This window comes from Sander lucioperca, chromosome 11 (genome assembly GCF_008315115.2).
Source record: "Sander lucioperca isolate FBNREF2018 chromosome 11, SLUC_FBN_1.2, whole genome shotgun sequence".
In the NCBI taxonomy this organism is placed as follows: Eukaryota; Metazoa; Chordata; class Actinopteri; order Perciformes; family Percidae; genus Sander; species Sander lucioperca.
Window position 1 is genome coordinate 17,594,929 of NC_050183.1, and position 65,172 is coordinate 17,660,100.

Sequence of the window (65,172 nt, forward strand, 5' to 3'; positions counted from 1 at the left end):
TATAGAAAATGCAGAAATAGCAAACACTCCACCATCAGCTTCGACACATTCCAGCGCACTGCTGCCATAACATATGAGCTGTCTCCCATGTCTACACTACAAACTGATTCGATGCAGGTTTGGAGTATGTTGACACTGTAAGTTACAACATTAGGTACTTAAGAAACTCTACTTGATGATTGTGCTGTAGATGGACACCATTGTAATATAATGCCATGCAAACATGAAGGAGTTACTCACTGCTGCAAATGTCTTTAAATGAACTGAAGATGGTAGTGAGACAGCCCAAGGAGAACAAAACAACTCCTTTGTCCCTAATCACATTTTGCATTGTTTCCAGCTCACTGTAAAACCTTTCACTGTACCTTTACAGTAATGTACTGGCAACAGCTTCGCCAGTAAACTACTGTTTATTTACAGTATGCACACTGTTTTTAAATTTTAAGGTATTTTACTGTAAATAGACAGTTTCTTACGGTATATTTTGAATTTACAGTAATATTCTGGCTGCAGTGTACTTCCCGCCTTATCCTTTATTTTCCCAAGATGCATTGGTATTAACAGTAAATACCGGTTACACTTTACTTGAAGGTATCTACATAAGAGTGACATGACACTGTCATGAACACATGACACTGTCATGACACATGAACCCTAACCCTAACTTGTCATGACAAAAACCGAATGACACTCAATGACAGAAGCGTTATGTCATAAACGTTTATGACTTGTTTATAATGTTTATGGCACGCTCATGACAGTGTCATGTCACTCTTATGTAGATACCTTTAAGTAAAGTGTTACCTAAATACCTGTAACATTCGCAGATAGTGCTGTAATAGTATAATTTTCTCCCAGAATACATTGACACTTACAGTATGATCCTGTATAACATTAAAACAGTAAGATACTGTGAGATTTTAGCTGTACATTTACATCAAAGGTTTAGAGTGTCAAAAGAGTAAAGTATAGAGCATAGAGTACATGATGCCTGAGGACAGTAGAGGTTGGTGGTGAGACAGGTCCAAGAGGATGTCAAGAAACAAGAAAGTATTACATCTTTGGAAAAATATTTTGCTTTTTAGTTTAATTGGCAGTGACATTCCACTTTCACAGTTTGAATGACGGTTTGATTGGAGGGTTTTTGTATTAGTACGAAACAAGTGCAGTGCCTGTTTAAAACGTGCCTGTTCAGAACGGGCCGATTGCTTGGCCTCTCGAGAACCGCTCATTCCAAACAACTTCACACTCGACCCTGCGCTGCCTTGGGTCCTGAGCAAAACAGCTGCCATGACATAGTTGCGTGCCGGCGCATTGCTAAGAGTATACCGCGTCATTTGCTAACAGCATTTTGCAAACATTTGAACACGTATTGCAACATGTCCTGTTACTGCAAAGCAGAAATGTCAATCCTTTTTTTTTTTTTTGTAAACTGCAAAAAAAATGAATGCCATGACACATATAGTATATTAATTAGTATGACACTGGGACAAAGAGGGTGTTATTCAAGGGTACTTTTATGTGCTGGACTGTAAACTCTCACTGCTGGATGTTGAGCAAAAGTGGGTCCACCGATAAAATTCCAACACTTTCCCACAAATACCTCCTTGAATGCATTGGCAGTCACAGACTAGAGCTCTCTGTGTCTTTCCACAGAGGGATGACTTCAGTAAACCTTAGTGGAAAACACCTTTTGTGGTGGTTACTTACGATCCCATCTGCTGTAAACCTCCCCCAAATCCTCTCCCTCTCTCCCTGTTCTTTCTCTCTCTCTCTCTCTTTGTCTGATGTGATTGGTCAGTTTTATGTCAGTGTGCACTATGTGGAGGTATAAAACCACTGCTGGGGGTGGAGACACGCGTATCCTGCCGTCTATCACTGAAAGCTCTGCACCCAATCACACTGTTGCCTCCCTGGCGGTGCTGTTATCATTTACAACAACATCTCTGACTTTGGATCCGTGACATTCCACCATGTGTAAAGGACTTGCAACTCTTCCTGCGACATGCTTGAAAAGGTAAGACCAATTTAGTTTTAGGTGGAAAGAAGTGTTTATTATATTCCTGCTAAAATAAAATAAAATGTAGCTTTTTTTTAATATCTGAAACTGTGTAGATGCTGACTTTTAGGAGCTTTATCGTTTTGAAGTTTTGAAGTGAAACACTTATTTGAAACCAGTAAATGCTGTAAAAACAACAGTTCAATGTAGAAGAAGAGGAACCAGTTGCTTACCACTTGTTTATGTGACGCAGAACGTCACACAAGCAGGTCTTTGTGCAGATGTTATTAATGAAAACATAAGTGACATCTTCTGAAATGCATTTCACTTGCTGTCTCTCCACAGTGCCAAAGTCATCAAGCATAAAATAAGCTTCTTACTCCAGAAGCCTGAACCCCAAGCAGCTGATCAGAAGCAAACAAACGAGGAGAGTGCTGCTGCTGAGAGGTCTGAGTAACTTATCTTTTAGTTCAATTTATGGATGTTTTAAAGTGTGTGTATTTGTATTCTTCAGATGTCACATCAAGCTGCTCCTCCAGGGGCTCAAAGAGAGATTTTAACCACAGTCACAAGGATTGAATGATTAAAGCAGCAAATCCTCCATTCATGTATATTGAAAGAAGTATTCTACATGTTCCAGGAATCCACGCATTGCATTACCACCTGGAAGCACTGCACAGGGAAAAATTATGAAAGTGATTGTGTTTGCAACCACTAGGAGGATACATTCCAGCCATGCCAGTTATTAAAATGATCAAAAGTGCTTTATGATGAATGTGTTTCATTCATTCAATAGTTATCTCTAAATCACTGTGGGAGGGGACTTTAAGATTTTGAATTTGAGGAGCAATTATCAACGACTTAACTGCTTTTCTTTTCACCTTGTTTGGCAAATTAATAAATATATGAATGGGTTTTTACTTGGAGGTTTGGACACATAACTTTATCACTAATCACTAACTAAATGGCTTTACAAAAAAAAAAAAATAACTTGCAACAGGGCTTAGACTTTAACCCTGGTGACTTGGGGCTTTAATCTTAAGACACTTCACAGTGCCAGTGTTCAAGCTGTAGACCTTCAATATTGATTTGTTGTTTTTGTGTAAGGGTTGTTTGGAGAGAGACGGAGGGGTGAGGAGAAAAGAGATGAATGGGTTGTTGTCGAAAGAGAGCTTGGAATGACGCACTGAGTTAAAAAGGGAAATGCATAATTTCCTGCTTGATTTTGGAATTTCTCGGTTCAGTGGCACTTGCTTGGTTTTGTTTTGAACCCCGCCTTTTCTCCTTTCATGTGTGTAATTGTATTGCAGCAAGGTGCCATGGAGACAATTTACAAAGCCTTCACCATTTATATACCTTTGACATGTTTACTTTTCTGTTGCATTTTGAAATTAAACTACATTTGCTTAAGAATACGTAATGTCTTTTTTTTCGGGCTCATTCTACCCTCAGCCTGTTCTTTATGAGCATGACATTAACCGCTGTTAATCTTTCCTTTTCAGTAACACGTAACCCATTTAGAGACGCTGATAGATAATCAATATTGAGTTTAATTGTTCAGCAGCAGATAGTAACTTGCCTTCCATTCACAACACAAATACATGCTGTACAGACTCTGTGACATGCATTTTGCAAGTGATGTATATGAATATAGATAACTCATTCCTAATCGGGTTTAGCTGTTAATAATTTACACTATTGTTTGAGGGGGTGAAATCTTTAAGAGGGTATTATTGTGTGCTGTGTAAATGTCAGACGACGCATGCCGGTGTGATTGGATTTGCTCCCGTTATTGATCAGTTAATTGGTGCAGTGGTAATGGAATTGGATGAGGAAAAGGAAAACCTCCCTACAAAGCCGTCTTAGTGCAAAGTATTACTGATGCAGTTTATTTTGTGTTTGGGTGGAGTGACAGGAAGCCAGCATGGTGGTAGGGAGGAAGTAAATCTACAACAATAACCTTTGTAACCCTATTTATATAAACAGTATACAGAAAATGCTTTCTTAGAACATTCCCTATGGGAACACATGGTGCTTGTGATAAAAAAATATGAAGTCCTGATTGAAACCAGATCAGACACATCTTGAACACAAATGTACCTGTAAAGTGTAATTACTGTATAGTTTCCAATTGAAATAGTTGCATGCATATCACAGCTTTTCTATAAAACTCCCCCACTCAGAAGGTCCGTGCAACCTTTATTAAAATCCTCTCTTATCTGTGTTTTAGCATACCTACTGCGTCTGAGGTGAAGAAATGGGAGGAGTCTTTCAGCCACTTGATGAACAGTCAAAGTGAGTATTACATTATTGTTTTCACACCTTTTCAACCTGTATACTGAAACAATCACTACTGAGGTTGTGTTCAAATCCAAAGAGTCTGATACTAATATTACTGACAGCTAATACTGTAGCTGTCGGGCGGATGCTTGACTCATTAGCTTTCCAGCAGAATCTCTCTCAGGGTTGCCTAAAAAAAAAAAAAAAAAATCTAAACATGATAATTCTCCTGTGACATGATTGTGCTATAATCATGGGAATTTAATCAGACAAGGCCCTGACCTTCACATTCCTCGCCAATGGTTGCCAGTATGGTTTTGGCAATCTCAAAAGCGATGCTAAATCTCTTTGTATGGCCCAAAATATGAAGGAAATTCACTGTAGTAAAGAAGATGTGTTTATATATATATACTGAGTTATTACATTTATTTATAAATAATAATACATCTTTGCAGCAATAATTGCATGCTGTCTATTTAGGTACACAATACAAGTGCTTTTCAACCATAAAACCAGTTAATGGAAAAGCACAGTAGGCTACACAGATTTAAGCCTTAGAAGTCATATGGTGTGTATATATATATATTTGGCTGCCTTTAGTCTTTACACACACACACACACACACACACGCACACACACACACACACACGCACACACACACACACACACACACACACACACACACACACACACACACACACACACACACACACACACACACAGTGTGTTTCACTATCTTTGTGGGGACCCGTCATTGACATAATGCATTCCCTAGCCCCTTACCCTAACCTTAACCATCACAACTAAATGCCTAACCTTTATCCTTACCCTCACCCTAACCATAACCTAATTCTAACCCTAATCCTAAAACCAAGTCTTAACCCTCAAACAGCCCTTTGAAGTTGAGGGGTCCAGCATTTTGGCCCCACAAAGCTGTCCGGACCCCACAAGTATACTGTATTCCCGGTTTTTGGACCCCACGAATATAGTTAAACAAGAACACACACACACACACACACACACACACACACACACACACACACACACACACACACACACACACTCTCAGACACATTCTCATGCTCTGGATTTCTGCTACGTGTCTCAAGGCACTACTCAATGGCCCCTCAGGGCGTGCTGACCAACGCAGAGTGTATATGTGTCTGTGTGTGTGTGTGTGTGTGTGTGTGTGTGTGCATAAGCCCTCTGAGAATTACACTGTGTGTGTACATGGACACAAAAGGGGAGCAATGGCCTTTCGGAGAACCAGCTGAGTTCTGACTTGCTCTGTTCCATGATCTCATCCACTGACCTCCAACAACGTCACGTCCTCCTTCTGCTGTCCCGGCGTTGTCTGTCAGCTCTCATTGGAGCCTCAAGGGGCCTCCTCTGTCTGATCTGTCCACTTAGCCATGTAGGATGTTTGAAGCAGTAGTGCTGCAGAAGTTAAACAATACGACTTCTTCTGTACAGAGGCTTGAATCTGTTTGTATTCTACTGTGCTTTTCCATTAACTGGTTTGATGGTTGAAAAGCACTAGTCTTGTGTATCTGTAATAGACAGTGTGCAATTATTGCTGCAAGGATTTATTTATATATTTTCTTGGTAAAATGTAATAACTCAGTATAATTACGGTGCTTTCATGCTTCCTGGCTTTGCTCGCTGAGCGCTTATTTTCTATTAGGATGATAAGCAACATCGAAGTGACATTTTCTTATTGCTCACTCCTAAAAATGTTCTATTGCCAAAAAGAGTTAGCTCCATTAGGAAAGGGAAGAAAAGCTACCTCCCTATTGGTTTTGTGCTGTAAAGCAATCAAAAGGATGTCCTGCAAAAGCTGGTCCAAGAACAAACGGCCTAAAATGCAGCCTAATGAACCTTTTTCTCTATGTTGTCTTGCTTGCTTGTATTCACAGATATTAAAAAAATATCTCTTTTTCTGTCTGTGTTAGAGGGTCGTACGGTCTTCGGCAACTTCCTGAGGTCAGAGTTCAGTGAGGAGAACATGGACTTCTGGGTCGCCTGCGAAGACTACAAGAGGTGTTCACCTTCTGAGCTGGCGACCAGAGCCAAGCAGCTCTACCAGCAACATGTTGAGGCAGATGCTCCTAATGAGGTAAGGACTTTTATCTGAAACATGGTAACAATGATACAAAATGTCAATCAGTGAGCCTGGTCACCAATGTATGAGGAACATATAGCCATAAAAGTGTAACAGTAATCGTATTGAGCCAGAAAGGATTCTAGATAGAAAGAAAGAAAATGTGAAAAAAAACTGAAAGAAAATTAAGAAAACGTTGATATATACACTTTGAAGGCATTACTCTAAATCATATTAATGCAACTGCATAATCTCCTTTAATGAAATGAATACTTGAAGCCAATTGTGCCTGCAAAGTTATGAATATGCTCACTCACGACACTGCTATGCTAATAACCACTCAGGCAATTGGTATGGATGAATTAGATTTGGCACACTCAGTTCAGTCTTTTGGGTTTACTCTTAATAAAAATAAAAATAAACAGATTTAAAAAGGTATTTAGTTCCAATTGTTCACCCATGCTTGTCCTTTGCCATATAACAATGACTTTTCATATTTTTTTCTTATTTGTTTACTTTTATTATCTTTTCTATCAAGACTGTATTACTTTTAAAAATTTGATGTTTTCTGTGGCTAATTCCTCGAGCTCCAAAAATGTAGTTTTTTTTTTAGATCTTGGAGGAGCAATAAAAGTTAATATTCTGCTTTCCGGAGTAACAACCCCGTCTTTTTTTCATATATGTCAAATTACAAGTACCTGCTCTTAAAATGCAAATAGATTATGATCCGTCTCTTTCCTCTCATTCACTGAAGGTAAACATAGACGCAGCGACCAGAGAAGAAACGAGACAGAATGTGGAGAAGGCCTGCCTGTCTTCTTTCAACAAGGCTCAGCAGATGATCTACAACTTGATGGAGAGAGACTCCTACAGGCGCTTCATCAACTCCCAACTGATCCAGGATCTGGGTCAGACGCAGACCACCGCTGCTCAGGAGAAGAAGAACAAGAACAACTGGGACTGTGCTAAGAACAGGCAGGTGTTAACTGGTGGCGCCTAAACAGCAAGCACACATGAAGAAGGTGCCAAAGACCCCAAAAAAACGAATGCGGAGGTAAACACTGGTAGATATAGGTTTGTTTTTGTGTTTATAGAATAGAAAAACCAGTGTGATCTAAAGGTTAATGTGACTTTTTTTTTAAACTTGCTGTTAATTCCTGGACATCTTTTGGTGATCAGTTTGAATGTCCACTTGTGCCTGATTTGAATATTTTGTCATTTTTCATGTATTTTTCCAAATCACAAAGCTTGATAGTGACTGATTCAATATTTTACATTTTCAACGAACAATATATATACTAACGAGAATGTTTAAATGTTTGCTGCCGGTTTCACTGCAAAATACAACCTGCTCTTCAAGTCATGGCTAGGTTTTTATTGATAGTAACAACAGAAAATAATCGAAAGCTACCTCCATTCAACAGACACACCTTCAAACAACCCTACTGCCAGTGGAGCTAGCGGTCACTGGAACAGTGCGATTCATTTCATTTGAGTAGTAGTCTCGCTTTGCCAGACCAACACGCTGCGGCGAGGAGGAGGGTCTGGTTAGTCCACATAGCATTCCGGGATGGGAGAAAAAAACGTGCTCTGGTTTATTGGCATTTTTTTTAAACCAATCACAATCGTCACAGGTGGCGCTAAGCTCCGCACGGAGCCGCTGTAAAATAGATGTGCGAGAGAAAACTTAGATTGGACAGATAGTCTAGCTAGCTGCATAGATCTGAGGAGCAGTTAACCATAGTCCTCATAAATCCACCGGAGTTTAAAATTACAACACAAAGAAAGCGGAAGGTAACTTCCTGCGACACTGGCGCAATCCCGGAAGTGGAACATCAAGGATATAGACTATTTGAGTAGTAACAATGTAATCTCTTTATGTTTAAAGTAATATATCCAGTAAGAATATTGCAAACAAGAGTAATTGATGAGAACATGGGGGCGTGTGCGATCACGGAAGGCGTATCATGTGAATGCCCCGACGGTGTTGTTGTCATTACTAAGAATTCCTCATGGGGGAGACAAACTACGCACTGTAGCTTTAAGGTCATCATATTGACTTACAACACAATGCAATGTTACCCATTAGCTTTACATTTGCTACAAGTTCTTCTTAATTTCCCACTTATTACTTCACATCACATGTTTATACAACACCAGATGGATATTCAAGTGTATCTTCTTATCACCTTAAGTAAGTATGTCATGATCTAAAACCTGCTGTATGTCTCAAAGCGCAACCATAGTAACAACTGACTGTGCAGTACAGAATGTTGGCTTTGTCTACTTCTAGTGGGAATTTTAAGCACGCTTTTATATCTGTATTCTTCTGTGGCATGTCTCAATTGATTTGTAAGTATGTATTTTTCTGCTGCAAGTCAACTGTTTTGTTCAAATGTGTATTACTGTAATTTTTGTGCAGGGTACTTAATGGAGTGTTAACTTTAATTGAATACTGTATATTTTGGTGGCCTTGCGTACTAAGATGTTTTATCGAAATGTATACAGTAATGTAATGATGTGGAAACTACATACTGTATGTAGATATTTATTAAATGATGTCACCCTATTTATATCATTTCTGTGACTGTTTATATAAAATGATATGTTGGATAAACAGAACTTTGTGTTTGGAAAGTCTTGTTTTTAGTTTGATTCAAGTTTCAAGTCCTTTAATGTCATGTGCAGACAAGCAGCCATTGGCAAAGAAAATCTAGTCCCTCTAACAATGCTCATCAAATATGTAACAAAGAAAATCATGCAAGAAAAACATAACAAAATGAGAATCTAAGACATAAAATAATGCAGAAGTTAAATATATAACATATATACAATATAAAATAATATCAAATGTGTACAAATGTGTGAATGATTGTAAATGAATGAACTGAACAGGAATGTAGTAATACATATGTGCAATGAGAAGTAATACATAAAAACATATATATTTATATATAAGGGGATCGGTGATATAACCCAAACCACAAACTTTTTTTTCTAATCTTAACTAGTTATTTTGGTGCCTATAAACTTAACTGTATATGTATATCATAAGATATCATACAGATTGTTGGGCGTAGGTTTTCGTACAATACCGTACGAACCCTTTCATGAGAATGCTTTGACCTTTTTGAGCCATGTCCCCAGCATGGCTAGTATGTGTTCTTCATTAGCTGATTGCGATTACGGGCGCTTTCACACCTATAGTTCAGTGGACTCGGTGCGATTTGGGGGTGAAGTTGCAACATTGTTGCATTTTTCATTTGGTTCGATTCGCTTTCACGCTGCCCTTTGTTAAGCGCACCAAACACTGTAAACACACGATCAAAGTGGTTGCTTGTTTATTGGACAGAATGTCCGAAACTCGTCGACACTTGTCTTATTTTTTTCCAACAGCTTATGTATCTGAAAGTTATCATCCCTTAAATCGTATATACGTGTAAATTGTGTGTAATATTGAAATTGCAAACTAGTAAATGCACCGTTTTTGGTCCACTTCCTGTTGTTGGGTCGGATCGCGTCCTCACCTAAAGTGGACCGAACTCTAGTTCACTTGCAAGTGAACAGAGACCCCTGTTTTCAAGCAGACCAGCATTTGTTTGTTTGATCCGCACCACATTTCGGATGAGCTTTCACACCAGCCCCAAACGAACCGGACTATCTGACCAAACGCTCCAGGGTTCGTTTTAAACGGACCAAACAAGGTAGGTGTGAAAGTTACCTCAATTAAATAAATCCATCAGCAGGTTCGTACAAATCATCAGGGAAAGTCATTGTTCACTGTGAGGTGTTTGAAGTGAACTAGCAATTTATGTTGACCAAAAGTAATTTCAGGCTTAGATAGACAAAAGGTAGACATTTTATGTGACTTCTGATTGTTCTGATTAGTGAGCTGGAGGACTCTTGAACAGATAAGAAGTCTTCATTCGCCAAAAATAAATCCTTAACTTCAAGCTTTACTTCTCGTGATTACAAGATGAGTTTGTTTTCTTTCAGAGATGAGTAGCAAAATCTTTTTCATGATCTTGACGTGACTGTCCCTTCATAATCACACAGTAATCATCTATAATCAGCAGACATGAGGCGGCCTCTGCAATCTCCGGCAGTGATGCAGTGTGCAATTTCTGCAGATTGTAAATGATTACCGCAGTCAGAGTTACTAATAAATAAACACCAGAAGACATTTGGGCACAAGCGAGAAAGCTTTTCATATCAAGACACAATTCAAATCCATAACTTTCTACGGTACCTATATTTTTTTTGTTAGCGGGATAGTTCAATTCAATTCAATTTTATTTATAGTATCAAATCATAACAAGAGTTATCTCGAGACACTTTACAGATAGAGTAGGTCTAGACCACACTCTATAATTTATAAAGCCCCAACAATTCTAGTAATTCCCCCAAGAGCAAGCATTTAGTGTGACAGTGGCGAGGGAAAACTCCCTTTTAGGAAGAAACCTCGGCCAGACCCAGGCTCTTGGTAGGCGGTGTCTGACGGTGCTGGTTGGGGATGTGCTGAACAGTGGAAATAATAGTTACAATGAAGATAATGGAACAGTGACTAAGAAATAGTAGTCGTAGTAGTTCATGTCATAGCAGGGCACTGCAGGGCGTTACAGTATGTAGCGTGGCACAGCAGGGCATGGCTGGATGTAGCAGGTTCAGCAGGACGCAACAGGGCACCGTGGAGCGTAGCAGGGTGTAGTGAAGCAGCCACAACCACGATCTTGGTGCCATCCTAATCCAACGAAATATGCTGGGAAAAAGAAACATAAGGACTCCGGGGAGTAAACTCCCCAGAGCTAGGTTAGTAACAAGCATTTCTGGATCTCCTCACTCCCTAACTATACGCTTTATCAAAGAGGAGTGTTTTCAGTTTATTCTTAAATGTGGTGACAGTGTCTGCCCCCCAAACCCAGTTGGGAGCTGGTGTAATGGCAAATTTACATTTAAGCATGATTCTTTATATTTTTGTGTTATTTTCTTCTCTATTAGCTTTCTCTCACAATGCTGAAAGGGAGTTTATCTCATTCCCACATGTAGAATCTGATTTTAACTAAGTGAGAATCACAAAGTCTGGAACATAATGTGAGCACTGTTTGTCTGAACAGATAGGGGATACAAGGTCACCCTAAAACTATCTCTTCTGATACATTTAGTTCTCCCATGCCAGTTGAGATGCAACTGGGGGGGGGGTGAAAGTCGTACAGGGGGAAGGAGGCAAAATGGCTCCAAGATGTCTCTTGTGTTTTTTCTTGATTGTCTTCTTGTGTATCAGATTCTCTGTGAGAAATGTAGAGTCATAATAAGCCAAGTGCGTGTGTGCTGTCACTCTGAAGATGTATTTAAGCTCAGTGTTTCTGTTCACTCATTTGAAGAGCTTTTCCACACCTGTGCTGTGTGCCTTCTGTGAAATGTGTTCCTCCTATATTTGCAAATATACTTAATAAAATACAAAAAACCTAACTTGGTTTAGTCTTCGACTGTCCTTATTTTGTTTCACCTTCTATTTTTAAAACATCTACACCTGCTGCATCGAAAAACTTCCACCACACTGGTTCCACAGGAGAAGAGCCTGGTAGCTGAAGGCTCTGGCTCCCATCCTACTTTTAGAGACTCTGGGAACCACAAGTAGCACTGAATTTTGCGAGCGTAGTGCTCAGTTCCAGTGATGGAATGTAACTAAGTACATTTACTCATGTTTTGTATGTAAAGCTTTAGTGCGTAACTTTTTTATATTAATAAACGTCTGTTACATTCAAGCCATTGCCAAATGAGTTGCTACAAAGCTAATCAAGACTATTAACTCCATGCAACTCTCTCTGTATTTCTCAGTATGGCTATGTTCAGAAGATTGTGTCGTCCAGTGACTTTCCCATGCAGAAACTCGAGTGAAGATAATTACCTCTTCTGAAGAGTCCATCATGTTTTTTTAATCCTTTGTGTCCTCTTTGGCTACTAGCAACTGCGTGGAGGAGGGGTGGGCGCGAAGGCTTGTATCACGTGAACGCGCCGACAGTTTTGTTGTCATTACTTAGAATTCCTCAAGGGGGAGACAGAAACTACGCACTATATTTTAAAGTTAGTATAAATTTGAGGTATTTGTACTTTACTTTTCTTTTCATGTCACTTTCTACTTCTACTCGACTACATTTCAGAGAGAAATATTGTACTTTTTACTCCGCTACATTAATCTGACAGTTACTTTACAAATTAAGATTTTTTCACACAAAACACATGTAGTTTATAAAATATGATGTTTTATTATAAATTAAACAACCCAACAATATACAGGCCTACATACGGCTGAAATGATTAGCCGATTAAACATTAAGTTGATTGACAGAACTGTTTTGACAGTTTCCAATTTTTATGTTTGTATGTTTCTGCATTGAGTGCTTTTACTTTTAAAACCTTAAGTACATTTTCTTGATGATACTTTTATATAGTTACCTAAGTAACATTTTCAATGCAGGACTTTTACTTGTATCAGAGTTTTTTACAGTGTGATATTAGTACTTCTACTTAGGTAAAGGATCTGAATAATTCTTCCAGCACTGGTTAGTTCCCACTCAGAGTGGTTTGCAGTGTTTTGAGAATCTTTTCACAAATCAGTGAAGCTGAAAGGCAAGATATGAATCTAGTCTAGATGTGTTAAAATCCTGGGAATTCAATGTTTTTAACGTTGAGTGCACAATATTTATAACCATAGACGTAATTTACTGGGGGGATAATCAAAACTGGCCGCGGACCCCCCCAATGTTGAACCCAAAGTTACACCCTTGCTTACAACAGATAAATAAACCTTAGTATTAAACTTTCCTAAGGTATTTAAAAAAATAAACAACTACTGTTTACTTTCAGGACTTAACCTCCAATCTCATTTAAAGCCTTATTGAATTTTTTTGTATCAATATTTATTATGATTTGTCCTCATAGTTTGGGGCTCCTGTGTGTCTAAGACTGGTTCACTCCGAGTGTGTATTTGTTTCGATTTACCTCCACTGTTTACTGCAACTGTATTCACACTCACAGCCTAACTCAATGCCTATTTAAGGGCAACACATTTGGGACCATGACGCACTATACAGTAAATAACATTGCTTACATCTAATCTTCTGCAAATCTAACTTTAAGAGACAGGGAGGGGGCAAACATGCGTAAATATTTACCATTGATTAATCCCATCTGCCTGCTTTGCTGCTTAGTAAAAGGCACAAAAATAGAATTAAAAAAATGACTGGATGCTTATTTGGTGGCGAAGTTTGTAAAAGTGCTTGGGTTAATAATTCACCAACTCTCTTATACCGGCACTTCAAGTGGATTAGTACACCAGGAGTTTTTCCATGCAGGCCTGAAAATGGCTTAGTTTGAAAACATCCTGAGTTTATTGATAAATTTATCCCTTGTGAAGAAAATTGCAGTGACAGTATTTGACATTTTTAGCAAAACTCTGATGAAGAGTCACACACACATAAAAAAGGCATGAATACAGTAAATACATGCTCATGTCTTCACAGGCACACATTCTCATTTCTGTCTGGAATACGGCTGTATATCAGCCTCAGTGTGCTTGGATTCTGTAGCTAAAACACAGGAGTATATAAGAAAGTGATGAATCCACTGGGGCCGGGGGTGGTTGTGTGAATTCTTATCTGTCATCTAAAATAGGAGTAGTAAGGAGGACGGTGTGAGGGAGCCAGCAGCTAGAATTTGTACAAAAACATTCACACTTTGGACTGAAGCTACTAATGGAGCAACCTTTAAGCCCAATATTCACTCCCTTTTAGCTATGTTTTGCTCTCCCAGCAACATAATAGGGGAAATATCTGTCTCTTTAATAGCAAAATAAAATGCTCTGCTTTCTTCAACTAGTTTCTAACTTTGCCAGCTGTAGGCCAGGTAGCATACGGTTGGTTTTTTTCTGAAAACAACAGCCTGCTGGTTGATAAGATGACTGAACTGTGATTGAACCAAAACAGCAACGATGCAATCTGTAAAACCAAAACAAAGAGCTTAAAGATACTAAAATGAGGGGAACGCCAGAGTTGGGTGATCATCCGTGTGGTCACGAATGACTCCACTCACATTACGTGTAGTCATTTGATCAATTGTTGACATAAAAAAATATATTAGTGCAGTAGGTAAGACTTATAAAACTAACCTTCTGTCATATTTGCTGAAACTGACCCTATGTTCCAGTAGAACTATATGAAGCAGGTAATTTAAAAATAAATCCAGCTCCTCTGGCACCACCTACAGCCAAATAGTGTGATTTGCAAAAATCCACCGTTCCCTGTTCAGATGCACCAATAACAGCCAGGGGGGGGGGGGGGGTCTAACCAGTCCTTCAAGAAAAAGGAGTTTTTTTGTGATTGTTGCGGGCAAAAATCCTTGATTATGCGGCACGTTTTCTTAAAAAATGCGATGGAATATGCGGCAAATTTATGCAATTTTATGCGATGAAATTGCGGGAACTTGCAAAAACTGCGGTTTCATCATAGCTTCATCGCGGGGTTTGCAGCTTTTCGATGATGTTCACGTCGCGTAATTACGTCACTTCATAACGTTCCCATGGCAACAGGGGAAAATGGCTGCTCTTGTGTGAAGTAAACGCAACATTTTTCAACTTTCTGCTAAGATATATGTGACTTTTTTGCAATGAAAATGCGGGGATTATGAAATCATGCAAGCCCAGCATACTTTGCGCAAAAGTCGACAACTTATGTGGCGAAAGTGCAGCGTATTTGAAAAAAATGCGGCCCCCACATAAATATGTGGACTTTGGCTGATTATGCATTGAATTATGCGATCGCATAATCGCGTTTTTCTGGAGGGACTGTCTAACTGCATGTCAATCACTGCTCATGCACACGCATTTATTCTCCCTTGTGTGGGGAGGGGCTTAGGAGACCGTGTGGGCTTTAGCGGAAAGGGGGGAGGGACTGAGAAGTTGTTGATATTCAACTTTTTTGTCCTGGATCTTCACAATCATATCTACAGCACCTTTAATGTGAAGAAAAAGATGATCTTCATAAACAACAAACCAAGGTATAGCCTGCATGTTGATTAGATCCAGGACATGAAAACGAGTTCACTGTTGAAATCAGATGCTCCGTGCACCCAACCAGGTTGAAACATGTTACAGTACTTCCTTTTTTTGAACTGAATGTATAATGCCATCATATATCTGGAGACGACCAACACATTCTCACTCCCAGCATGTCAAAAAGCAATGCTTGGTCAGGTGCCTTTGGCGTTGGTTACTGGTGCTAATTATCTCCTTTAGTGTCTAACCCTATGGTGTCATATTAAGACGTGCTTGGTCAAGACTTTTGGCATCACTTTTTGAAGCTCTGGGTCGGGACGTACGTTTAACTTGACATGTGGCACAAGAACAGGAGAGTTAGAAAAGATTGTAGGTGGGGTTACAAAATGTAAGTTGAAGTGACAAGAACAGGACATGAATCCTGGTCTCCTGGGTGAAAGTCCTGTGTTATTTGACCCATCCACCATCCAACCAACCTCTTTATGCTGATTTTCGATCTTTCATACTACTTGCTACCGTTGTCGCTCTTAATACTACGTCATCTTACAGTGCCGCCGTTGAGCTGCTGCTATGCCCGGCGTGTCCCATACAGACGCTAAAGGGCAATTTTTACGTCAGTGTCCGACGCTGAGAGCCACCGGCCAAGCGTCAGTATTTTACCAGTTGGGAGTGAGAACGGGTTGAGAGGACATGTCATTGTTGGGAAGAGGTTGTTTGTTCGGGTATGTAAACATAAGGTGTTTTCCATTTAAGTATTTTGAACAAAAGACTGTTAGGGCCCTTTCCTGGTGAGGACAGACTTGCACTATAAGGACACACTAATGTAACTTTCAACAGATTCTCACTCCCATCTCGTAAAATACGGACGCTTGGTCAGGTGCCTTTGTCGTTGTTATTAACGCTAAAAGTCTCCTCTAGCGTCATATAACATGCTTTATCTAAACACGCTCGGTCAGGAACTGGCGTCCCTTTTGACGCAGTTATGTTAAGGAAAAGGTTGTGGGTGGGCTTATGTTTCTGTGACACGGAAGAACGGGACGGTTGGGTTTAGGAAAGGAAGAACGGACGGTTGAGTTTAGGAAAAGAAGAACGGACGGTTGAGTTTAGGAAAAGAAGAACGGGACGGTTGGGTTCAGGAAAAGAAAAAAAGCAAACGGTTGGGTTTAGTAAACGTGACGCGGGACACAAACCCCGGTCTCCTGGGTGAAAGTCCTGTGTTATTTGACCCATCCACCACCCTAACCAACCTCCCTGCACGGAATTTCGGCCTTTCATACTACTCGCTACCGTAGTCGCTCTTAGAGTTACGTCATCTTCAAACCCTGTGTAGATTCTGCTAAACATGCTGAAGGGCGCTTTTTTCGTCACTTCAGATGCTGACAACCACTGTCTAAACGTCCGTATTTTACAAGTTCGGAGTGGGGACGGGTTGTAACTTTGTATGGAATTTGCACCTCTAAAGTGGAACCATAGCTGATGCATAGCTCTAAATTTGAGTTACTAAAGAATGTTGCAGTCAGTGCAGCAATGGACAACTTTTCAGAGGAAAGTTGTAAATCTCAGTGACACAACAGAGAATGTTTAAATGTTCTTTCTGTATAACTGCCCTCCTTTTCTTGAGTTAAATAACTTCTGTGCGAAGTGAAGCTTGTCTGCTTCTCATGCATTCAGACAGCACGCACAATTTGCAGCCTGTCATTTCCCTGTGCATAAACAGAATGATTATCAAACCTATTGTTTCTGCCAGCAGAAACAATAGGCTTCACTGTTATTGACAACATAACTTGTACATCATATACTTTGACTACAACTTTATATTGAGAGACTAGGCCCCATGCTCATAATTCTTTTTTCCCCAACAGCTTTTATTGCAGATATAAAAAGGGGCTTTTCAACACAACATGTCAGCCCACAAAGGCCCATTCCATCTGTGTCTGAATTAAACATCGTCAACGTCAAACAAATGCACACTGACAAACATTATGTGTGAACTTTTTGGTTGAAGTTTAAATTAATCTAAATGAGCAAGGGACGTACAGTTGAATCTGTATTTAATTAAGCCAAAGTTGAAAGAAAAACATTGTCTCAAATCTAAATTTGACTTAAAAAGGGACAGATGTTAGGACACATACAGTATATGGAAGCTATGACTTCATACGTGTCACCAAACTACTTTACAGACGGTTTGCAGTTGGTGTTAAAATCAGACCTTCAAGATTAGAGTTTGTGAAAGAGGAAGTCGTCAAAAACACAGGAAATACATCCCTGTAAGGAAGTAATTATATAGTTTAAAGGACAAATCCGGCGCAAATTGAACCTAAGGGTTAATAACACATGTGTACGGAGTTGAAGATAGTTTAGAAAGACGGTACCGTTCAGATATGCAGGCGGGCGTCATCTTGGGAAAACAGTCATGACCAGTCAAACGACGAACGCTGTGCTTGAGCTATGTTACTGGTTACTGGTTGCACAGCGTTCGTCGTTCGAGTGGTCATGACTGTTTTCCCAAGATGGCGCCCGCCTGTATACGTGAACGGTACTGTCTTTCTAAACTATCTTTTTGATAAACTGTCTGTACACTTCTTCTCAATGCTTCGGTTTACATGTAGGGACCCTCATTATGCTACAGTGGAAGTGTGATGCTATTTTGAGCCTTGTTAGTGGTATAGAAATATTGATTTCTTTTTACTTTTGCGTGCCCCAATGACTAGCATTATAAGCTAATTAGCGGTTTGTGCTAAAACTGGTCACATTTAATTAGCATGAAAACATATCCCAGAGAACGGTCGACTCGGTACACGTTATTAACCCCTAGGTTCATTTTGCGCCGGATTTCTCCTTTAAAGTGCCCATATTATGAAAAAATCACTTTTTCTGGGATTTGGGGTGTTATGTTGTGGCTCTGGTGCTTCCACACACATACAAACTTTGAAAAAAATCCATCCATGCTGTTTAGAGTGAGATACAGTTTCTGAATGTGTCCTGCCTTCAGTCTCTGGGTGAGCTGTTCAAAATCGGCACGGCTTGTGACGTCACAAGCCGAAACGAGCAGGCTAACCGCAACCATTAGCTCATAGCGTTAGCATGCTAACGCATGCTAACGCTATGGCTAACGCTAGCATGCTACCTCGTTCTCAATAGCAAAGCACTGCTACAACACACACAAGTTCACCATAATCTACAAAAGAACTACTTACATGTGCGCCCTCATTTAGAAGTCTCCCAGCTAATCCTGCCTTGTAACTGACCGAAGTTGTAGAAACAGCCTTTCTTTTACTGTCTATGGAGCTAGCTAGCTGACATGATCTACATCTGAGCTACTGGGCATGTGCAGTGCAATCAAAGATAGTACAGAAGAAGAAGAAGAAGAAAAGAGGTCTCACTCTGTAGCTAAAACAGAGACCAGGTGAAAAGAGGATCTGCAGCAGTGAGAGAGAGCGGTGCAGTACAACAAAAATATGGTGTTTTTTGAAAATTAAACCATGTAAACCTATTCTGGTACAACCTTAAAATACAATTATGAACCTGAAAATGAGCATAATATGGCTGCTTTAAGTTTCAATTCACCAGCTCCTGTATGTACAGAGCGATTGACCACACAGGAAATTACATTTCACATCTGAAAAGGGAAACACAACTGCAGCATTCCATGTAGGGTTTATGTTATTAAAGACTTGTGTTTATGTGTTTTTCTTCGCCTGCAGCTGTAGTCTGTGCAGGCTCAGGCTCTCAGGCCTGATCGCCGCATCATTCAGCGCTAACCTGCTTATCGCTGGATGTTCTCTCCTGCCTTCCCAACGCCGAGCAGCTGTGAGGCCGGCTAATTAAAACCTGACAGCAGGATCTGGTGCTCTAATGTGATCATGCATGCATGGGAGCACGTATACACTGACACATGCACACACAAAGCCACTCTCTCTACCACTCGACTGTACACTCAGTACATATGAGTGAGTACATCCCTGGGGCTGCATGTCTAGATCTCTGCTTTATTGTCTCGAGAAGTTTTGACAATAAACACTGCAGGGCTAAAGTGATTCGTCTCATTGTGGGGTCTGTTTTCTTATTGTATTTATGTGTGTGCTGGTGCAAACATGTGTTCCGAGGCTTAAATAGCAGGTTTGTGACATTTGTTCATGTTCACTTGATTGTCTGCGGTGATCATATTTACAAGAAGCATTTAACAACAGGTGTGGTTGTAGTTTGTTATCAATCCTGATCTATTTCAGGTGATAAGGTCTTTGGTACCTAATCAGCTGAAATTGATTAAACTCAGTTGGCACTGAGTATGTTTACATGCACACCAATATTCCACTATTATTCCAAATATGACAATATTCCGAATTTGATTTATGGTTGGATATGCCGTATAAGGCCTTTTCACGAATATAGCATTTTCCGAATAAGACGTGGGATATTCCGGTATTATTTGGGTTTAGAGGCATTCTTCAGACATGTATACAGTGGGTTCAGAATATGCGCCTCAATTAGGGTTTTTACCGCAGTTTACGGCCAGCTTACGGCCAGCTTACGGCCAGTTTACGGCCAGTTTACGGACTCTTGACAGTTTACGGCTTATTGTCAGCTCTGTGCGTTGCTATAGTTGCTGTACACAAAGCAACCAGCCAACAGTTCGCAAGGCTGCAGACCCGATAAGGAGAAACACAGCTACTTTTAAACATTATCAAAGACTTGGATATCAACAGGTTTTTGGATATGCGCAAACATCGCTACGCCGACCTTTTCAAAAAGCTGGTTGAAGGAATGAAAAAGTGGCTACATGTAAACGGGAATATTAGTGGAATATTTACTTTCATTAACCATGTAAACAGCTTAGTCGGAATATCGTCTTTTTCAAGAGAAGGGCAATAACTGGAATATTATGTGCATGTAAACATAGTCAATGATGATGTTGCAGCTATTTCTCAGTTTGTAAGCATTTCAATTTGGGGATTTTTAAATTTTTTTTATTAACACTTATTTATTCAGGGAAGGTTCACTGAGAGGCAACCTCTCTTTTTGCAGCAACACCCTGATCACATTCACACAGTTACACATTCGTACCTGGAAGCTGCCTGGTACAACCACAGTCTGACCTGCTGGCCACTGAGCAGCTCTACTGGGCCTTGCTCAAGGGCACCTCAGTGGTGGTAATGAGGGAGGGGCAAGCTCTGCTCTTTCACTTTTCCCCACCCAGATTCTATCCTGTCGGTGTGGGTAATTTCATTGGCAAAAACATGAAAAATATTTAAGTGCATAGAACTTTATTATTATATACATACATACATACATACATATGTACACATTTTCATTGCAAGGCATGGCTTAGCTTTTCAACCTTACACAACTTGCCACATTACTTCAAATCATCCAGCATGTTGAATAGTGAGGAACATAAAGTGCAGTCTTGTCAATTATTTCTGTTTGTCCTCCCTTTATCTCAAATAAAGGGAGGACAAACAGAATCAAAAAATATATGCCAAAAAAACATAAACCCTCACTTTGACTAATGACAATTTTACCTTTCCCTCCAATAATTTGTAATGTTACCACATTCTCATTGGGTCTACTCCTCCTCTGTCTTTAATGAATTTGCTGGTTTAGTCATCTGCATATTGTGTTAACTCTTTGTTAATTACAGCAAAGAGCAAGGGAGGGGTGTTACCTTTACAAGTGCTTTTTGTTCAAATGTTGACCTGCACTTTCTCCAAAATTAGACAAACTACAAACACTGTACACCCCATTTTCAGGGGACAGGCACTGTAACAAAACTATTTCTAACATGACTCTGCACACTGTACACCCCATTTTCAGGGACCAGGCACTGTAACAAAACTATTTCTAACATGAGTCTGCAAGCCAACTCTGCTGAGTGTTATTTATACAGGAAGCTTGATTAGAAAATGAGGTGCAGCTGAACAAGCAGGCAGCTGGTCAGCGGGACGATTAGCTGATAAGGAGCAGGTGTGAAGGCCAGAGAGGGCGGCTGGTGTGCAGGTGAAAGCAGATTGGTATCTCCCCACTAGACCCACATTAAGGGACCTATCTTGCACCCGGCACAGTGCGGCGCAAAGCCCGAAGCAAAGCCTGGCGCAAAGCCCAACGCAAAGCCCGACGCAAAGCCTGACGCAAGTGTCTTTGCTATTTTAAGACTGTCCAGCGCCCACGTCGTTTAAATAGCAAATGCATCTGCGCCCATCTTTGTGCCCATGGTCTTACAGGGAGGTGTGTTCAGGTGAATTGCTAAATAAAATGTGCCTAGGCTTATGCACAGCGCGTGCACACTATGCTTGTTACACACACACAGGGACACGCAGCAGCACACAAACATGCAAAAGATTACAAATAAAAATATTACGGTGCAAATCCGCCATTATAATAGCAATGCGCCAAGGTACAAACGCGCCCAGCTTTTATAGCAACACCAAAGCACTTTTCCTCTTCGGTCCCCCTACAGGTTGGAAGCGGAATTGTCCATTGTAGTTTCTTATGTCTCATTCGAACTACAGATCCGCTACCCGATCTGGCAAACTTGTGTAGCAGGTTGATTGGTCGCTATGTTTTCAATCATACTCACTCTCCTTGGACCAATCAGGAAGTAACTGCATGCTATATAGGCAGGGGGTTTGTCTTTCAGCGCAAGGATCTGTTGCCCAACTGGGCGTCCTACGGGGCTGTATTTGAGTGATTGTGACACGGACAATAGCTTTGCCTTTCTTTGGCCTGCCCATGCTTATTAATATGTTTGTGGAGATTGGGGTCTATGTTTATGGGTTTCTTTGTTAAATTAAGATTAAGTAGATTTTTGGTTAATTTCCATTTCTTTTGTTTAAGTTGGATAAAGACTCATTTCTGTGGAAACTTTATGATTTATCTGTTGCTAATCTTGGTTATTTTTGTTTGGCTCTAGGCAGCTAGGATTAAGTGATTTTTGGTTCCTTTCTATTTCTTTTGTTTAAGTTGTGATAAAGACTTTCATTTCTGTTAAACTTTATGGTTTATTTGTTGTTAATCTTTGGTTATTTTTGTTTGGCTCTAGGCAGCTATTAAGTCACCTTTGGCTGCCTAGATTTGCTGTAGATTTAAGTTGTTTTTCATTTATTTTTGGTTTACTGATTTATTTTTCCCTCCAGTCATTGAATGTTCTTTCTCCCACAGTTGCTGAGTGCCGAAGGTGGTGGTGTCGGTGTCCCTGGTGGTGGTGTCTCCCTCCCGTGTGCTGTATTTTCCCCCTTTAGTTTATTTTGAGTTTTTCACCACCGTGTGTGAGAGTGTTCACGTGTGATTGCGGTGATCCTTCCCTGAGATCCCACACTCATTGACCCTGTCCCTCCACTGGTAAGGCCTCAGCACTCATCTCATTTTATACTTGATGTTAATTTTAGTAATTGTATAAATAAAATTGTCTTTAATGGAACTATGTCTCTGGCTTTGTGCATAAGTCGAACCTGTATGCTTTCTGTATTTTGGTGGTTTAACTATCAAGCTAGTCAAATCCTATTCTCGGGGTGAAATTCCCCGGGTGGCGTTGCCAGTGTCTTCCTTGGGTCTGGGCGGTGAGCGGGCCAAAAAGGCGCTCCACACCAAAAAGTCCCACTCGCCACACTTGCATAGTGCGGTTATAGCCGATAGAGGGCTGCAAAGCGAATGCAGAAGTGCCGTTCACCCTGTTACGAGTTGATGAACCACTGAAACGATTTTGGAAACATTATTTTAAGGTACAAAGGAATCTTTGGTGTTGCTTTAAAGGGAATGGGAGATGACACTCTGATTGGTTTATTGCATGTTACGCCCAAAACACACCTATGAATAAATGAAGACACTAAGTACAACCTTTTTGAACCATGCGCCTGGTGCACAGACCCTTTTTTCTGCCGTCTAACTAGCAAAAGTGGATTTGGACACGCTCTAAACGCACCTACGCCATGTGGTTCACGCCATGCACTTAGATGGTTTTAATAGGGCCCTGTGTCAGAATCACGTCTTCTCAAGTGCACTCTATAGGAAAGGGTAGTGCAGTAATAAAGGGGTACAGAGGAATGCACTCTCCACTCCGCCACCATGGATACAAATGTTTTATGTGCTGTTTCCCTGTAAGTGCACAAAACAATTACCATATAATGAAAAATACATGGTTCCAAAGTTTGTATAGTCAACCAAAATAATATTTGTTTGTTAAATTAACATGATGGTTCCTTCATTCTCCAACATTTAGCGATTAAATGAAGAATGATGGCACATATAGATCAACACCAGACTAAACTCACTGTCATTTGTGAGGCAAAATGAGACCCAACAGTTGGGCTTATGAATTTGTTACGTAACAAACCGGAAATTATACCATTAAACACAACAATAAAAGTCAATTTTTTTTATTTTATTACGTCCTTGCACACAAGGTTTCATACGGCCACTGAAGTGAGCTCTAATGGATGCAGTCATGTGTGTAGAGACCATGTTGTGCTCAGACTGGGAAGGTGCTGGCGAAGGTCATTATTTATTGAGATGTACAGTGCACGTGCCTGGGAGTCCATTTAGTGGAAGCACCTGTGCAGAGACTTAATCATGCATCTGACTGCAGTGGAAAACTCAACTTGTTGACTTTGTAGGAAGCAGAGATCGGATGATTTCCTCATTGCTGGGTCTTCTGGCACCCCTCCTCTGCTGTTGTGCTGCCTGAATTTCAGTCTCCTCACCTGTAGTCCAGCACTGCCAGACCTTCCTCCACAGCGCTGCAGAGGAGGTAGGTCTGGCTAGTCCACATAGCATTCCAGGATGGGAGAAAAACATGCTCTGGTTTATTGTCATTTCTTTAAACCAATCACAACCGTCTTGGGCGGCTCCAAGCGCTGCACGGAGACAACGGTGGCTCTGCAAAACAGCCTCGGGAAGGAACTTGTTTTGGTGGAACATGTGTACGTTCAAAGGTTGTTTTAGTCGTGCAACAGAAAACTCAGATTGGACAGAAAGTCTAGCTAGCTGTCTGGATTTACCCTGCAGAGATCTGAGGAGCAGTTAACCATAGTCCTCAGAAATCCACCAGAGTTTAAAATGCCAACACAAAGAAAGCCTAAATCAACGGATATCTGGCCCAAATGAGTGACATCCTGCAGAATTTCTGTCGGCAACAGAGAAATCCCAGAAATGGAACGCCGTGGATATAGACTACCTCATCTGTGACCTTTCAGCCTGCGGACCCCACATTTGATAATACGGCTGTGAAAACTGTCTGCTCTCCAGATTAAATGCACAGCTGTATTTGTTTTCATTACTTTAGTACTTAGGAATCTCCAACGACTGATAAAATGCTTTAAGATGCTTTGTACGTTATACATATTCGGCGCAATGCATGAGTCACTCTGAGTCCAGGGGTTACATGAATAATAAGAAATGGTCAATGCATTAATGTGTATTGGACTGCTATTATGCTATTACAAGGGATAAAAAAAATCCTATGTCGACACTGGCTGCCTAAGGGACCTCCCTCCCATTTGCCCTTATTTTTTTGCTTTTCTACCCCCTACCCTCCTCGTCTTTTTGCACTGTGCAGGGGTTCTCAGAGGACTTGGTGAAGCTGCAATTACGCTTACTGTACCCCAGCCCAAGCTCTACTCACTTCATGAAGTTCTGGAGGCTTTTTGGTGGTTTCGAATAATTGCACACACACACACACACACACACACACACACACACACACACACACACACACACACACACACACATATACTTTTTCATTTTTAAAAAGGGGGAACAAGTCAGTCCACTTTTGTTGGCAGTTGCTTAGCAACAGGGTTCTCACAACTTAAACCTGGATGCCAATCATAATGTTTACTCAGGAAAACAACATCACTTGAGGGCAGCAGGATTTTGATGTGGAAAGATTTGGCAGTGATGTAACCTTCACTCTGAAGTAAACAGTTCATGCATTGTCAGTTCTGTTGACAGCTCAAACCGCTCAGACCTTGACCAACTTGGGGGCGGACTGTAGACACAAAGCCCGTGGGTGCAGCCTTGTCCCACTGCCAGACGCAGATATCACTGGGGAAATGATAGAATGTTCTTTTATTTTCTCACACATTAAAACAGATCATTCCCTTTCTCGAAAGTGTATAAAAATCCCTGAAGCCATGAGAAGTCTTTGCCACAATGTTGTCAAAGACTTGTGGAGCGTTGCCATCTTTCATGAGGAACTGAGTGAGCAATCACCTTGCCGTGTGCTCACCGATCCTGCTGCACCCACGCATCTGTCTGTTAATGACGCTTGAGTAAACACAAACAGCACTGTATAGTTTTATGGTCCGAACCCATCATCATAGATAATTTTAGACTCTGGGGACTACCAGTCTCTTTTCCCCAAGTGTAAATGGCAAAATGTCTAACTTTCTACATATGTCTCTCCCATAGGTTGAAACTGAATCCCAAAAATGCATGATTATCTTAAAGTCTGATCATTGTTTTTGCTAGAGATTTGAAAATGCATGCAGGTTTGTTTGTGTTTAGAGGGCTAATCATTACTGCTGGCAAAGCAGAAGAAATGAATCATACTATAAAAACTTTATCACGAGAACTTTATCTTGTCAGGGGGACATTGTTCTTCATCTTCTGGCACATTTGGAGGAAATTAGGTTGTGTTGAAATTTAACACAAAGGAGATTCTTAGGTTGTAGTCAAAGTCATAAACTCTAAGCAGAAGTATTTATTGGGGTTTGTATCTGCTTAAATCTCAATTTATTATTTTAGTACTTGGTTTCAAGAACACTAATATATACTTGTTAGCATAAAAACTGCTCTGAAAATATTTATAGACAAAATTGTATCTCTGGCTTGTTATGTGGCAGTGTACTATACATGTAAAAGCAATGAGATCAACAAAACTTTTGTCAGAATGTCATTAACCTCCTTTTGGGACCAAAAGGCATCTGACCTTTTCTAACTATTTCTAGGAACTGCGGTAGTAACGGATACGTCCATGCAAGACTCTGACAGTGTTTGTGTTGGCAGCCAGTTCCTTAGCTGCATCTGTTTCCGCTCTGTTCACTCATCTCTGACATTTTTGTAGCGTCCTCTTCACATACTGCTTTGATATGTAAAGCAATCTTTATTAGACTACTTTACAAACGTAAGGAAACAATTGATCAAATAATCTGTTTTCTTAAAGTTATTTTCCTTTGAGAACTTGAGGGATTTTCTCTTTTGTTTTCAGTCCCGTTTGTTTGATAGTTACAAAGATAATTCTAGAAGTACTTCAGAAGAATTCAGATTTATTGGCCAAGTAGGTGTACATATATAAGGAACTTGACATTTTTGTTTCATTTTTGTTTCCTAATATATAATATTGTGATATGGCCCTGGCCCACCAAGTATGTTGGCATGTTAGCATGCTAACATTTGCTAATTAGCACAGAACACAAGGTACAGCTGAGGCTGTTAAAACTTTGTTAAAACAGTAGTTCAGACTGTTCTCATTTACTGTTTGAACTTATATCTAAGAAAAGTAACATTCAGTCATTTTTCTGCAGAAAATACTCAGGGTCTTTTGATTGAATAAATATCTTCACCATCCGGTCTACCTGAAGAGTCTTTGATTCGACAGATCGGCCTAAAAACATCCCCAACAGTATGGTGTGACACTATTCCACTAATCAACAGGTGGCGGTAACACTCCAAGATATGCTGCAAAGCATTAGCAAATGCAGGGAAGAAGAAGAATGCTAGCAATTAACCATGGATGTGAATAATGCAGGATTTGAAAATACTTTAAATAATCGATTTTGCAAATGTTTTATGAGGAGGGAAATGCTTGTGTGAAGTTTGTTAGAGCTGAAGGATACACATTGCGTTTTGGTGAGTAACACTGAATGTAAGCAGAACTTGTGTTTGTTTACAAGAAAACTCCACAGGGCACCCTTTAACATTTTTCATTATTGAAATAACAAATTTGGAGGACTTTGTGGCCTCATCATCGCATCGGCATGTGTTCACTGAGTAGGCTACGTGTTCGTTTTTCATTGCAATATTAAAGACTCAGTCACGAGATGCTTCTAATGTACACACATATGAATAGGTATCAAATGAAAAAAAACAAAGTGACAGTTGAAAGTCAAGTGTTTCCTCTTTTATAACAGTGAAACGATTCTGGGAAGAGTCCTTGCCATCTCCCTATTCAAAGAATCATGGATTCCATTGTTGTTTTTAAGAATAACTTAGACACAATTTGTTGTAAATAGTTGATATTTACACACAAAAATAAATACATCTTCAGGAATTGTATGCATATATATTTTTATGTGGTCGACTCAGAATGTACATGCAAGGCGACATCAAATAATGCATATTCAGCACTGTTAAAGCCCTTATTGAATTTTCTTTGACATGATTGTTGATTTGTATGATGATTAAGGTTATGACACCAGACTGGCTAATCTGTGCCACAATAAACTCTTATTGATGCTGTTTAAAATTGAAATAAATCTCTCAGATTTTTTTTTTTTTTGATTTGTTGTTTGTTCCAATGAGTAATGTACAGTAATATACATTGACATAATCAATGAATAAGTTTACAAGTTAGAATGTATGTCACTCCTGATCAATTTTGCTTTTAGTTTTTGATTAGTGCACAATACTTGCATTTTAGGGAACAATAAGGACTTATAAAATGCTGAATATCTAGATAACAATATTCCTGTGTTGGTTAAGACATTATGCTTTTGTTTAATATAAAAAAGCATAAAAGAGTAAATATAACCACTCTTTATAACTGCTACGTTCAACTAAATGTATACATTTAGGACACTTAAACATTGCACACCACCAAATCCACCATCACCTCTGTCTATGTCTCAGCTTAGTGTAAGTTAGGTGAATACCAGTGTTTTACAGCATGTAGTGAATAATAACTTGTGGTTAACCTGGAAAATAAGAAAAGTGAAAAGTACACATAATGTCAGATTTATAAACTGTGACTATTTTGTATTTACTTGTCTGATTGAAATGCCACTTTTCCTTACATTTCCTTTATGACTTTACGTTTTGATTTGTGTTCCACGGCTTGTAATTGAAAAACCACAATAAAATGATTCTCAATAACCAGCGACTCGTCATGCATACAGCACATACAACTTTGGTATTATTATCACATAGGAAAAAACCTTTCTCTGTTAAAACCGCTGCTCTGTTCACTTCTTTTTTCAGATTCCCTCCGACTTGATTTTCCCATCCTAGCAACATGCAGTTTAGTGGTAGCCAAGGAGCTTGACCACTGAGCCAACTAGCCAGCACTGTTCTCAAGGACGGCTCTCACAGAATGTATCACAGCAAAAATGGGAGTTTAGTGAAAATCGAAAATTATACTGTCTGTGTGAGAGAAAGAACAAAAAGAGACGTATGTGATAATCATTACTCGTGCATTGATACTAGTTACAAGTTCTTTTATTTGAATGACAAAATATTTGGTCATTGTTGGGAATTTTTTAGTGAATCAGTCAACTGTGTAGCTGTCCTATTCACAGTTTCCCAATGGATTTCTTTCATAGACAGAAAATGTTATAGGTCATATTGTCCAGGCACTCAACATGACGTATTATTATTATTATTAACAATTTCTTGGGAAAACCACAAAGTAGGCTACTTTAAAGTCACTCTGACGTCTAACTGAATAAGAGGTTTAGGTCTGTGGAAAAAGAAGGAGGGTCCAACTGGGTTAGATAGATACAGTAGATAGATACTTTATTCATCCCGAGGGACATTTTAGGGTTACCTATTGTGTTAAAGGGATTTACCATTTCTGTATATTTAAGGTAACCTACTTCTTTTTGGGGTCAAGCTATATTTTGGCAAAACTGCAAAAGAAAACTTTCATTTTAGTTACATTTGAATTTGGTTAATTCTGACCCCACCACCACAATGTGACCCCTAGTAAAGTTTGCTTCAAAACAATCAACCATCTACATGTCTCAGTGTTACATTAAGGCATGGTCGTTTTTTAGGCATAGGTTAGTGTCATGTTGATGACATGACCACAATTGAGTAAAGTTAAATAAAATTAATTATTCATATAATTGTCAGTGGATTTTAGGCTTAGGATATCTAAATGATCACAAACAGCCCTGCATTAAGGCTCTTTGTTAGAAAGTCATCCTTGGAGTATGCTACACAATGGCAGTCAATGTGGTCAAACTTTACACAAAACTATATATATGTCTAGACAGGTCTGGCAAAGCTACAACAACACCTTTACGCACAAGTGTAAGTCAGACAATGTTTTCAAGGGATAATTTCACGAGTATACTTTTAAGCATGCATTCAAAAGTTCAAGAACTAATTTAACTGAAAAGATTGAATTATATGTTCTTCATAGGAACACATTGGTGTCTGTTTTGATGTGGACCCCATGTGTACATATGCGTGTGTGTGTGTGTGTGTGTTCCTGTATTTCTTCATTTGTGTGAGAACTAATCAGGTTTTTGAGGCCATTTTTTGACAAGTGAGGTCATTCTGGGGCCTGTTCTGGGAGACCCTCACTTCTTTAAGATGATAGGGAATACCTATTGTCAATGGAAGGTCCTCACTTGTATAGAAGTTCAAGAACGTGTGTGTGTGTGTGTGTGTGTGTGTTGGTTGGGGAGGTATAGGGTGATTTCAAAAGGCAGTCTTTCACTTTAGTTACATTCAAGTAAGGAAATATTATATCATATAATTTTATATTATATAATATATTTGTTGTGTCCTTCATTTTTTGGATATTTTGTAAAAATAAGTCTTTGTTTTCTCGAGCTGTCTGAGACAATGGTAGTTTATTAGAAATATTTAATTTCAAAAATGTATTCCGTATTATTTTCATGTGTACTAACTGCTGTTTGAAACCTCCCCGACCCCAGCTTCTCAGACTGTGCACTGGCTTAGTTAACCAGGAGCTCCTGGTACTGCTCAGACCGAAGGAAACGACTGAAGGAGTCTTTCTCCATCAGGGCGAAGATCCTCTTCTGGGCCAGGTCAAAGGTTGTTGGGGAGAGATCAACCAGGTTCCTCAGGGTAACATCCTTGGTGAAGTGATCAATGTTCACCTGTGGTGGGAGGACAATGGGACATGCTGTCAGAAATGCGGAGGAAGAAGACAAAGTGCTGATGGCAAATATGTATACTGATGATGTAGGTTTTTGCATAAATGTAATGATTTGTCTGCAAGAGAGGAGTCAGACAGATGAGGAGTAAGATGCCATTTCATCATCATCATCAACCTTTATTTCATTCTCGGGAGTACAATTGAGGGCAAGCCCTCATTTTCAATGTAGCCGAGATAACATAAAATAAATACAATGTTGCACATATATAAATATTCAATGCAAAGACTGTAGAAATCATTAATAACAATTATGAGCAATCAACATGTATACTTATAAATACAATCGCAAGGAATCCAGATAAAATTAGCATTTAAATGACTAAAAGCAATTGCATCCAAAATCATGAGTGTTTAAAACCAGTGTTCTAAACTGCTCATATGTTGGAAGATAACTTAATTTAAATGATTGTTGTAGCGTGTTCCAGGTGGTTGGCGCATTATAGAAGAATGCCGATTTCCCTAGTTCTGATTGAACCCTCGGAACCTTAAGTAAAAGCCGGTTGTTAGATCTTGTTTGATAAGGCCCTGAGTTCACTCTAACAGAGCAGAAATATAAGGAGGGAGCTAACTGTTAATGGCCTTAAATATGAACAGACACCAATGGTTTTCACGTCTTTTTGCTTTACTTTAGCATAGAGTGCACAGTGATGGGTGTTGTAGCTCTCTCCAGTGATAAATCTTAGAGCTGAGTGATAAATTGTGTCCAGGCGTTTGAGATTAGATGGAGCAGCACTTCTATAAATAACGTCACCATAATCAAGCACTGAAAGAAAAACAGCTTAAACTATTATTTTTCTGCTCGATAAAGGGAAGCAGGATTTGTTTCTGTAAAGGAATCCTAGTTTCTGTTTCAAGTTAATGATTCGATTATCAATATGGTAAAGAAAAGAAAACGTCTCATCAAATTAGATGCCAAGATATTTGTATTTGGACACATGCTCTATTTTGATCCACTTGCAGCACATATAAACAAGCTATCATAGTCAATATTTCTGGCCTTAGTAAACAAGCTGAACAGAATCTGCAATGGAATTTATAATTGTGTTGTCTACATAAAGATGGACATGGCAGTCAATCAAAGAAGAAACAATATTATTGATATAAATAAAAAAAGGACAGGTGCCAGAACTGATCCTTGTGGGACCCCCTTAGAAATTGGCAAGAACAGAAATTTGATGTTTCCAGACTTTACACACTGAGCTCTCACATGTAAATACTTTTCAAACCAATCACATGCCTTATCATCTAGCCCAATGTTGTACAACCTATGTAAAAGCAAGGGGTGGTCAACCGTATGAAATGCTTTTGAAAGGTCTACAAAAAGGGAGGCACAATGCTTCTTTTCATCAAGGGCAGATATAATATTATTTGCGACTAATGTAAGAGCTGAGATGGTACTATGATTGTCTCTAAATCCTGATTGGTGAGGACTCAAAACTGCAGAACTACTGAGGAAAACCTTAAGTTGATTATTTAACAGAGATTCCAGGAGTTTAGCAAGACATTATAATTTTGAAATTGGTCTGTAATTGTCCATATCATTGTTGCCTCCTCCTTTGTGCAGTGGAGTTATGTGTGCCAATTTCCAGATACTGTGAAATATGCCAGTTGAAATAGAAAGGTTGAAGATATGAGTTAATTGCTCAGCATTAAGTGGAGCAGCCCGTTTAAGAAAGAAAGGATCCATTTTGTCATCGCCAATTGAACCCCTAGGATTAATTAGCTTGCAAGGCATCAAATACAACACCAGAAGAGATGGGATGAAATGAAAGCTTGCAGATCTGACTCACGTTATGTGCACAGTCATCATTGAAAATGTAGGGTCCTGCGTATTCCCTGTCAAATAAATACCCAGCTTCAACAAAATGTCTTTTTAATGCCAAGATTTGTCTGGCATTAAAAAGACATTTTGATCAAAATTGTATTATCACAGCAATCAAGATGAGAAGGTAGGGGAGCAGTAGGTGTAGTTTTAATTGAATTTACCACCTTCCAAAACTTAGCAGGATTATTATAAGAATTAGTAATCAAATCAGAATAGTACTTTGATTTGTCAAGTCTTAGCATGGAGGTGCATCTGTTCCTGATTTGCTTGAAGGCTGCCCAATTTGAGGGCTCACCAGAGCATCTGGCTAGTGACCATGCTCTGTTTCGATCTTTAAATAAGGCAGCTAGTTCAGGAGAGAACCAAGGGGAAACTCTTTGATCCTGAGCCTTTTTGGTGGAGCATCTTTAGCAATAATGGAGAGAAAAGTTTTTATGGAAAAGTCCAAAGCTAAATCAACATCAAATATTTCAGATGTGATACATATATATTACTAAGTGACAGATCAGTTAAAAAGACTTGGTCATTCAATTGTCTTAGATTTCTTTTTATAATCATATAAGGCTTAGTTTTCAGTTTCCGGGTATCTCTGATACATGCAATGGGGCAATGGTCACTAATTACAATCTCAAAAACTCCCCAGGCAGTAATTGTTTCAACTTTGTTTGAAAATATAAGGTTGATTAGTGTATAAGGTCGATTTTAGGCAAGATGTTTAATTTAATTATTCCCTGTCTATTTGAACTTGCCAGTTGTTATGTTTATGCTTAATCAAATACAAACATAAACTAAATCAAGTACTGTCTGCCAGAAGAGTATTATTCCATGTAAGAGACCTACCAGAGACCTCATGTTTACAACAACTGGTTTAACAGTCAGAGACTGATTGTTACTCTTGGCAAAAAAGCGACTACATGTATTACCAAAAATGACAAACTAAGACATTAAACTACCTATAGTAACCAGAATATCAGATAAGTGTAGACCAGTACGAGGAACGATTCCTCTCTAAAATACAGTGAAGTAGAAGTCACATCCCTAACCCAACTCAGAAAATGTGCTAAATGTGTGTGTGTGTATTTGTGTGTGTGTGTGTGTGTGTGTGTGTGTGTGTGTGTGTGTGTGTGTGTGTATGTGTGTGTGTGCGTGCGGTGTTCACTGGGGTACAGAGTCTGAGTACATTCCCTGTCTATACCTCATCAGTTTACACTCAAGCATGTCTGTATTTCTCCTCTATACATTGGTTCAACTGATTGGATAAATACTCTCACTCCTTTAAATGTATGCACTTTGTTATACAGGGAGCTTTGTCTCCAACAATTAATTTTCCCTTCTTTTTTTAAATCTTGAATACACTGTTAGCTGAGTAAAATGCTATGTAAAATTTGGACTATCTTACTCATTGAGACGGTTCATGCACTAGTGGCCGTAGTAATAATGGCGGGAGCAATGCAAGAACTGCATGTATAAGATTGCCAAGTTCAACGTAAGGAGAGATGGGTCAAACAAACACAGCTGTTTGTTTTTTTGCTTTACGGAACAAAGTTACATCACGTTCAGCGTCACGTGTGTAACCAGTAGTGAAGTAACGTCGGATTTTAACCCAAACCACAATGTTTTTCTCAACTAAGGAGTTTTGGTGCCTAAAGATAACCAAACTATGACGGAAAGCGCTCCTGTGGGTCGTATTAGAGGGGAGGAATTAACAACCTATATCGTATGGTTTAAGGGACTCATCATACCCTGTTGACAAAAATTTGAATGCATTACCAACACACTGAAGGCATCTTCTAAGGAATGTGGATTAAGCATGTAGAACTTTGCACAAGTGGTATGAATTTGTCTTTGTATATTTTAAGTATGAGATTGTTGCCACCTTCCAGTTTTCAGTGACTTATAATAAAGTGAGAGCTCTTAATTGAATCGTTCCATCATGTAAAGCATGTGATTAATTCAATGAACTCTTTCTATTCAAGTTGGTATTAAAAGGGGGAAGTAACAAGAGTCCCTGACCTCTCTGGGTCCCTCAGACTGGATGAAGTCTTCATAGATCTTCTTGGCCTTGGTGGCCATCTTAACGGGGTTCTTGATCTTCTTGAAGTCCTCGCAGGTCACCCAGAACTCAATGTTTTCATCACTGAACTCGGACTGCAGGAAGCTACGGAAAGCTGCCAGACCATCTGTTGGAGAAAAGGGGGTGGGGAGTTAGAGAGAGAAAGATGTATTGACAGGCTAGGATATAGAACAACAAGTGATTATTTAGGCCCCTGTTCATGCACACTTTCTTAAAATAAATATAGTGGCAATTCTAAATAAGCATTTGAGACACTTTTCAAGTGAAGTCATGATGGGCTAACTAAAACACAATATTTCTGTTGCACCTCAAACATGGCTTAGTTTAATGATGACTTACAAGGTTAAATACAAAAAGACGTGTGCATCTTGCTCGGAGCTGCTAATGCCACAGTAATACATTCGTCATTTAAATTTCTAAACTACAGAAGTAAATCCCCAAATAATGTGGATGAATCAATTCTTAAGTTGTCGAATTGTCAGATCAGTTCACAGAAAAGTGTTTTCATTCATGTCCCGGTCCCCCTGGGCAGAGAGTAACAAGGAAAATGACACTCAAAAAACCACAATAACCATCTGTCTCTCTCTCTCCTAAAATTAACAGATTTCATCCACGCCAACTGCTATTATTAATTAGCAAAATGTTTTACATACAGCACAAGACCAAAAAGGAATTAAATGTGAGTCACAAGCTGAGTTTTTCTTTTATATCTGTGCTTGGACACTGTTGGTCTGTATAATATAGGCACCATCATTCTATATTTTATGTGGTGAATTAGTAAATTGATAAGACACATTTGTCAGTTACCCATCTACCTGTTATTGCCCTGCCATTTGGACTCTTGCCATGTAATCCCCTGCTCCCTGCATTCCAAACCCTAACGTTATAGAAAATGTGCTAGTCAGAAATAGTGGTCCTTAAGAAATGGTCTTTAATAAGGACTTCTATGACAAAATAAGTTTTGAAATCCACCAGTGATGCACCTGCAAGAACCAAGAACACTCTTCTTCCTTGATACCATTATTTTCCAAGGCACACCTGTTTTCCAGGAGTGACACCACTGCCTTTCACATGCTGTACCAGATGCCAAATATCACTTGGGCCATTGTGGCTCTTTCGGTAATGGTTCAGTCATGTTTCAATAAAACCATTTCGGAAAGAAAAACATTTTCAACAGACCAGCAATGTTACAGACTCCATATCTAAAAGTTTTTAGTACATGTTTTGCAGAAGAGAAGTAGTGGGAAATGACAGAAAAGCACAATTAACATTATAAAATGGTGGCATGAACTACATAGGTTTGGCATTTTTTTTCACAAGTGTAATGATATAAAGCAATGTTTGTTGTCCATTTCACATTTTTCATATTTTAAAAGTTAGTTTTCCAAATACTTTCTGGTTGGACCCAAAATAGAGATCAGGAGCAAGTGGATGTTTTATACAATATAAAGGGAGTGAAAACATTCAGAAACCTTTTTTTAAAAAGTAATAAAAATACGTTTAGTTAAAAACAAACAAAAAACTAAAATTTACTTTTACAAAAACAAACAACTAGGCCAACTGTACCTTTCGGAAAAGTTGAAAAAAGTGTCCAAAATAGAAACAAAACTTGTATTTGGACAAATGTAAAAGGACAGTGGTTATTCCAAGATAAGGATCCAAAATAAGACTTGATAAAACAACCACTCAGTTCAGCGAAGAGCATTGTAGTTCAACATAATGCCTGCGAAAGGTCCCATTGTCTGAATGAGCATGTGCTGCAGATGATAAGCTTTCTGCTGTGGCCTCAGGCTTTTATCTGCAATCAAAATGGCTAGTTTGGTTCAAAATAGCACGGAGTCGCAATCAAGCTTTATTTTTTTTTCAAAGACCTTTAGTACAAGGACTCACAAAAAGAGAAACACACACACACACACACACACACACACACACATGCTGGTGACAATTAATGGCTGTTTGTGTATCAGAGCTGCAACAACCAGCAGAAAATGTAGCCTCATGTTTAGGTTTTGTTTGTCATGCATTTATGAATCTACAATATCTTACTTCCATGTCAGCAGAATTATGCTACATTTTCTTTAGAGATTAACTTTAATTTCAGTTTTAATTAACTTCACTGACCCTCATAGTTTTACCATAAATAATGAAACACCGAAACACTCCTGTAATTATAAACTGAAACAACTAAACAACTTTAAAAATTAGATTAATTTTTCTACAAGTGCAATGTTTCTATTTTATTGAGCGAGTAGTCACACATTATTTAATCCCAGTTGCATTATAAACATTGCGTTATGCAATTTTTCACTTCAAGGCAAAGGAGGGGGGCAGTTCTACATCTGAGAGCAAATACCTCACAGAGAATCCCATGGGAATTAACAAGAGAGAAGCCATAAAGAATAATGTTAATGTAAAATCTCATGTACATAAATAATCACAGCGCAGCAGTTTGCAGCAACTGTGCAATAAATCAACACCGGAGGAATCATTTAGACTTCTCCCTGGAGATGTTACCATAACACACATAACATCCATGGACGGATACACACACAGATGCATGCACACATGCAAGCAGGCATGCTAACACAGGAGGATCATACATCTCTTTGCCCTGTGCTGTGCTGAAGGAGCCACTTAGAAAGGTCTTTTACCGCCTACTGAGCTCTCCAGAGGAAATGTTTCTCTGCTCACATGTATCAGATGGTCAGTAACATCTGTGGCTCTGTTTTGATACACGGGCAACTTATGTAACTTCATAGCAGGAGAGTTCACACGCACCGCTCAACACCGTTAACCATTAGAGTTAATCATCAGTCTTGCTGGCTCTCAGGCTTTCTGTGCGCTTTGTGAAGTAAACAGTAGAGCCAGTGGTTGCTTTCTGGAAAGTACGTGGTTGTTATTGTCCCCATGAGCAATGCACTTACACTTTTATCAGTCTACACCTACAGTTTAAACTATCTTAATGCAACTTTATCCCCTGTAAAATATGATTATGTAACAATTTTACATTGGCAAAATGTAGGAGATGGGAGAAATGTGATCTTAGATTACTTCATTTTGTAACAGATGTAAGACCTTAATCTTTATCGAAGTCTGAGAAATGCAATAAAAGTTGAGCTAAACTGTGTTATAGGGCAACTGCAACCAACCTAGGAGATTGTTTGGGGCGAGGAGTTCCTTGACATGCAATCCTTTTTTGAGATGAAAGGACATAAAGTTACATTTGTAAAACAACTTTCTTTGATAAAGAACCTCTGCTGATGCACATACATGAAGCATATGTTACAGATAAATATGATTAAGCAATATCTGGCGACAGGCCGTGGTATGTTGTGATTATATCGCAGCTAAGGGGCATTGTTCGGCTTGACGCAAAACAAAAACAAACTAACCGATCAAGGCAGCAGTACAGCAGCAACTCCCATGTTCTGCAAGGTAAAATTACTGTTTTTGTCAAGGGAGTCTGGTGGCTTTGAAGAGAGCATAGATAACGGCTTCAGTTCTGCATCGGAAAGTGCTGTATGACGGCAAGGTAAAGCTGTGAAAAAAAATAAAAATATATATATTTTTAAGATTATTTTTATCATTATATTTGTATAGGACAGTTTAGATAGGAAAGGAGAGAGAGAAGGGGAATGACGTGCAGCAAAGGGCCGCAGGTCTGAGTCGAACCTGCAGCCACTGCGTCGAGGAGTACACCTCTATATATGGTGAGCTAACCAGGCGCCCGAATATTTTCTAAATATAGCGTACACTTAAAGGGAGACTTTGCTGATTTTGAACCAGTTCTGTGTCATGGCAGTGTGTGTGCGCAGATGAATGGCTTCCCTCTGTGGCACCAGCAATCAGTTTGTTAGTCTAGCTGATTTTTTTTTCTCAGACGCAGAGTAATACTTATTGTGTATAGGAATTATACGTCATAGCCCGTGGTATGTGATTATTGTATAACGGCTATAAACCAATCAGATTGCTTGATTTGAACTACCCCCATAATTTCTTTGTAATTTATGGATTTTGTTGTAGATATTGAGGTTTGAAAAACTTTTTTTCACATTATTGTGCACATCACGTAAATTGTTTATTTCTGAACCTTTTAGTAGTGCTGTTTGTGGGGTTTCATTATTTTATATGCATGAGAAAATAATAAGAAACATTATCATCATTATCTTCACCATTCAGTTAAACAAACACATGGTCACATGGATGTCTAACACACTATACAATAAATAACAAGCACAAAAGCTGTATTGTTGTTATGGAAACCAAACCTTGTTAGGTGTACCTGCTCAAACAGTCCGGGCAGACACCAAACCTCAGGGAAGGCATGCTTAGAGTTAAACCAGTTAAACCAAAGTGAAATAAAAATGCTCTTATGTCAACAAAGCAGAGACACTGCAGAGCAGCAAGTAAGTAAGGCTACCGTAACATGTGAAATGTGTTCTATTTTGGGATTTTAACAAGGAGGATTGTTGTTGTGGGGAAATAACTGAGCATCCATCAGCTATGTGGAAAAAGCTGGTGTGCATGAATCGCATCATTACAAGAAGAAGAGAAAGATTTGCAAGACACATGCTGCAGAACCACACGGGACAGGAACAGGAAACATTACATCTGATATTTACTTTAATGAGATCACTCAAATCCATGTTTGCTGAAGAATATGTGAGATTTTTGAAATGTTAAGAAAGTTGTACATATTCATGTTAAACAGAAACAAGGTGAGCTTATATCAGTCACATCAACTGATGTAAACAAAGACTGAGATAATGAGGTACAATTAAAAATCCAATAGTTTCCCTGTACTTTTATTGATCATGTTGTGGGGACAACAATTCTGTTCTTGGACTCAGTTCCATGGTGACAAAAGGTTGTTACCTCTAAAGGTTAGCACTAAATGTCTGGGTTGACACTTGTACTTTTGGTTAGTGAGTGACACAAATGAGTGAGTGTGTGTGTGTGTGTGTGTGTGTGTGTGTGTGTGTGTGTGTGTGAGTGAGTAAAAGAGAGAGTAACCTACAGCTGTTGTTCAGGACTCGGTCCAGACTCTCACGCCACTGAGCAGCCTCCTCCGGAGTAGGCCTGCACATAAAATACCTCAGTTCAGTCTGGGAGCTTTAGAAAAACTGGTTCAAAGTATCCCAACAGTTATAATAATACATAAAAGAGTCTTTATCATGAACTAATATTTCATTGAACTTTATGTACCATACAGGGTGAAAAACAACCAGCTATCATACACATCTGATGCGAGTATCCAGTCTCCTGAAACCAGACTGCATCCTTTGATCTCAGATTCTGCTGCGAGATTTAAGTCTGGAAAACATCCACTGAGAGTGGATTGTGTCTGGCGTATGTACCAGACCAATCATGGTGCGCATTTAGACATTTGGCTGAAACTTAAACAAGAAGAATTTAAAGGAGCAGTTGTCATTCTGAAACGGCATGGCCTTTCTCTTTCCTAAGCGGTTGAGATGTTTTCCCAAGGGAAAATTAGCTGGAAGGACCAATGACAGGCCAGTAAGTGGTGCGTTCACCCAATCAGGTGTCTTAAGGTAAAAGAGCAGAACTGTCGTCCATTATTTATTATACAGGTTTTTTTTTAATATGATCTCAAGCAAATGCTTAATGAGCACTTTGCAAGGCGAGCTTGTAATGTAATCCATCTTTACAGTGTGGGGATACAATGTGGAACATATCCACAGTAATTATACATTACATCACAACAAACAAAGAGATAAAAAAAACTCTGTACTTGGAAACTTAAGTTTCGGGACAATTGCAAATTAGAATTTCATTTTTTTTTAACCTTTATTTATTCAGGGAAGGTTCACTGAGAGGCAGCCTCTCTTTTGCAGGAACACCCTGATCACATTCACACAGTTGCACACATGGAAGCTGCACAGTACAACCACTGAGCAGCTCCACTGGAGCGGTTAAGGGCCTTGCTCAAGGGCACCTCAGTGGCAGTAATGAGGGAGGGACAAGCGCTGCTCTTTCACTTTCCCCACCCAGATTTTATCCTGTCGGTCTGGTGATTGAACCAACGACCTCCCGGTCACAAGCTTGCGTCTTTAACCTTTAGGCCACTGCCTATTTGAACCACAATGACTCTTAAGGGAATTAACACGTATATAAAACAAACTAACAAAATGAAGTCTCAGCTAAAGCCTCGCCGACTTCTGGGGATTACACATCCAAAAGCATGGTCACACTTTTTTTGTCGATTGTCTTGTTGTGTTGATGCTTATACTTTATTGCTATTCCTGTTCATGCTTTGCTCTAATGTTTATGCTTTTATATATATATTTTTTTTTTTACATCTTGTCTTTTATTGTAAAGCACTTTGAGTTTACGTGTAATGAAAGGTGCTATATATATATATATAAAAAAAATGCCATTGCCAATACCTTGAGATAATAAGAAAAAAGCTAAAATAATTAAAAAAAAATAAAATGAACCAACTCAAGGACTTTTTTATCTAAAGCTTTGGAGCATCTAACACTGACGTGTCTGGAGAGCTTTAAGGTCCTTTGATCTCCACATCTTGTACCCGCTCTGGGCTCTGCTCGGCCACTTTACCATCAATTATCTGGTTAACAAGATAATGTTAACAAACACACACACACACACACACACACACACACACACACACACACACACACACACACACACACACACACACACACACACACACACAGACATTAATCTCCCAGGGAGGCAGAGAAAGAGACTCACTTCTGCTGCTTCTCTGGCTTCTTCTCAGTCTTCTCGGGGTAGGGGATGATGAGATCGATGCCATTTTCCGGCTTCTGCAGTAAAACGCCCAATTTCGTCTTGATCTCCTTCGCCCTGGATGACAGAAAGCAGACGGCTCGTGTGACAAAGTCTTTTGTTTTAACTTCTTAGACACAAACACCGTAATTATCCAGTCATGATGTTTACCTGACCATTCATCATATCTATCATCCTCTCTCTAAAAGGGCTCTGGTATATTGCATTCATACAGGACACTAGGATTACATTTACAAGCATGTCAGTTGGCTGATTAATCAAAGTTGAAACAAAAAAGTCTGAGATCTTTACAAAAATGTTTCATGTTATACTGAAAAAAAGAGGCAGCAGGAAGGGAAAAGTAGGGGTTGAGGCTAAAAAACTAAACAAATTGATATCGTTATTATATTCAAAGCGTTTTCTTTTGAATTACAGTACTTTTTTTAATCTAGTTAGACCTTTTATTTTGGAGATTTAGTCAGAACATTTTCATATTCAGTGTAACATAATTTGTATTGTAATTGTAACATTTAGTTATGAAGTTATCTACAGTTACATTATCTAAATGTATAATGCAAAACTGTAACTGTTTTGTATTTGAATCAAGAACAAAATCTGAATTGCATTGCGTTTCAAAACCATTATTAACCAAATGGTGAAGATGTTTCGTTGTGTTTTCACTCGTGTAAACTTAAAATAGTTTTTCTTCTTGTTCAACTCTGCAGGTTTTGAAACCTCTCTTTCCTCCCCTCGGGTTTGAGTTCGTAAACAACAATATACAGTCCATCTCTTTTACTTTCTAATCTGCACAAGCTGTTGGAAAAAATAAAAAAACAATCAAGGTAGCATTAAAACAGATCTGAAGCTGTTTTTTTCCGTTCAAAAAAAATGTCTGACTGACGGCAACATGGATTTACAATTTATGTTTTTTGATCTATTTTGACGCAGTAATTGCAGAGCCCCTCTTAAGAGGGTTGAAATATAGTCAAACTTTTTTTGTTATCCTAACAACCTCAGAGGAACACACTGATAAGACATGACAAAGGTAATGTGATGATGCAGGTCTCACCTTTCCCGGCAGGTTTGGGGTAAGGCAGCTAATCCTTTACACATTTTCCAACGGCTTTAGTCGCAGTATTTGAGAGTGAATTCAGTCTTCCTGTTAGCTCAATGTAAGTCTTAGAGTCCCTTTTGCTTTCTGACTCTGGCTTTCAGCACATGGGGAGTTTTATACAGACATCCTTTGGGCTTTGGGCCAAAAGCTAAGCCAATCAGACTGGAATGTCTACTGGCTGAGGAAGGGCGGGTTTTCAGACATGAATGGTCTGTTTGCTTTGAGGTTTCAATTAACTTACAGAACCAGGACCAGTGTGCAGGATGCAAACATGACCGTGAATGTCTATTCATATTAGAGCTAACGTTATTTATTAAAGAGATTGATGCTATTTATAATCTTGTCAGTAAGTTTTTGTTATATTTTCATTAATACATTTCTAATTAACATGAACGGATTTTGCATTTGTCAGACACATTAATTTAATGCCTATTTGCTGTATTCATCATCATCATCATCAACTTTATTGCCAGACTCAAGGTCCATTCAGAAGACACAGACATGACATATACATTAAAAAGAGAAAGATAAACATATACAGAGAAATAAAAACAAAAGAAACAACAATACTGCATTTCTATAAAAGACACTTAGACCAGTGTTTCCATAGTGATGATTGGTATCTTATGGCACTAAGCCTAGGATCTGTCAGCAGCATAACAATGCTGTTCTGGGAGATGTTCAGGCGACAAATGAATTTGTAGATAAGACTCCTCAATAATGCCTGGAAGGTGCTGATCCCTGCATTACAAAACAGGTCACTTGCCCTAGAGCACCTGGGTTTGTTGAGCAGTATCCTCATACAGTCATTATAAGCAACCTTAAGCTTCTGCATGCTTGCCTTTTTAAACTTAGTCCGTAAGGGAGCAGTATACAAAGGAGTGCAATATGCTTTAAACCGACTAATTTTGACGTCATCCGTGCTCATGTGGAATTTTCTTACCAGCATGTTAGCTTGGGCATATAATATGCGACGCTGCCTATATATATCCTCATCATCAGATAACTGATCTGTAATGTAGTGACCCAGATATTATATATATATATATATATACCATATTTGGTCATTATGAACATTTCCTATTTTCTGCTCAATTTCTCCAATCTACAGGGTCAATGCACATGCTGGATCTATACAGACACACACAATCAATAACAGTACAGTTATCAATACAGTTATTTTCCCTTTTAATACCTTAAAGTGCTCATATTATGCTTTTTGGCTTTTTCCCTTTCCTTTATTGTGTTATATATCTTTTTTGTGCATGTTATAGGTTTACAAAGTGAAAAAGCCCAAAGTCCACCCCAAAGGCCCCATCTCCAACAGAAAACACTGTTCACAAACTGCTCCAAACAGCTCTACTGTAGTCCAGCCTTTACTTCAGAGACAAACGTGGTCACTTTGTAACACACATTATTATTATTATAATGCTTGCCTAGCTGCTAGCATGGCACTCCCTCATACTCTGCTTCTGACTGGCCAGTAGTCCTGACCGAGGTACTACACATGTGCGACTCCCAACAAAGATGGAACAGAAGTGAGATGCCTCACTCTGCAGCTAAAACAGAGAGCTCAACACACAGGGTGAAAAGAGGAGCTGCAGCAATGTGCAGTACAACAAATATATGGTGTTTTTTGAAAATGAAACCATGTAAACCTATTCTGATATAAACTCTAAATACAAGTATGAACCTGAAAATGAGAATAATATGAGCACTTTAAATCTCACACTGACATGAGGGAAAGGGTCATAGCTGGCTCGCCAACTCTCTGTGAAACATTTAACTCTGCTTGATACTAATTTACTTGTATAATGTATAATGATATTTCATCATCCCAAAACCTCTTTATGTTAACGTGGAGACAGGATGCCAAGGCACACAGGCTTAATGTTATGTTGACTCATGTTATGTGACTGTTAATCAAGTTAAACAAGCAAACCAGAGTGCACTCATTACTTTTCATTAGGACTGCTCAGTTTTTATGGTCAGCACATTACTTGACAGTGTTATACTGGTTTTGGAGAATTGGCTATTTCTCACTTTTATCTTTATGACTTGGTTGTATAATGACATTTCTTTTCCCAATTTCCATAATGATCAAAACTGTAATCTGTAGCAGAAGTTATTAGAAAGCAATTCTGATGGGGCGCCTGGATAGTTCACCTGGTTGAGCGTGCGCCCCATGTACTAAGGCTCAGTCCTTGATGCAGCGCATGTTCATTTCCAACCTGCGGCCCTTATCTGCATGTCATTCCCCCTCTATCTCCCCTTTCACAACTTCAGCTGTCCTGTATAATGAAGGCCTAAAATGCCCCACCAATGTACTGCACATTGCTGCAGCTCCTCTTTTCACATTTCTTTAACATAGGTACATATATGCACTAACCTGATTCAGAGAGGAAGAGGAAAGTTCAAGCTGCTAAAATTAGCAACATGTCAAAGAATGCAACAACAACCTATTTTCCCCACAGGGATCAAGCCATTAATTCCCATTGTTTGTTTGTTTATGGGTCAAATGACTTAAGGAGAGCAAGAGTAAGTCAACATGCTTTGTGACACATGTTCCTTGTGTCATACAGTCCCCTAAGTTTTACAAAAGTATTTTAAAGTCTTTATGTCTTCATCACATTTCGTATCAATCAAGAAATAAAGACTTTCCCTCAGATTATAGCAAGTTTCTGTGTGCGATACTTCTGTTGATATTTCACAAATAATGAAAGACTTGTTTTAAAGATAAAATATCCAACTAATGTAATAACTAATGATGTACAAAATACAAATGATAAAAGTGAAATATGTTTATATATTTATTGTGTATTATTAAGTACAGTAACAGCATGATAATACTGGTAATATACTTAATATGTAATTATATTTGATTGTACAGTAAATATAGTACCCATGTGACAGCCCACTAAGGGTACATAGAGTACTATTCTGATATCCGAAAGTACCCCAAAACAAATGCAAAGCGTAGTTTTAATATAGCCGAACATATCTTAAGTAAAACTTACAAATACCAAATACAACTTCAGTGATTTTGATTTAACAGTGTTTCTTTATTACTTTCTAATACATAACGCGCTAAGCAACTTGAGAGTACTTTTAATCATTTGGGTAATTGGTTAAAGCTATAGTGCGTAGTTTCTGCCGCTCCCATGAGGTATTCTAAGTAATGACAACAAAACGGTCGGCGCGTCCACATGATACAAGCCTTACGTGGCCGTGCACCGCCCCCACCCCCCCTCCATGCAGTTGCTAGTAGCCAAGGAGGACACGGAGGATTAAAAAAACATGATGGACTCTTCAGAAGAGGTCATTATCTTCACTCGAGTTTCTGCGCAGTAAAGTCACCGGACGACACAATCTGAAAAGTCTTAATTAACTTTGTATCAACTCATTTGGCAATGGCTTGAATGTAACGGACGTTCATTAATATCAAAAAGTTACACACTAAAGCTTTAAGGCATAGTGTGCAAAACGAGGACAGAACATTAAAAGTAAACAATCCTCAAAATCTGCCAGTGAGGAGCCCCATCAGATGAATATCAGATACATGAGCCAGAACAGGAAAATGGAACATCCTAATTCCACATAGTTTAACTCTACTAACAAATATATAAACAGTCCTTGTTCCAAAGCCACCTGTTCTCATGAACAATATGCTCAGATAGCTACGAAAAGTTAAGCACTGTAATTCGTAAGCATTTCACATATTTTTTTGCTGTATGCACCTCAATTACTGGTGCTGTATAAGAACCCGGGATTTTCAAGGCGGGTAGCGGACTTTGCGTCCCGGGGAAATCTAAAGACTTTCACCCAGGAAATGCGTGTTCCTTGGGAGTGTTTTAATCCAAACCAAAATCTTTTTAAATTAGTCATTTTGGTGCCTAAACCTAACTTTCGTCGCCGCATAACGCTCACTTTTTGTCACCTGAACTCAACTGTAATGTCAGCCGAAATGACCGGCAGCTTGCGGTGCTCTGTAGGGCTGATACGTCGGACCACCATGCGGTGCGTGTAGCCGGCATCGCAGAGTTCTGTAGCGGCTAAACACATCTAACTGCCGCTGATTCGACGGAGCTGTGACGAAGGTCTGTAGCCGGCCTCACAAAGCTCTGTAGCAGCTTAAAACAACTAGCAACTGCCGCTCCGCATCATGGAGCTCGTAGCCGGCCTCTGTAGCCGGTGTCACCTGAACAGCTGGCTGTCTCCTAGTTTCTTAGGATATCATATGTTTGGTGTGCATACATTTTTGTACTATATCATACGGACCCGTTCATGAGAATGCGTTGTCCAAAGACCATACAGACGACTAAAAGGGGAGCCATAAGGCATACTTTAGGCCATCATTTGCAACCAGTAGCAATTAAAAGGGATGTTAGCGCAGCAATATATTCAGAAAAAACAGGATTCAGTACCCTGTGATTAAAGCCCTTGTTGCAGCTAGATAATAGAGGCCTGCCTGTTAATCAGTGCAGCACCTATCGAAAGTGACTGACACATCAGGCTGTCTTGGCATCAGTGTTTTTATTCCAGGACTAATAACAAAGCCTGGTACATAGCGGTTTGTAAAAACAAATGAAAACAGATTACTTAATAACTTATATATCCTGCAGCTATAATCCCCCTTAACTTTGGTTGTGGCTCCTAAAACGTTCCTGTACTATAATAAACTGTATTAAATGTAAATGTATTTTGTCACAAACGATTATTGAAATGTTTTTTTACATATCATAAATACATTTCTAAAGAAGTTTGCGTTCAAAGTCCACCAGTAGGGAGGAGGTCAAGGTGGGTGGATGGGTCAAACAAACACGGGACATTCACCCAGGAGACAACTGTTTGTGTCCCGTGTAAAAAACCAAAAGTCAACAGTCATATTTCAACTTGCAAACACAAGTTAACTTATGTAACATACTTAATATACATCGCATACATAACGTACTTAACTAGTCAGGTAAAAAACGTAGGCCTACTTACCTTACGTACGTAACGTAAGTTACGTAACAAACAACATACTTATTTTAACTCTAACCATGAGGTTTTCCTAAACCCAACCAAGTTTGTTTCAATTTAAGACGTTAATCACAAGTTTCAAACTTTGACCGTTTCACATGTGCCTCTTGCTGGTACAAGGATGCGTAATCTGGAAGAAAATAAGTTGCACTCAAAACATAATTGAGAATGCAGTTTAGTTGTATGGGAACTTTTATTTTTATTTTTTTAAGTGACAGGGTTGCAATAACCCACTGACTCCACGAAAGGTGACAAAAAAAGTTGGAATAAAATAACTAGAATTGTGCTTCTGACTACATGCTGAGTTCACAAACTTAGTTACTTACTTACTGAATGTAGTCTTAAATTATAAAGGGAAACTGGATGATCTGAAAGAGTATTTTACCTTACTTAAAGAAGTCGTATTTTAACAACAGCAAATACAACCTCTTTTAACATCTCTCTACATTGCGTTTAGATTTAGATTTTGAGCCAGTAGCAGGCTGCACTTTGCACTGTGTGATGAAAGAAAAAAAGTAGAGTGAGGGCATATTACCTGGAGGCTTTAAACAATGCTGTGTTTTTGTTTATTCATGATGGTACAGCTCCAATATCGCTTGCACAGGCAAGCACACAAAGCTACCTTGGAGGTTTGTTTTCATTACAGAATTTTCCTGGAAGCCAAAGTTCAGGAAGAGACAGTCCTTTGAGTGGATGTGTACTTAGGCCAACAGCAATAGCTGTACCACTGTTCAAATAAACTGGTACCAGTTGGCATCCAGGTGCTTTGTTCACCACGCTCACAGAAGCTCTACGCTCAATTTACAGATGTAATGGCCATGCGATGCAACACCATAAAACTCGGTAATGGTCACCAAATGGCACAATAAATATATATATATTGCTTGACAAGGCAGTGGATTTCAATTACCAACCTGACAAATATGTGATATGCATTAAGTAATATTATGCAGTATTTTGTACTGAGCTTATCTGCATGTTTTTGAGCTCTTGTTTTTTCTACTGTGATTCAGTTTCACAGCCACTGAACCTGAACATTGTAATTATGGGACTTGATGAGAGTGCATAAGAGCTTTCCGTGATCAAATACGAAAGCTCACTAAAACTGCTTCAATATTCAAAGCCTTAACAGATGTCATGCAGCCAGACTAAACTGACTACACATATTTGTGGTATGTCTTCACAGCAACACCTGGTTTTAGTTTTGGTGCCTAAACATAACCAAATTGCGACCGTTTCACAACTTTAACTACATGTTTAAAACCGCAACGTTCTCTGGTTTAGATGTGATGAGGATGGAGAACCAATGTGTTCTCACTCCCAACTCATCTAATACTGATGCATGGTCAGTGGCTTTCAGCGTCAGATGGAGACGCAAAAGGCACCCTTTAGCAATTGCTACCACTCCAGTTGCCATAAAAACACGTTATCCAATTGCCACCGGGCATAGCAGCAGCTCGACCGCAATGCTGAAAGATGGCATAGTATGACGAGCGACAACGGTAGCGAGCAACACAGCACTTTCACCCAGGATACCACCGTTCGCGTCCCATTCTTGTCCTGCATTAGCCTGGCTCCGCCTTCCTACGTACTTCCGCTCAATTTTAATTTTCCTTCAGTAATACGTCTGGGTTTGCAGTATAGTCTTGGGTTTTCTCCAGCCGAATCAGCGAACAGAGGGAGTGGCTGAGAACGATCACGTTGAGGCCGTGCGCTAGAGTTGTAGTTCCGTAATGGCAGCGGAGGAAGATGTGAGCGAAGCCAATTGGTCCATTGTGGCAACGCTGCCGAATATCCAGAAGTTAAAGCCCGAGCAAGAACAATCTTTGCTGAGTTGTGTTGGTGGCCATGATGTGGTGGCCCTCCTCCCCACGGGGTTCGGGAAAAGTTTGATTTTCCAGCTAGCTCCGTTAGTGGTGAAGGAGTTGGATAAGGCGAACGCTAGCTAAGCCAACGTCACGACCAAACGTTAGCGATTGGTTATGGCAGATCCAGAGTGGCTTTGGGCAGATCCAATAGTTTTAAAGAATTATTTTTTGGGGCTTTTCTCTTTATTAAGTGACGGTGGATAGACATGAAAGGGGGAGAGAGATGGGGGAAGACACGCAGCAAAGGGCCGCAGGTCGGATTCAAACCCGGGCCGCTGCAGGACTCAGCCAACATGGGGCGAACGCTCTAACTGGGTGAGCTAGAGGCCGCCCCTAGATCCAATAGTTTTAAACTTCAACAGAGTACCCGCCTTCAAGGAAGTTAACACTTGTCAATGGAGAGTGGCCAGACTCTCTGTACAAATGAAATGTACGAGAGTCTGGTAGGACCAGGCTAGTCCCGCATGTCACTTAAGTGGTTTTATCCTGCACACAGCCAGAGGGCGACCCAGAGTGTCAAATATCGCATTGGAATAAGCTAAAAGCCCTCTGCGTCTGACTGGACACTAAAGGAGACTTTTTGCATCAGTAACTAACGCCCAAGGCACCTGACCAAGCATCGTTTTTGACGTGCTGGGAGTAAGACTGTGTTGTGACAACGCTCCTAGGTTGTATTTCCTGCCAGCTCTAGGGGTGCTAATTTCTAAAACATTCCTATAGGTCGTATTAGAGGTTAGGAGTATATGGGTTGAAGGACTTGTTTCATTTCACTGGCATTACCTATTAATGGCAGCGGTTCTCACTCATTATTTGCATCACAACCAATTATATATCTGTTTCAATTATATGTCAAATATGTATAATTTTTTTTTCATGTGAGTGTGATATTTGCTGTAAGGCGACTGCTTTGTGGTTGCCAGATGCTTTTTTTGCCAAACAGGAAGGCGAGTGTAATCTCGGCCTGACATTATTCCAGAAATACCAGCGAGCGCTGATCCTGGGCTAATCTCTGAGTTTTGTTTTGACTCCTTGGCTCAGATTATAGATGCAGACAGTTCTCCTGACATTTCACTCACTTCCCACTGGTTAAAGGTCAACAATGGGAGCTCTGAGATAAGCACTGCAAAGAAAGGGTGCTCTGGATGAGAATGTGCATGTGTGTGAATCGGAGGGGAAAAAAAGTCTCACGGTGAGGTCAGCATGTCAGCAATAGGGGTGTGATAAATACTGTTGCCATTTCCTTTTCGGAACTCAGATCAGTCCTGAGATTCCTAAGTGATGCTCGAGGCTATCTTTCTCATAATCTCCTGTCAGCAAAACACTCAAGTTGCACTCACAAAATGCATGTCTCTCTTCTCTGCAGGCTTATAAACTGTCAAAAAGCCCATTTCATGTGATTGCACAATCTTTGAAATTATTCTTATGGCATACATTTCTGTATTAAGAAACATTTTACCAACCAGTTAAAGAAAATGTTCCAGTCCATGTTGCTATTATTGTCAGTGTACAAGGGCCGGTAATACAAAGTCTTTTTTGATACTATTGCTTGGAGTTGCAACAATAAGATACTACTTTTGGATTATTAGCATAATAAAAGCCATCAGCTTCTACCAGTATCTCTACTGGGTTTTATGTTACCTCTCTTAAGATCAGGCTAGCTCTTAGATAGATTACATTTTAGGGTCTCAAAACTTGCTTTACAGAGGCATATAAATACATTGTAAACATAAACAATCAAAATACATTCAAGAAACAAAGCACAGTTACAAGAAAGAAACAAGAAAAATACAGTTAAATTATGGAAGAGTTATAATAAATATTAAACAAGTAAGTAAATGCACCGATACCACTTTTCTAAGACCAAGTACAAGTACAAGTAATTACATTTGGGTACTTGCCGATACAGAGTACCGATATTACCTAATAATACCATTGCAGTTCTTACAATTACTTTGAAAACATGTACAAATCCCAGTTCCAATGAAGTTGGGACGTTGTGTAAAATGTAAATAAAAACAGAATACAATGATTTGCAAATCCTTTTCAACCTGTATTCAATTGAATACACTACAAAGACAATATATTTAATGTTCAAACTGATAAACTTTGTTTTTTTGAATTTGATTCCTGCAACACATTCCAAAACAGCTAGTACAGGGGCATAATTACCACTGTGTTGAATCACCTTTTCTTTTAACAACACTCAATAAGCGTTTGGGAATTGAGGAAATAAATTGTTGAAGCTTTGTAGGTGGAGTTATTTCCCAATTTTGCTTGATCAGGCTTGGCAACCAGGCATCAGGTTGCTGAAATTGACAATACGGTTGCCATGTTTTAAACTGCCTATATTTGGAGCAGTTCATTTCTTATGTACTTATACCACACATTTTAATAATGAAACAATGAGATAATGGCTTGCAATATAATTTCCCATCCCTCTCAAATAGGGGTGCAACAGATCACAAAACTCACGGTTCGGATCATGGTCTTGAGTCAAGGATCGGATACATTTTTGGATCAGCACAAAAAAGGGGGGAATTTAAATGATTATTAAAAATGTAATAACAATAACTTTTAACAAAAGTTACTTCTTTCACCAGTAAATTGCTGTTAAATGACAAAAACAGATGAGAAAAGGGTATTTTACAATAACTTTGAATGGACCACAGGGTTTACCAGTTACCCATAAACGCAACATTTAGTCCTGTCTGTGTTGTATTCCGACAACAGCAGTGACCAGTGCTGGTTTGTGTCTTTTAGCTCATAGCTTTAGCGGCAGACTGTTGTACGTCCCGCTGTTGGAATCCTCTATAATGAAATACAGTCACACGTCTACACTGTTTGGCTGTCAGCATTTTAACTGTGTTTAATCCAGTTACTACTGTAGCTAACGGTAGGCTAATGTTACCTGCTGCCAAGTGTAACATGTTATTAGTGTTTACTAGCGTGACATACATCCTGTTGCCTTTAACGTCTTTTCGGAGCATCAGAGAGCAGTGCAGACATTTAGGTGGCACCGTAATGAGGCACAGAAATCCATGTATGTTTTCATGGCAAACGCGCGTGTGTGGAAAGCGGTCGCGCAACAGCTGAAATGTGTTGCGCACAAACGTAGTGTTTAAACTTTGAATAATAAAATAAAATATTGACTTCTTTTGAAATAAGATTTTCCAGTTTTGATTTGTTTTTATATATAAAAACACAAAATATTGAACAGGTCGTTGCCAAAGGGGGACAACCAGAGGCCACGAAACGGTTGCCAATTGACTCAATCTGGTTGCCAAGGGCAACCAGGTAATTGTTACTGTCGATGTACGACTTCAGTTGCTCAACAGTCTCCGTTGTCGTATTTTGTGCTGGACTGCAGGCAGGCCAGTCTAGTACCCACAGTCTTTTACTACGAAGCCACGCTGTTGTAACACGTGCAGAATGTGGCTTAGCATTGTCTTGCTGAAATAAGCAGGGACGTCCCTGTAAAAGATGTTGCTTGGATGGCAGCATATGTTGCTCCAAAACCTGTATGTACATTTTAGCATTAATGGTGCCTTCACAGATGTGCAAGTTAACCATGCCATGGGCACTAACACACCCCCATACCTTCACAGATGCTGGCTTTTGAACTTTGCGCTGACAGCAATCTGGATGCTCCTTTTCCTCCTTGACCCGGAAGACATGACATCCATGATTTCCAAAAACTCTTGCAATGTGGACTCGTCAGACCACAGCACACTTTTCCACTTTGCATCAGTCCATCTCAGATGAGCTCGGGCCCAGAGAAGCCGGCAGCGTTTCTGGGTGTTGTTGATATATGGCTTTCGCTTTGCGTATTAACTTCCACTTGTAGCTGTAGCGACGAACATTGTTAACTGACAATGGTTTTCCGAAGTGTTCTTGAGCCCACGTGGTAATGTCCTTTACATAATGATGTTGGTTTTTAATGCAGTGCCGCCTAAGGGATCGAAGGTCACTGGCATTCAATGTTGGTTTTCTGCCTTGCTGCTTACGTGCAGAGATTTCTCCAGATTCTCTGAATCTTTTGATGATACTATGGACTGTAGATGATGAAATCCCTAAATTCCTTGCAATTGTATGTTGAGAAAGGTTGTTCTTTAACTGTTGTACTATTTCCTCACGCAATTGTTCACAAAGTGGTGAACCTCGCTCCATCCCAGCTTGTAAATGACTGAGCCTTTTGGGGATGCTCCTTTTATACCCAAGCATGACACTCACCTGTTTCCAATTAACCTGTTCACCTGTGGAATGTTCCAAACAGGTGTATTAGCATTCCTCAACTTTCCTAGTCGCTTATCCCAGCTTTTTTGGAACATGTTGCAGGCATCAAATTCAAAATGAGTGAATATTTTTATTTTAAACTATAAAGTTTAAACATTAAATATCTTGTCTTTACAGTGTATTCAGTTGAATATAGGTTGAAAATGATTTGTAAATAATTGTATTCTGTTTTTATTTACATTTTACAACATTGGAATTGGGGTTTGTATTATTTGCACCTGAATGCACCATGAAGTCCCATCGGTTCCCACATGCTTTACCGTCCGTGGTTTGCTTTAAATACTGTAACTCACGGGGGAGGCAAAATGTTGCCACACAGTGACTTCAGGGAAGCATGAGGATTTAACCGTTCTGTTGTTTCTCCATCATCTCCAATACTGGCAGTGGTCATGGTGTCTGGAAAAGTGAATCTGCAGGCTAAGCTACGCTGTATCTTTAGCAACAGGCTGTTGCATGTCCCGGACCGGGTCTCCCGGTGTTTGAACCCTTTTAAGTGAAATACAGTCACGCTTTAGACCATTTAGCTTTAAGATGTTTAACAGTGTTTAAGCAAGCTATTAGCCAATGGTAGGTTAATGTTACCTGCTGCCAAGTGTAGTGCTAACTAGTGTTACATGAAGTGATGCATGAAGTGTCACGGGTGCAGTGGTATCAGAGTAGTTTTATGAGTACGAGTATGAGTACACAAGCACAGTATCAACCCGATACTGATATTGGTATCTGTGCATCCCTAATAGTAATACAAATTATCATATTTAGTTTTTACAGAGTGGCATTGATTAGCTCTCAGTAACACATTCGAATACAACAACACAGAAAACATTGGCCTAAAATATGAGTAATTATTTGTTTAGAAGTATTTGTTGTTAATGTGTCATTCCTGTGAACACCTTTCAGCTTCAAAATTTCTGTTGGAGTGAAAGACTGACACAAGGAATCAGATCCAACATGTTCATTCCTTGTAGTATAGTTGAAGAGAAAAACAGATGTTAGGGCTCAAATTGCAATGCGCTCTTGAATAAAGATAGGAATATAACTCCATAAGGGAGGTGATAAAAAAGAACTTTGAGTGCTCCAGTTAATTTCACAATGCACAGGATATGACGTAACTATCCCATGCCTTTTGGTACTTGTTTTAATACAGCAAACATGTATGATGACAGAGAGGGAGGGAGGGAGGTCACAAAGGTCTCCATTGACAGATTGAATTAAGGCCACACACACAGACACATTCCGGTGATTTTAACATCATCAGCCTCAGACTCTTCACTTTATTGGGCCTAGATTGAATCCAAATTGGGAGGAAATGCTTGATCTGCTACAAACCCTGTTCTCGCTTTCTTGTTAAGCCGTGCTGAAACTCAGGCATGAGGCAGGGTGATTTAAGAGGTGTCCAGTTTCTCAGTGCTCTGTGCACAGAGGAAATTAAATCGCTTTTCCCACAGCATCATTAATTGTTTTCCTTAAATTGTTTATTTGCAAAGGCTTTTCTGGTGAACGTGGCATTTACAGGGGGGCAGAGAAGAGCTACACTGACTGTTTTCTCTGGAATTACAATGGATTTGTCTGTTACAGAATTATGGCCTGAACACTGAGGGTGGGGGGGGGAGGACCAGGATAAATAATGATGTATTCGTTATCATTCCTGCCTTAGAGAAATAAATTGCATTCTTTGTTTAGATAGAAAATGAATTTTCCATTGGAGAGGTCAGCGCTAAATGCTAATAATGGATCTATTGGGCTCCTTTTTATGTAACACAGATAACACACTAAACGAATAGAAACTATGAAATACAGTATCACGGTAAACCCAATACTTAATGTATACATTGCAAAGCCAGTTTCTTTTGGGAAAAAAAACTATTGCTACAACCATTACAAAGTAGCACAACACAACATAAATTGGGAAGAAAATTTGCTCTAGTGAAGAGTGGAACTATATAAAACTCAAAATATGCTCTACCTGTCATATATATTCAACATATTCTCACTCCAACCTCGTCACGTATGGACGCTTGGTCAAGGACCCCTTGACGTTTTTTAACACTCTGGGTATTCCATTGACATAATTTTTCAACATGCAGGGTAGGGTTAGTTTTAGGCAACAAACATAAGTGGTTAGGTGAAGGAAAAGATGGTGGTTTGGGTCAAAATAAATGCATTTGTTATGTAACTTATGTTTGTGACTTTTGTTTTCACACGGGACATGGACAGCGGTCTTCTGGGTGAAAGTCCTATGTACAGTATGTTTGACCCATCTATCTACTCAGACCTCCTCCCTATGCAGACTTTGTCGCTCTATATATATTATATATATATATATATATATATATATATATATATATAACATTATCTCACAGTGCTGCGGTTGAAGCCCGGTGCGTCTCATACAGATACCAAAGGTTGCCTTGTGCATTGGTATCAGACGCTGAGGGCCACTGACCAAGCTGCTGCATTTGACAAGTTGGGTGTGAGAACAGGTTGGTATATTTCAGCTTCTAAATGTAACACTACTGTCAATCTAATTATTTGAATTACTAATTACAGTTTTTGCTTGTGTTTTGTTTTTTGTCCAATTGTTTTTGTAGTTTTCTTCTTTTTGTAAGACATGACATCATATTCTTGTGTGTGTTATGTGTATTATTTGCTTGGAATAAATGAAATGAACAAATAAATAACCCCTTCCCCCCAAAAAAAACCAACAAAAAGTATACATTTTGCAGTTTGTGCGTTTTCATAGATTTACAATTTGGATTGCATTCCAGTTTCAATAGCAGCAAAAGTTTTGTTTAAGAATTAAAGCAACATAAAACACATGAAAATACGTGACCTCGCAGAAATGTGTAAGAAACACTGTGTCCAACCACACAAGTTATTCCTGTGTATTTTGACAGCTAAAGAACTTCACCATCTATATCAGATCAGATAAACCTCAACTTTAGAACAACAGTGTTTATCACAAGCCATTTATTTCAGGCATGTGGTCTATGTGTGTTTGGTTTTCAGAGATCTGGAAACAAATCAGATCAAATAGCCTTAAAATTGGCAATATAACAAAAAGCCAAAATAAACAAGACAGTGAAACTAAGCCAGGATATGAAAAACAGCAATAGTTTGAGGTGATTGTTAGGCGGTTGTTGTTCTGTGTGCAGCCAGTGACCTGAAGAGTGTCCAGTCCCATGGTGGAAACAGCCAATTGTCTATGGAGATCATGTACAATATGTTTGTCATGTTCACATTGAGGAGGGTTAATGCACTGAGGAGCACTTCCAGAGAAGGATTAATCTGGTGAATGATTCAGCTCTCTGAGCTACATGATGTGGCCTGTGTTGTGTATATTACTGTATGTGCAGCCAATAGACTCTAAGCTGGGAACTCAAACACTGATGCAGTCTCAGACAGAAAAGTTGCCCCCCCCACCCACCCCTTCTGGAAAAGAAGCATACTTTCCATTCACAGTTTTCAATAGAGATCAACAGTGTGGTTTCGGAAGTAAAAATCCCATTCATTTTCTCAATAAGGATTTTGATTATTAGCCATAACGTTTAAACCATCAGGGTAGACTTACCACAAGCTATGAGATTGGGAAACGATGGCTTATGCTCTTGTAGAAACCAGAAGGTTGTATGATATGATGATTTAAGAAAAACATGTTTTTTTTTCACAAAATCTTGGAGAAGTACTAACACTACTCACAATCCTAAGTGTAACAGTGACGTCTCTGATTGGTGGAGCTCACTGTTACCATGGAAATGTTTACCGCACCCGCGAAAGGCGGTAAAAGTATATGATCGTTTTTTGTACACAGCCATTTTTGCCGTTTTCAAAATGTTCTTTTGCAATCAATCAAATGTTTTATGGTCATGATTCATCTCAGAGCTGGTTGGCTTGGTTCCAGCCTTAAAACTCTTTATGTAAGCACTCAATGAAACATCAATGGAGATATTGAATGGGGAAAATCACTTCTGGATCCAGAGCTGTTCAAAAAGTGGGCGGTTACTGTTGAGCTCTATGTGTCCTCCTTCCTCCAAAAAATATGACAATAAACTTTCTGCAACATACTGTCTGTCAGTACAATGGATCTAAATTCCCAGAAGTCTCCAGTTTCAATAAATGAAGTACACATGTCCAAAAGTATGTAATTTGTTATATATATATATTAGATATAATATTTGTAAACGTAATGTTAGATGTTAGTAATGGGCTAGATGGGAGTACAGGACCTGGAGGGCCGGCAGATTGCAGCCAATCACCTTTTCAGCAGAGCGGGCGATACGCTGCAGTCTGCTCTTCTCCTTGGCAGTGGCAGCAGCGAAACAGATGGTGATAGAGGAGGTGAGAACGGACTCAATGATGGTGGTGTAGAAGTGCACCATCATTGACTTTAGCAGGTTCAATTTCTTCATCTGATGCAGGAAGTAAATAGTCTGTTGTGCCTTTCTGATGAGGGAGCTACTGCTTAGCTCCCACTTGAGGTCTGGGTGATGATGGAGCCCAGGATATAAAAGGAGTCAGACAGTGACAGTGTTGACTGGGAAGTCACTCAGGGTGATGGGGGCGGATGCAGGGGTGTCGGACTGGGGGTGGAAAGGGGACTGAGTACCCAGGGCCCTCATGTGAGGATGGCCCAAAAAGATGCTAGAATAAATAGCTGTGGATGTGTGGAGGGGCCCATAGAGAATGCCTTTCTACAGGGCACAGAATTTTGTGCTACGCCCCTGGGGCTGCTGTCCACTGTCTGTCTTTAGAGCGTTTAGCTCTAAGTTGTTCTGACCGTTTTTTTGCCTTGTTGTCATTGCATGAGGTTAAAAAGTGACAAACCGACCAGCTAATGTGAGTGAATATATTATAAACAGAAGCGATCACAACAGATGGCGTTGGCAAGCTACAACCTGCCAGACCCGATCAATACTTAATAGAAGAGTATAGAAGGCATTTCTAATCATGATACTTTATTTATTTATCTATCAGGGGCGATGCACATTAATTGACATCATTATGATAAAATGCACCAGACAGAGCCAGATGGCTCATTTTTTATCTGAGGTTAATAGGCTGGTTGATAAGAAAAATACAAATTAAAAAGATGAAGACAAAATTCAGACAAATGAAATTAAAGCCCATATACTATAGCAAGAAACACGTTTTAAAATAAAGGATACACATAAAAAGCAGAAATGACAATCCTAACTTTACAACAACACACACGACTAAACACGTTGTTGGTTCAAGCTGTAGTTTAGTTGTTTAACTCCTCTCGTCAGTGAGTTTAAACCGCTGTCCCTCGTTGCTGATGCAAATTTTTAGGTTAGATGCTGTCATGATTTTCTAGACTGTTGACCTTTGCCACATTACAAAACGTTGCATTTTTCAGACTACCAAATGATAAATTCATTGCAATTAACGTTTTGGCCAGTTTAAACTCTGTCAGGATATAAATAAGAGGTTCACATTTTAATAACAATTGTTGGCTTTTGATCCAGAGAGAATAAGGGGATGAGGCACGGAGCAGTAAATTCTGAAAATGTGAAAAAACGCTTCACAGTTCTGCGTCCGTTTTGGAATGAATGAGCTTTTTGTTCTATTTCAAACATCTCTGAATCAAGAGATGTGTTGCAAGGCCCTCTTTGTTATTGTGCAAACATCTGGTCAGAATTATTGAAGCGTCTACGCAGAAATATGTCAACATCGGCATGCTGGTAAAACACATGTGATTAGATCTGGCGGATGTGCGTTCGAGATCGTCAAAGACTTCAAAGTAGTGACCTTAAAAAACACACACCCTCCCTCTGAAATAAGTGTGGAGCATTCCCCAGACCACAATGGATGCTGGGAAAGGGTTAGACAAAGTTTTAAGGTCGGCCCGGGGGAAAACTATCAAAACCATAGCTGAAAAATAGTCATCGAACCTGTATGTGTTTAGAGTGGAATTATATGCAGCAACACTCTCCTGCAGTTCAAACCAAAGTAAGCTCAATTGCCTCATGTTGATACGGCGGATTGCAACACAAGTTTTTGACAGAGTGTGTAACAATGTTTTAGTAGAGCAGAGAACGTACGCATACTCTTTTATATTCCTTTGTCCTTCTATTTTCATTACTATTATTATCTAAATATTTGTGTATATTTTTAAGTCACTTTACGGTCATCAGATCCTTTACTTAAAAAGTAAAAGTACAAATTCAACAATGCAAAAATAGAGTAAAAGCTCTGCATTCGAAATCATGTTAAAGTAAAAGTATTAGACAGATTTTTTACTTTTGTCTAAACTTGGCTTCTTCGTGAAATGTTGGATCGTCTCATCTCATTTGATCTTGAGTATGAAATAAAATGAAACCATCTGAGAAGTTTAGAGATTTTGAGAAAAGTCCTCTTTGTTGGAACTGCTTCCGAATCATACATGTAAAAAACGTGACTGGTTTCATCTTTAACAATGCATTATTTTATAAGTTTATCACTTGTTTTATGTAACATCTTAATCTAGGTAAATATAGCTCTCAAGGGGGCCTGGGTAGCTCATCCGGTAGAGCAGGCGCCCATATATATAGGTTTACTCCTTGACGCAGCGGCCGCAGGTTTGACTCCGCCCTGCAGCCCTTTGCTGCATGTCATTCCCCCTCTCTCTCCCCTTTCATGTCTTCAGCTGTCCTATATAAATAAAGGCCTACAAAATGCCCTCCCAAAAATTATAGCTCTCAAATAAATGTAGTGAAGTAGAATATTTTCAGTGGAGAAGAAGTATAAAGTAGCAGGAAATTGTACCTCAAAATTACAGGAAATTGTACCTCAAAATTGTACAGAGTTACAGTACTTGAGTAAATGTACCCACTAGTTACATTCCACCACTGTGTATGCTGTTGGCTATTAGCTATGTTTAAGATTTCAGTCTAAGGAAGTTGGAAACATTTGAAATAAAGCATGTACATAAGCGGGATTCTTGATCCTACTCCTTGTGTCATGACACTATCCAGAGCCTTCATCGCAAGAATATATCAATACGAAACTAGAACTACTCCTTACTGAAATACATTCACTCTAAGATTAAATGATACATCAATACAGGGAATGAAAGATGCAGCAGATATTCAGTATGTGAAGCCTTTATTTTTCCACAGAGGGATGTGAACCCTGAGGAATTGACAGTCACTAGCACAGTTTTCCTTTGTCACTAGGGACCCACACCAGGAGATTTCCCACGCTTGGAGTGTAATATGCTGCTGCGTTCCCTCCTCCTGTCCGTCTCTGTTCTGGCCCACGCATCTAATATGTTTATCATGAATCGCCTCCTCCTTTCTATCTGCTCTCCTACATCTTCTCCTCCTTTCACATCCTGCTCCTTGGTTTCTACTCTGTTAGAATAACATAAAGAACGGCACAAAACATAAAGAACGGCACAAAACATGTTTTTGTGCAGCAGGCATGCACGAGGGGATGTGACGGATGCACTATGGGAGGAAAAGAAAGCCTCCCCCCCGGAGGTCCAGGCCACACTGAGGTGCGTCTGCGTTGGGGAGTTGCACACTGCACATGTCCACTCCTGGGGGAGATACTGAGGAATGTGTACATTGGGTCATCTCTTCCACATCTGCTCTCGTCTCAGCAGCCACTGAGGGGGGGTCAGAACCCTGTGTGTTTTCGTCACCTATTTTAAACTCAGGGTCACGTGGTTGTGTACAGCCATAAGTGATGATGACGATCGTGGCTCTGAAGGGTTCATTCCGTTATGATGAACATACAGTACAGTATGTGCTGTCCAGCAACATTAAGGCTGTAACTGACATGGAGCATGTGTCCTCCTGAACATTAATTTAAGAGAGGAATTCATTAACATTTCCTCAAAGTTAAGTCCAATTGGGGCACCTGGGTAGAGCGTGCGCCCCATGTACACAGGCTTAGACCTTGACGTAGCGGCCGCAGGTTCAATTCCAATCTGCAGCCCTTTGCTGCATGTCATCCGACCTCTCTCTCCCCTTTCAGGTCTAAGCTGTCCTATCAAATAAAGGCCTAAAATAATCTAAAAAAAGAAAAGTGTTACAGTTAAGTCTAATTTAGAGTTATATTGTATTTGACCCCCCCCCCGACCTTGATCCTTTAGGTTTCACGTTAGTTCTCTATCATTACCTTACATGCAGCAAAACGTTATATGCACTCACTGATTCTTTCACACATATCATACTGTATCACAAGCTGGTCACAAGCTGAAAAAAACAACACTTGCTCCACTTCATACACTTTATAAACAAACACTCTAGGCATTGGACAAAAAGCCATCAAGTTATCATATATACAATATAACATAATATACATAATAACATAATCTAAAGACATAATATCATGACATTTGACAGTTTTGTTTTTCTTGCTGACGTTAGTCTAGTCTATAAAGTAATCAATGACTTGGCTGCTCCCCCATTAAATGAGTTTGTATCACTGCGTTCAGGCGATGGGAGGAGAACTAGGGCGACCAACAGATCTACTGAGTTTGGCAGATCAGTCTTCTCTGTTAGAGCCACAAAGTATTGGAACTCAGTACCAAGCGAGATCAGAGAATGTAACAGCTTTGCTGGTTTTAAAGTACAGATTAAATCATGGCTGAAATCAACCCAATCATGTTCCCATCAAGCATAAAGCCAAACTTAAACCAAGCTAATCCTAATGTTGTGAAGTCCTGTTGTAGTTGGGTCTTAATGCTGTGATCTTATTGTTGGTACTATTATTGTTGTGTTTTAATGCTGTTAAAATGGTACTGTTGTTGTAGTGTTTTCATGTTGTGGTTCTTGTTGTTGGAGTGGGGTTTTTGTTGTTGTTGTTGTTCTGGATGAGTTTTAATATTGTGAAATTTGATTGTTGTCATTTACTGCTGTGTTAGCGTTGTTATACTCCAGTGTTAGCGTTCCCTTTTGACAGAGATGTTATTCTTGGTTTCCTGCCCAGGGACTACAGATGAAAATTAGCTCATAGCTAACTCTGGTACTGCTAAGGAGACGTGCATTGTCCCTGTCAAATACATACATACATACATACATACATACATACATACATACATACATACATACATACATACATAAATAAATAAATAAATCATCTTGTTTAATATGTCCTTAAATGTCAGAAGTGAGAAAAAACGAAGGAGAAGAAAACAGACATCAGGCCTGTATGTTCAGATTTATTCACAGCCTTTCACTGCCCCCCAGTGCTGTGAAAGAAACCCTCATGCAGGCAGTCAGTGCCTGATTACATTTTAAATCTCTTTTTAGTGAAAAAAATGTATTTGCTAATCTGAATGGCAAACTGGCCCAAATGTTGAGACTCAATGTTGCTCCATATTTAAAAATAAAAAAAAAAATAAAGTCAAAGTCAAATGGTGAATAACTCTGTTTTCTCAACCTTCTTGGCTTGTGACCCATTAACATGAAGTAATATCTAAGAAACATTCATTGGAATTTGATTGGAATTAATTGGAACATAGATTACACACCCTTTTCATAAATCACTTTCTAATTGTACATACTGATGACACTGCATGATATGATTTGTATAGCCATTATTTATTTTTCTTTTATATTTTTTATGATACTATTTTGATGTCATTGTGACAATTTTCACCATCTTATTCATCATTAAATTCACTTCTGACAACATTTTAGGCGAGAAATCAACTATGTAGAGGTCAAATATGGGCCGTTTTACGAAAATTGATGGCTAATTGCAAATTTTGTCCGACTTTGTGTCGGGAGTTCAGCGGCCGGTGCTGCCTGTGTTGCTGCCTCGCCGTCCGGCCTGCCTTCCTTCACAGACCCTGGCCTGCTGGGAGGTATATGGAGCTCCATCACGGCTGGCAGCCCACGGTACTCCATACCCGCGCAAAGTCACCTTTTTTTGGGTTAATGGACTACCAAACGCCGCTGCCCTGACAGAGCTCCAGGGCCTGCAGCTCCCCTCTTCCTGCTAAATGGCCGCTGTGTGTGAGTGAGAGCGCGGTCAGCGAGCTTGTTACGCCCGCAATCTCTTACCACAGGTTCCAGTTAATCTTATAATGGATATGTGTGTTGAGTTATTTAAACAAACGATCATGGAAATAAACGCCTCTTGTCCGCGATTCTCATTGATAGAGCCTGCGGCTGGATGGAGCTCTATCAATGAGAGCTAGACCGCTGAAACGAAACCCCTAATGTTCACAAAAAAGCATTACATTGAAATCGCACACCATAGTTAGCTTTATAAGACATTGGGGTAGATGTTCTATAAGTGGCATAACGACATTCAAACTGTAAATATACGAAAATTATGCCGAAAGTGTAGCAACGATCTTTCCCATAGGATTAAATGGGACACATAGCTAGCCTAGCTAGCAGCTCTTCCTAACGAGACCACTAATGTTCACAAAAATGCATTACATTGAAATCGGACACCATAGTTAGCTTTATAAGACCTTGGGGTAGATGTTCTATAAGTGGCATGACGAAATTCAAACTGTAAATATACGAAAATTATGCCAAAAGTGTAGCAACGATCTTTCCCATAGGATTAAATGGGACACAGCTAGCCTAGCTAGCAGCTCCTCCTAAGGAGACCCCTAATGTTCACAAAAATGCATTAAATTGAAATTGGACACCATAGTTAGCTTTATAAGACCTTGGGGTAGCTATTTTATAAATGACGTGACGAAATTCAAACTGTAAATATACGAAAGTTATGCCGGCAGCTGGCAGCCAGCCAGCTCCGGAGCTCCGCGGAGCCCCGAGCCTCGTTTGTCCAATAACGGAGAAACGGTGACTTTCACTGGGTATGGAGTTTGCCGCTTTCTCGTCAGGCTGTGTGGAGCTCCTAAAGTTGAGCAAAACATTATGTGAATAACTACGAGAATGGATGACTCCACCCACATTCATATAGCGCTGTGTGAACGCGTTCATGTGATTGGCTTATAAGTAAACAATCCCCCACGTGGGGTGCGTTCTTGTGATTGGCTAAAACAAGGGAGATATCTGATTGGTTGTAGATCATTCCCTGTTTAAAAAAAGGCATTTGTGTGTCGAGCCAAGTCAGGGGAGTCTCAAAATTCACACACAAATGCAGTGAAGTTCACAGACCGCAAGCAGTTTGTAAATCAAGATATATTTGTGTGTGCATCAGAAAAACATTTCTGAATCATGTCCTGTCATGTCATTTTGTATGCATTTGTGAATCTTCTGTGCTTTTTAAATTTTGTGTGTGTATTTGTGAATTTTGTGCGCATTTGTGTATCCTGTGTGTGTATTTATGAATCATGTGTGTGCATGTATGAATCCTGTGTGTGCATATGTGAATGTAGTGTGTGCATTTATCTTTATTGAGACTCTTTTAGCTCCATAGCATCGAGGCATAAACCTCTATGAATATGTGCGCCTGCTCTACCAACTGAGCCAACCCGGCCACGTCTTCAACATTTTTTAAACCAAGGACCCCTTAACTGAAAGAGAGACCAAGCAGTGACCCCCTACTACATATATTGCATAACATTAAGTTGCATATTAAACTGGGCCTACACTAGCATGTGGGGCAGCCTTATGCCTTCAACATTCTTTTTTGCATGGAATACTAAGCTATTAAAATTGGCATGACTTTAAAAAATATCTTTTAATGTTACACAGTGGCAATGTGGCACAGTGAATC

The 65,172-nt window shown here is 39.4% G+C and overlaps 2 protein-coding genes and 1 long non-coding RNA gene across 4 annotated transcripts; 2 read left to right on the forward strand and 1 right to left on the reverse strand.

Annotated features, from left to right (window-relative positions):
- The first annotated feature begins 1,767 nt into the window (after nt 1-1,767).
- Nucleotides 1,768-7,416, forward strand: LOC116038197 (regulator of G-protein signaling 4-like). The gene is made up of 5 exons (XM_031282433.2): nt 1,768-2,017; nt 2,345-2,446; nt 4,230-4,294; nt 6,232-6,395; nt 7,135-7,416. The coding sequence occupies exons 1-5, from the start codon at nt 1,974-1,976 to the stop codon at nt 7,378-7,380; spliced, it is 621 nt and encodes a 206-aa protein (XP_031138293.1). The 5' UTR covers nt 1,768-1,973; the 3' UTR covers nt 7,381-7,416.
- Nucleotides 7,417-8,146: 730 nt separating this feature from the next.
- Nucleotides 8,147-9,019, forward strand: LOC116038208. Its single transcript, XR_004102051.2, has 2 exons — nt 8,147-8,638; nt 8,674-9,019. It is a non-coding gene; the product is annotated as an uncharacterized LOC116038208 (long non-coding RNA).
- An 18,513-nt stretch (nt 9,020-27,532) lies between these two features.
- On the reverse strand, nt 27,533-42,447 carry rgs5a (regulator of G protein signaling 5a). 2 transcript variants are annotated; one of them, XR_004898756.1, is made up of 6 exons: nt 42,293-42,447; nt 41,188-41,301; nt 39,470-39,531; nt 34,392-34,558; nt 30,187-30,494; nt 27,533-30,146 (listed from the first exon to the last, which is right to left on the reverse strand). XR_004898756.1 is itself a non-coding variant. In XM_031282442.2 (5 exons), exons 1-5 carry the CDS (start codon nt 42,334-42,336, stop codon nt 30,330-30,332), a joined length of 552 nt encoding a protein of 183 aa, XP_031138302.1. In that variant the 5' UTR covers nt 42,337-42,447; the 3' UTR covers nt 27,533-30,329. The 2 variants fall into 2 exon arrangements, 1 of the variants encoding a protein (XP_031138302.1); XM_031282442.2 differs by having other exon boundaries at nt 27,533-30,494.
- Between the last annotated feature and the right edge of the window lie 22,725 nt (nt 42,448-65,172).

What these genes read in the sequence shown, in the direction of transcription:
- LOC116038197 (XM_031282433.2), top strand. Translation starts at nt 1,974, where the DNA reads ATGTGTAAAGGACTTGCAACTCTTCCTGCGACATGCTTGAAAAG. An exon ending in CCTGCGACATGCTTGAAAAG is followed by an intron (nt 2,018 to 2,344) that starts GTAAGACCAATT and finishes GTCTCTCCACAG; the next exon opens with TGCCAAAGTCATCAAGCATA. An exon ending in GAGAGTGCTGCTGCTGAGAG is followed by an intron (nt 2,447 to 4,229) that starts GTCTGAGTAACT and finishes TCTGTGTTTTAG; the next exon opens with CATACCTACTGCGTCTGAGG.
- rgs5a (XM_031282442.2), bottom strand. Translation starts at nt 42,336, where the DNA reads ATGTGTAAAGGATTAGCTGCCTTACCCCAAACCTGCCGGGAAAG. An exon ending in AAGCCAGAGAAGCAGCAGAA is followed by an intron (nt 39,532 to 41,187) that starts GTGAGTCTCTTT and finishes TTTTATGTGCAG; the next exon opens with GCCTACTCCGGAGGAGGCTG. An exon ending in CCGAGTCCTGAACAACAGCT is followed by an intron (nt 34,559 to 39,469) that starts GTAGGTTACTCT and finishes TTTCTCCAACAG; the next exon opens with ATGGTCTGGCAGCTTTCCGT.